The sequence below is a fragment of the Phyllobates terribilis genome, unplaced genomic scaffold, assembly GCF_046119375.1.
Source record: "Phyllobates terribilis strain yellow unplaced genomic scaffold, ASM4611937v1 Scaffold_1__5_contigs__length_1240528914, whole genome shotgun sequence".
Taxonomy (NCBI): domain Eukaryota; kingdom Metazoa; phylum Chordata; class Amphibia; order Anura; family Dendrobatidae; genus Phyllobates; species Phyllobates terribilis.
In genome coordinates, this window is record NW_027362761.1 from 484526417 (window position 1) to 484598505 (window position 72089).

Sequence of the window (72089 nt, forward strand, 5' to 3'; positions counted from 1 at the left end):
CATGGAAAAGGCATACGAAATCCAACCATTGCTGACTTCATGGGGTTGTTTCTTTAGGGCTGTGTTCACTTCCATTCCTTGAAATTACTATATGTAACTTATTCAGTTAATGCTGTTGAAAGCATTTTCACAAATCTATTATGTGAATTCAGCGATACAATCCAGGAGTTGATGTGTTGAATTAAGTATTTGGAGATCACTATGATACCTGAAGTTTTCAGGAACTGGTCCAAACTGTAGTTGGCTGAGGGATGGAAGATGTAAATCTGACTTATGTGTGAGTTAATTTATTTGTTGAGCCTGTTAAACTGGCTTTCAGGAATAAATCAGTTTTATTTGTGTCTATATATATATGAAACAGAAAATGAGATGCACATGATGGTTTAAAGCGTGTGGAACTGGACAAAAGTAGAAAAAGGAAATAACACTATAAATTATCTAACATGGCGAGTGAAGAAGTACTGATATGATGAAGAATGACTTGGATTGAAATTAGTAAACAAATTAATTCTCATGAAGTCATTTTAATGATCATGATAGATCATAAACAGGTCACTAATATAATACTGATATTGAAATTAGTTGAAAACTTCTCTCAAATACCATACAAAGCTGAGGGAGATTACATATTTCCACCATTTCTCTGCATAAATGATTAGTAGAGTACAAACAAGTGTATCTGTACTATAGAGATATCTCTTGCAGGTACAACAGGGCGTATAGATAAAGGCATCCAAGCCTAGCTGGTCCCATGTCCTATTAAAAGGGTCTTCTCAACATCATAAATATGTAAAATTACAAAGTGATTGTAAAACAAGCAACTTTGCAATTTACCTGTTATTTGTATTATTGTTTACTGCTTTTCTTATGTTATTAGTCACCGCTGCAGTCTATAAGTGATTTGCTGTCTCCTAGGCAAGATGCTCAGCACTTACAAGTTTTTTCATATGTAGCTTGTAGAGATGAGCGGTGTTCGACTCGAACTGTTCGCCAATCTCAAATTCGAGCTGTTTTGGGCGGTGTTCGAGCCGTTCGGCGAACACGAACAATTTGAGAAAAATTCGGCTGTTCGAGGTTATGTTCGATAACTGTTCGTGCACCAAAATCATAACTGGATTTTTTCTCAGTAATGATGAAAATTAATGTTAATACGCAGTTTGAGTGTACAGCGGGGTGGGGGGAGGGGCAGGGGATGGATCTCTGCAGGAATAATGAAGATCTCCATTTTTTTTTCTCTTTCCCGCATTTGCAGTGGGGAGGTGCAATCTGTCAGCCTATCAGCAGCGCACACACTGAGCGAAGTGCTTTTTTTCACACAAGCAAGGGCATGTGTCATTGGCAGTGTATGTCACATGTCCTTCCCCTATAAGACCAGCCATTTTCCCCGTCGCCACCATTTTCTCACTGCTGCAGCTGCATGTTAGACGGCACCTCTGTTGCTGTGTGCGCTATACCTTGTTAATTTCAAGCCAATTTTCGCACAAATCTACAGATAGCTTGGGAGTAGGGAATAGTTGTGATTGCAGTCCTTTTAAGGACTAGGTTACAGCATTTCCTACGACTTTTATCAGGCAGGTCTGTGCTCTTAAATAGATAGGTTGGGAGTAAAGACTAATTGTAATTGCAGTCCTTTACAGGACTAGGTTACATCAGTTCCTATCAGTTTTTGCCAGGCAGGTCTGTGCCAGTGCTGTGCAAGTTTTTTTCACAGCATTTGGCTGAATCTAGCAAAGCTAATCCTTTTTGGCCTATTGCAGAGTGTGTTAGTCAGTGGAGTAGCCTATCTGTGTTGCAAGATATACCACCTGTGTATAGAATACCATTTTTTTTTACTGCACCTAGTGAAGTAAAATCTTTTGGGCATAGCATCATTCTATTAGTCCATCCATACTGACCTCCATCAGGTTGCAAATTGAATATAATTTTTTTCTGCATCTAGCTCTGAAAAAATATTTGGGCTTCTAGCAGTGTGTGGGACTTTCTCTATTAGTTCATCTATACTGACCTCCATCAGGTTGCAAACTGAATATAATTTTTTTCTGCATCTAGCTCTGAAAAAAATATTTGGCTTTCTAGCAGTGTGTGGGACTTGTTCTATTAGTCCATCTATACTGACCTCCATCAGGTTGCAAACTGAATATAATTTTTTTCTGCATCTAGCTCTGAAAAAATATTTGGCCTTCTAGCAGTGTGTGGGACTTGTTCTATTAGTCCAGCTATACTGACCTCCATCAGGTTGCAAATTAAAAATAATTTTTTGTCTGCATCTAGCTCTGAAAAAATATTTGGCCTTCTAGCAGTGTGTGGGACTTTCTCTATTAGTCCATCTATACTGACCTCCATCAGGTTGCAAATTAAAAATAATTTTTTGTCTGCATCTAGCTCTGAAAAAATATTTGGCCTTCTAGCAGTGTGTGGGACTTTCTCTATCAGTCCATCTATACTGACCTCCATCAGGTTGCAAACTGAATATATTTTTTTTCTGCATCTACCTCTGAAAAAATATTTGGGCTTCTAGCTGTGTGTGGAACTTGTTCTATTAGTCCATCTATACTGACCTCCATCAGGTTGCAAACTGAATATATGTTTTTTCTGCATCTACCTCTGAAAAAATATTTGGGCTTCTAGCTGTGTGTGGGACTTGTTCTATTAGTCCATCTATACTGACCTCCATCAGGTTGCAAACTGAATATAATTTTTTTCTGCATCTACCTCTGAAAAAATATTTGGGCTTCTAGCTGTGTGTGGGACTTGTTCTATTAGTCCATCTATACTGACCTCCATCAGGTTGCAAACTGAATATAATTTTTTTCTGCATCTAGCTCTGAAAAAATATTTGGCCTTCTAGCAGTGTGTGGAACTTGTTCTATTAGTCCACCTATACTGACCTCCATCAGGTTGCAAATTCAAAATAATTTTTTGTCTGCATCTAGCTCTGAAAAAATATTTGGCCTTCTAGCAGTGTGTGGGACTTGTCCTATTAGTCCATCTATACTGACCTCCATCAGGTTGCAAACTGAATATAATTTTTTTCTGCATCTACCTCTGAAAAAATATTTGGCCTTCTAGCAGTGTGTGGGACTTGTTCTATTAGTCCATCTATACTGACCTCCATCACGTTGCAAATTCAAAATAATTTTTTGTCTGCATCTAGCTCTGAAAAAATATTTGGCCTTCTAGCAGTGTGTGGGACTTTCTCTATTAGTCCATCTATACTGACCTCCATCAGGTTGCAAATTAAAAATAATTTTTATCTGCATCTACCTCTGAAAAAATATTTGGGCTTCTAGCTGTGTGTGGGACTTGTTCTATTAGTCCATCTATACTGACCTCCATCAGGTTGCAAACTGAATATATTTTTTTTCTGCATCTACCTCTGAAAAAATATTTGGGCTTCTAGCTGTGTGTGGGACTTGTTCTATTAGTCCATCTATACTGACCTCCATCAGGTTGCAAACTGAATATAATTTTTTTCTGCATCTACCTCTGAAAAAATATTTGGGCTTCTAGCTGTGTGTGGGACTTGTTCTATTAGTCCATCTATACTGACCTCCATCAGGTTGCAAACTGAATATAATTATTTTCTGCATCTAGCTCTGAAAAAATATTTGGCCTTCTAGCAGTGTGTATCAGACTTTCTCTATTAGTCCATCTATACTGACCTCCATCAGGTTGCAAATTAAAAATAATTTTTATCTGCATCTAGCTCTGAAAAAATATTTGGCCTTCTAGCAGTGTGTGGGACTTTCTCTATTAGTCCATCTATACTGACCTCCATCAGGTTGAAAATTAAAAATAATTTTTTGTCTGCATCTAGCTCTGAAAAAATATTTGGCCTTCTAGCAGTGTGTGGGACTTTCTCTATTAGTCCATCTATACTGACCTCCATCAGGTTGCAAACTGAATATATTTTTTTTCTGCATCTACCTCTGAAAAAATATTTGGGCTTCTAGCTGTGTGTGGGACTTGTTCTATTAGTCCATCTATACTGACCTCCATCAGGTTGCAAATTGAATATAATTTTTTTCTGCATCTAACCCAGCCAATAGTTTTGGCCTAATACCACAGTTTGGCCACTCAGCTCTGCTCGGTTCCCATCCATTGTTTTTTTGTGCAAACAACTCCAGAGTTGTGAATTAGTTAACCACCAAAATGAGTGGAAAAAGGCCTGCTGCTGGTGGAAAGGGGAATAGGCGTGTTGGGAAGGGGAAAAAAGGTTGTGTCCGTGGGGTAGGTGTTAAAGCAACAGTAACATCTGCAGAAGAAAGACCATCTTCCAGCCAAACTAAAATGTCTACTTCTTTTAGCGGACAATGTGATAAGATCCCTTTCTTACGGCCACGCCAATCGCTACAAATTCCAGATGAGGCACAAAAACAGCAGGTGCTTCAACGGATATCAAGTGTTCCTTTAAGTGGGCTCTCCTCCACATCAACTTCAACATCACAAATACTCCAGTCTTCAAAGGTGTCACCCCAATCGCACTTGCTTCCTCACAGCTCCCAAATCTCCAGCTGCCCGTCTGAGTATGAGGTAGAACAGATGGTTGAGTCTGCAGAGCTGTTTACTCATACTATAGCCTGGGAATCAGAGGTAGACTCCAGCGCTTCTGTGAATCCAGACGAGGAAATGATCTGCACTGATGCCCAGAATCTTTATGAGTCGGATCCAGGACCAGACGCTGAAGGTTCTGACCATAATGTAGACCCTCATTTCCAAACTGTAACTCCTGTTGGTGGAGACAATGAGGAAGATGATGATGAGACTCAAATACCTGATTGGAGCGACAACTTTAGTTTTTTGTCAGGGCAGGAACAGGTTGGCTCTGAGGACGACGGGTGTGATAACGCACAGGGTGATGATGATGAGGTTGGAGATCCCACTTACTGTCAACCCACAGTCAGCCAAGAGATGAGGTCAGCAGAGGAGGTGGAGGAGGATGCTAGTGACGACGAGGTCAGGTTGCGCCTTCCTGGACAGAGATGTAGTACTGGAAGCACGTCAACAACTGCATCCTCAAACACAACTCTGCCTCTCATCACAAGTCGTGGTGGCTCTTCAGGTCGCATGGGTGCTAAGCCTTGCATAGCCTGGGCATTTTTTAAGATCGATAAAGATGACCCAACTCGTGTTATCTGTAACATTTGTCAGCAAAAGCTAAGTAGAGGCCAAAAAATACATAGTTTGAGTACTTCATGCATGAACCGGCACATGGACATGAAGCATAAGTTGCAGTGGGAAGCTCACTGTGCTACAATGCGGCCTAGCCGGCCGGGCCAACCACCGTCTGCCATATCTTGTGCATCCGCGGCCTCTTCATCCTCTGTAACTGGGGGGACAGCAGTAACACCTGTTTTGGGGCGCAAACCTGCCACCTCTTTACCCGCAACAGCCAGCGTGATTGGCAGGTCATCATTTTCATTGGAGGTGGTAACACCAGCTGGTGTTGAGCGCTGTCCGACATCGATAGCACCACCTTTGGATCAAGGCAACCTAACATGTCCGCCTGCATCTTCCTCACAGACCGGCAGTTTGCCGGGGACACCCTTATCAACCCCGTCTAAGCACAATAGCAAGCCCTCGGTCCCTCAGATGTGGACAAGTAAAAGACCATTTCCTCCTAGCCATGAGAAAGCTAAGAGGTTGAATTTCACCATCTGCAAGCTCTTGGCTACAGAAATGTTGCCTTTCCGCCTGGTGGACACAGAGGATTTTCGAGACCTTATGTCCGTCGCAGTGCCCCAGTACCAGATGCCCAGTCGGCACTACTTCTCAAAGAAAGGTGTGCCTGCGCTCCACCAGCATGTCGCACACAACATCACCGCTTCTTTGAGAAACTCTGTGTGTGACAGGGTGCATTTCACCACAGACACTTGGACGAGTAGGCATGGACAGGGGCGTTACATGTCGCTGACTGGGCACTGGGTAACTATGGTGACAGCAGGACAAGGGGCTGCTGTCCAAGTCTTGCCGTCCCCACGAGTTGTGCGTCAATCCTCTTTATCTCAAAGTTCCTCCACTGCTTCTGCCTCCTCAACCTCCTCTCGGTCCTCCACCTGCACCCAAAGCCTGTCTGGTCATGCCACAAGCTTTCTAACTGCGCAGAAGGGATCCTGCACACCTCCTTACTATGCTGGCAGTAGGGCTCAACGTCATCAGGCGGTTTTTACTTTGAAATGTCTGGGAAATGTGAGTCATACAGCTGAGGAGTTGTGGTCAGCTCTGGAGAACCAATTTCATGAATGGTTCTCTCCACTGGACCTGAAACCAGGGAAGGCCGTGTGCGACAATGCTGCAAACCTGGGTGCGGCCCTTCGCCGGGGCAATGTCACACACGTGCCTTGTATGGCTCACGTGTTGAACCTGGTTGTCCAGCAATTTTTAGCCCACTATCCCGGACTAGATGACCTTCTGCAGAGGGCACGGTCGCTTTGTGCTCACTTCCGCCGTTCGCATCCCGCAGCTCAGCGACTTACATCTCTACAGAAGTCGTTGGGCCTGCCACTTCACCGGCTAAAATGCGATGTGCCTACCCGGTGGAATTCAACTCTGCACATGTTGCAGCGACTGTGGCAGCACCGACAAGCCCTGGTGCAATACGTTCTGACGTATAGCCTGGGCCAACGAGATCCAGAGGTGGGGCAAATCACGCTGGAGGAGTGGTCTCAGATCAGGGACCTATGCACCCTTCTGCACAGTTTTGAAATGGCGACGAAGATGTTTAGTGCTGACGATGCCATTATCAGCATGACTATTCCGGTGATTTACATGCTGGAGCACATGTTAAACAGAATTTGGAGTCAGGTGGTGGCACAAGAGGAGGTGGAGGAAGTAGAGGAGGAGGAGTTGTATGCGGAAGGGCTAACATCTGCAAGGTCCAGACTGTCGGCAGCACCAAGGCGGCAGGCATGTGAGGGTGGGGGAGATGGTTTTACCAGGGCGCATGGTAGCAGCCAAACTAGTGAGGAAGGTGCAGGAGCCCAGGAAGAAGTGGAGGACGAACTGATGGAAGACTCATCAGATGAGGGAGACCTTGATCACATTTCTGTTGTGCGAGGTTGGGGGGAGAGGACAGAGGAAGGAAGCATGATTGTTACCTCGCCACCAACACAACAGGGACTTGGTGCTCCTGGATGCGCAACACACATGAGTGCCTTCTTGCTGCACTACCTGCAACATGACCCTCGAATTGTGAGAATTAGAAATAATCCTGACTACTGGGTTGCCACACTGTTAGATCCCCGGTACAAAAGAAAATTTGCAGAAATTATTCCTGCCATAGAAAAGGATGCACGCATGCAGGAGTATCAGCAGAGACTGTTGCAGAATCTTACATGTGCTTTTCCACAAAACACCAGTGGTGCACGTAGTGAATTTCACAGTTCCAACTTGCCAACCGTGGGACCGTCGAGTGTTCAGCAAACCGTAACAGAACCACAGTATCTGCTGGTAACATCAATTTTGCGGAATCATTTCACCACTTTTTTAGCCCATCCTTTGCAAGGCCACAGGAGACAAGAAGTCTGACACATAGTCAACGCCTAGGGACGATGGTACAGAAGTATCTCCAAGTAAACATTGAAGCCATGACTGTGTCACTGGACCCTTGCTCTTTTTGGGCTTCCAATCTGGATAAATGGCCGGAGCTAGCCACTTACGCCTTGGAGATCTTGTCATGTCCCGCAGCCAGCGTTCTGTCTGAATGTGTGTTCAGCGCTGCTGGTGGTGTGCTGACAGATAAGCGCACGCGGCTCTCCACTGATAATGTAGACAGACTCACGTTCATAAAGATGAACAAATCATGGATCCGAAACGACTTTTCTACCCCTGTGTCATCCTGGGGAGAGTAAAAGCTTGATGATTGGTTAAAATCACCTCACCAACCGTTTTAAGCTTTCAAATTACTAATCATGTTTATCTGCATCTTGGCTGGAAAATAATTTGGGCTTTGTAGCAGTGTGCAGCACTGATTCTATTAGGCCATCTATAATAAGCTCCACCAGATTTAAAATTACTAATCATGTTTATCTGTATCTTGGCTGGAAAATAATTTGGGCTTTGTAGCAGTGTGCAGTACTGATTGTATTAGGCCATCTATACTAAGCTCCACCAGATTTAAAATTACTAATCATGTTTATCTGTATCTTGGCTGGAAAATAATTTGGGCTTTGTAGCAGTGTGCAGCACTGATTCTATTAGGCCATCTATACTAAGCTCCACCAGATTTAAAATTAATAATAATTTTTAGCTGCATCTAGCCCGGAAAATAATTTTGGGGCTCCGAGACACATAAGTGCCTTCTTGCTGCACTACCTGCAACATGACCCTCATATTGTCAGAATTCTAAGTAATCCTGACTACTGGGTTGCCACACTCTTAGATCCCCCAAACTTTTTGATCAACCTTTTCATTTTAATAAAGACCAAAAAAATGGTCATTTTTGAAATTATAAGCATTAGCAGGTTATTAGAAACTGAAGTCAAACTGTTTTCAACTCAAAACTTTATTCTAGGTGATGTTACATTTTCACATAGGACCCCTTGTTCGAAAGGAGCTTCTGAACTCTCTCGTCCATTGAATTTGTCAGGTTTTGGATGGTTTCTGCTTCAATTGTTTTGCATGAGGACAGAATACCCTCCCAGAGCTGTTGCTTAGATGTGAACTGCCTCCCGCCATCATAGACACTCCTTTTGATGATGCTCCAGAGGTTCTGAATGGGGTAGAGGTCAGGGGAGCATGGGGGTCACACCATAAGCTTGTCCCCTTTTATGCCCATATCAGCCAGAGATGCAGATGTTTTATGTGCAGCATGAGATGGTGCATTATCATGCAAAAAAATGATCTTGCTGTGAAATACACGGTTCTTCTTCTTGAACCATGGCAGGAAGTGCTGTTTGAGAAACTCCACATACATTATGGAGTTCATCTTTACCCCTTCAGGGATCCTAAAGGGGCCAACAATCTATCTCCCCATGATTCCAGCCCAAAACATTACTCCACCTCCTCCTTGTTGGCGCTGTAGCCGTGTTTGCGTGGGGTGTCCATCAACCAGCCATCCTCCACTCCATCCATGTGGACCATCGAGCATTGCACGGCACTCATCCGTGAACAAAACAGTTTTGAAATCAGTCTTCATGTAATGTTTGGCCCATTGGAGCCGTTTCTGCTTGTGTGAAGTGGATAGAGGAGGTCGACAGGATGGCGTATGCACAGCTGCAAACCTCTGAAGGACCCTGCATCTTGTTGTTTGGGGGACGTTGGAGGCACCAGCAGCTTCAAGAACTTGTCTGCTGCTATGACAAGGCTTTTTTGCCGCTGCTCTTTTAACCTGACGTAATTGCCTGTAGGAAAGAGTCCTCAATTTGCCGTTATCAGCACGCACACGTGTGTACTGTGAATCAGCTACATACTTCTTGATTGCCAAGACACTTCATCCTGATCATCGCACAATGTTGATTGTAGTCATGCCTTGACCTAAACACTCCACAATTTGTTGCTTCTCAGCAGCCGACACATCCTTTTTCTTTCCCATTTTGGCAGAAAATGTAGGCTGCTTAATAATGTGGGACAGCCTTCTTAAGTAGTCTTGCCTTTGATTGGACACACCTGCCAAACTAATTAGCACAGGTGTCTGCAATTGCTTACAGTGATATAAAGAGCCCTGACACACAACACCATCAATGAGTTTAACTGACAAACAAACAAATTCTTCCCTTATCACTCCTAAACACTTTTTGCATAATAATTTGGAACACAGTGTACATGTGCTTTTCCACAAAACACCAGTGGTTCACGTAGTGAATCTTACAGTTCTAACTTGCCAACCGTGGTCTGTATGGAGTTGTTCAATAAAGGGCCCAAAATTAAGATAACATAGATGGGAGAGGTCTCTATGAATAGGAATTCCTAAGTATTTGATACCCTGTGAGGGCCAGGCAAAGGGAAAGTTGGACTGGATGGAATCCTGTATGGATTTGGGGAGGGAGACATCGAGGGCCTCAGACTTCGCTGCATTGATTTTAAAATTTGACCATGTAACAAAGTGATCTATTTCAGCCATAACAGCATAGATGGATATATGTGATTGAGTGATATATACTAGGACATCATCAGCAAATAGAGAGCACTTGTACTCGGTGCCTCCCACCTCAATCCACCTAATATTGGGGTTATGGCGAATTGATGAGAGCAGGTGCTCCGTCACTAGGATGTATAAGAGAGGGGACAGAGGACATCCCTGCCTTGTCCCATTGGTGATTGTGAAAGGTGATGAAAATGTTCTGATGCACCCCCTGGGCCTTGGGACACCCGGAGCCGGACCCTTTTTGGTGGATGCTGGTGGTTGTAGTCTCCGTGGCGGCGACCCGGTTCCGTGGCTCAGGGCGGTCAAAGCAGTGGCGGAACTATTTATGTGGTTTTGATGTTTAAATGTCCGACTACGCCACCCGTGGATTGCGGTCAGAGTGAACCGCTGCTGCAGGGCAGACTGCTGAGGCTGGTGTTGTGGGTGCAGCAGAGCGTAGCATAACTCCCCACGGGAGGAGTATAGCCTCAGGGCAATGTATGCGGAGGATGGGGGTGATGGTGCAGGGCAGCAGCAGTAAAGACACGGAGTCAGTGATGCAGTCCAGGGCCTTTACTCACAGTTCTTATTATCCAGACCACGTCTGCAGGTAACGGCTGCCCACGTCGTACTGTGCTCACCAGGTGAGGGGCTCAGACAACTCCCAGATAACTTTGGAGCGCTTCACAGGACCCCCTTTGTGTGTCCTTTGTCTGGCCTTTCTTACCAACCCTTCTGTCCGGCTGCCTCGGGCCTCCTCTTGGTAAACTTGGCGCCAGCTTCCCAGACCCTATGTGGTGCCTTCCTAGTGGGTGTAGCGAGGGGCTGCGCCACATAAAATGTCACAGCCTCCGGTTTCTAGCTGAGGATCGTTTCCTGCCTCCACAAGTTTCGGGGACCGGTCTCCCCCTTTGGCCTGACCCCTCCACGCAGGTGGATTCGGGCGTGCAGTGGCGACTCGCCCGTCCGCACCCCTGGGATCCCTTAATTCCTCGTTCCTGGAGCCTTCTCCACTCCTCTTCCTTCCTTCTCCCTCTTCCAAGCCTGGGTCTCTGTTACTAGGCCCGCCTCCGGAGCAGAGCTCATGCAGAGCCCCTGCTCCCTGTCACTTCTGCTCAGACTTCTCTGCACTGAACTAAGATGGTGCCCACCTTTTATACTCCCTTCTCAATGCACCCAGGAACTGCTTCCTCCCTGCTTCTGCACTACAGGGTTCCCCTTCCTCAGTGTTCCCTCCCCCCACTCCAGCTAGGGACAGGGAATGTCGTGCCCATCTCAGGGGCATATTGGTCGCCCTGCCCCACGGCAATGTGGTGTAATGCATGCAGGTGTCGGGTCCTGATCCACACTCCATCCTTACCTGAGAGTGAGATATCACACCTCTGTGTGAGGTGCAATACCTCTGTAGCAACCGAGCCCTCAGGGTGCTACAGTTCCATTTATCTTCAGCCTAGGTGACGTATTGCGATACAGGGCTGTGATTTTGGCTATAAAAGGGTCCCCTAGACCCCTACCCCAAGCTTTTTAAGAGAATAATATATGGTGTGCCAGGAGACTCTATGGAATGCTTTCTCAGCATCCAACGAGAGTATCTAATTACAAATTTTTAACTGCATGTAGCCCAGGAAATACTTTGTGCCTAGTAGCAGTGTCTGCTAGTCAGCGGATTATCCCGGCTGTTAAGCAAGCTACACCACCTGTAGTTTGGACACTTAATTTTTTCAAAGGAAATGCTTCGGGACCACGGGATACTCAGTGAAGAGCATCAGGAGGCACCCCAAGGCATAGGGGCTGGGACTGGCAGTAGGATGCCTTGCGGTGGACAGCCGAGCTCGATCCTTATAAAAGATTTTTAACTGCAGCAGCTTTAGTGGACGCTTCTGGAGCTGGAATTACGCGGCTGCTGGCATGAGACTTGCCCTCCAATAGATCCTTGCAAATGGATTTAAAGTGTATTCATTCAAATTAGAGAGACAATTTAAATTAAAAAGCTTAGAGCTGCCTCCACCACAGGGGGGCTCGCTCGACCCACCAGTGGACAGGCACCAGTATTGGGAGAGGGGGGCTGGCCGTCAGGGTTCACCGCGGCTCTGGCACAAACCCGGCGACACGGAGGTGGCACGGGCAGGAGCGGACTGGCCGTGTCGGCTTCTCACTTTTTGGATTTTAGAAGGGCATGACATGCCTATATCTGTGTCTCCCCCTCCTTTTACTCCTCCACCTCTTTTCTTTTCGCATGACTATATGTACTTGTCACTTTTCCATGTGTTAGTTGTGTCTTCTGAGCAGTTTGTCAGCTTTTGGACACCTTTGAAGGTGTTTTCTATGTGTTTCTATGTGTTTTTGTTTGCCTGCCATTGGTTTTAACGGTGTTCGAAGGTGTTCGACGAACAGTTCGACGAACTGTTCGGCGAACACACGGGTGTTCGATGAACCGAACCGAACTCGAACACTACGGGGGTGGCTCAACACTAGTAGCTTGCAAGTACTGTTCTGAAGCTGGCAGGATCAGAGCAGCATGGGAGACCTCTCTTTGGCCCTGCACTAATATCACTGGACCAAATTGTTAATCAATCAGGATCGCACCACTCCTTGGAAAACAGGAAGCTGGAAGGCTGAGGAGCGGTGCGCTTCTGAAGACTCAAGATGATACAACCCTGTAAGTGCAATACTGCCATGTCCAGAGGAATTTAATTGTTAGCAAACAATGGGATTAATCATTGCCACAAGGGTGGCAAGAACTAGACACTTATGTTTTTGATGTCCAGCTTTAATTTTTTTAAACCTCAATTGTGACATGCAGAAGTAGTGCTGTTGCTTCAAAAGCATCCAGCAACTGTTACAAATAACACAAGCACAGGAGACAGGAAGTGTTGGGCTTCAGAAGCATCCAGCAACGAGAGGGGTTAACACAGTCACAGGAGACAGGGAGTGTTTTAGCAGAGCCCCAGGGGAATTGTGGGGAACTTGTTATTGGAGTCTGGCTGAAGCCGAAGAGAAAGGTGGTGTGTTATCTGGATCTGACAGAAGGCAACTGAACAAGATTCAGATCAGGAGAGAAACTAAACATCGGTCAAATAAACTCCCTGATCTAACAGTTTAGAGTATTATCGGGCAGGAAGATAAGGACTGGAAGGAATTGTGTCACAGGGATCATCTCCCTCATCAAACCCTCCCCCATCCATCTCCATGAAGGATAAAGAATGCTGTGTACTAGTGTCCTTGTGAAGGAAAAGCCTGTGGTTGTGTATGCACAGAAGTGTGCTGTTAAGAGAGCTAATCTATACTGAATTATGCTACTGAAGAGACTGTAATACTGCGCCTTGTGAAGAAACTACTGTATTGTTACTGGAGCCGGTTGCTCCAGAAACTCAGTGTTAGGCTGGTACGCAGGAGAAGGGCTTTCTCGTGGTGTCCGGCCAGGCCCTTTCCTGCTGGTCAGTAATTGTCAGCATTTAGGTTCCGTTCTGGGGATTCTAAGTGTGGTTTCTGCGTTTCTGCTCATGTGCCGCTAAGCTACTCCTCCTTGTGGTCATGTGCTTCTAAGCCACACCCCTTGTGGTCATGTGCCTCTAAGCCACGCCCCTGCAGTCATGTGCCACTAAGACACACCCCCTGCTGTCTGGTACAGCGTGGTTGGTTGTCCTGGGGGGCTGGGGCTGTCTCTAGTGTATTTAAGGGCTCCGTGGGCTCTGCCCCAGTGCCTAGTTTATCTCTTTCTAACCTGGGGTGAGGTCTCTGGCAGTAAATGCAGTGTGTGAGAGTCGTTGTTAAGGGTTCCTGCTGAAAGCTCCCAACTCATCCTAGCCATCAATTAGGGCTAGGGGAATGCTGTGAACAGCACGCTCTATCGTGTCGGTTCACCGGTTGGTGTCCACGCCACGATGGAGTCCTTGCTACCGATCCAGTATTCCAGGGTCCGCCATTGTATGTGTGGTCACACTGCCGCTTTTACACCCATGTGTTGGGTGTTGCATAGATTCTCCTCCTCTTTTGGAACTTAGGTTCCAGGCCTTTCCTGGCCTGCAGCTATCTGCAGCTCTATACGCCGCCATCTAGTGCTCAGGCATTTCATGCTGCCAAATCCTTCCTGCTCTGCACAGCGGTGTCTGGCAGTGCAGAAGTTTATTAGTTTCGTTTCTGGAGTGTTGTTAACTCCCAGCATTGTACCTTGTTTAGTTACTACTAGTGTGTGCACTTAACACACTAGTTCATTTCTTTCTCTGTGCTTAGCTAACACTCAGACTGTACTGTAATGAAGATTATTGCTGTAATATCCCTGAATTGCACTGGCCGTGCTTCAGATTAAATTCCACTGTTAAACTGTTGAAAAAGACTCTTGTCAGATGTGTCTGAGAGAAGCTGCAGCCTTTGGTCAACCTGAGTAACGGTTCCCCCAGGATTCCAAAGAATTCATGAAACCCGTCTCGCCCCTATCTGAACCTAGCGGCGTGAGTGTAACACAATGATTGCCTGCAGCAGTCACATGCTCTGTAGCCATGACATCACCATTGTAGCCAGCCAACATAACTTTAAACAGTAGTGGACAACCAGCACTTGAGCAAGATTTGGTGAGCATTGCTGATTTCGCTATATTTATCTACACCAAGCCCATAGAATTAAAAAATGTATAGATTAAAAACTCTATTAACACTAAAATAACTGAATGCTCTGTAGAATGGAAGTAAACAGGCATCCAAACAATGCTCAAACAATACAGTTCCTCAAAAGCAAAAGAAACATACAGGACCCAATTCATTATTGCATTTGGGCCTGTTTTTTTGTCGAATGTTTGCTTTGTTTTGCGCCATATTCATCTTTGCATTAATGCATTCCATTTTCCATTCCCTTTTGGGAAGTGTTTTTTTATTTTATTCTCCACAGTGGGTGAGGTTTAATGTTTTCAGATATGTGCTCCTGATTCAATATTTGCGACTTGGCAAAATTTGATTTTATGTACGCTTGACACTTTGCCGTTTTTTTTTTGTGACATATCAACAGAACATGCAATCAAAAGTTTCAAAATAGGTTAAAGACAGAAATAAAAAGCATATGTGACTTTGCGCAAAATTCATGAGCCACGTGCGCCAGTTAGGTGAAAAAAAAGAGAAGTGGCTTAATAAAAATCGCAAATGATGAATTGGGCTTATAGTGATGTCCTAACTGAAGAACCAAAAAGGACTACCCATTTATCTAAAGTCCTCACTAGAAACTCCTGGGCCCAATCATTGTACACTTTATAAACCAATTAGGGGAAAGAGAAGATTAAACTTTTGGAAGAATATAAAAGTTTTCTTTGCTTATCTATTTTAATATAAAAATAAATGAAATCCATTAGGCATTTTAAAAAATATACTTTACAGCATCTGGCATTATCCAATATGCCAGGATGTATTAGATATTATGTTAAATAGATTACATTATAAATACAGTGATTAATATGTGCCATGTTATAAAAACAGAAACCTAATATTTATACAAAGTATGTAACAGAAAATGAAAGAATGAGCATTTTCCCCTTTGAATTCCTAAAAGGGCTATAAGAACATTGCATGATCCTCTCTCTCGCTATTAGTCACCAGCTCTAAACAGGGTCAGACATAACATTTATCATCAGAAAAATCAGTTTATCAGCACCCTGTTGCACAGAACTGGAGATTTGGTCATGCTGGATTCTCTTTTCAAACACCGTGACGAGAGGTTCCTAATCACAACAGACATTAATATTTGTAACGCATAACTTAAACTATCCTTACAAAAATAATTGTCCAAAAAAAAAAAAAAAAATGGTCTGTTGAATTCAGCAGCTTTTCACTGTCAGGGCATTTGGATGAAATCATTGCTTTAGTCAAATAAACAGAGATACATGCAGATCGCAGCACTGGGAGCATAATTACACAATCAGTTTCGTCTCTAATGCACCAGGACGTGTAAGAAAACCCAACAGAATATATTATTCCTATGCTGTTGATTTATTCCAAAATGTTCATTTCTCCTTGGACTGCGAATATTCATATTGATTTATAAAAAAAAAGAAGAAGCAGTGTAAGAATTAAACCGAGTTACTTGGTGATTAAGAGCAATGTATGTTCCAGGATGTATTATTCATGTTGAGCCAAGTTCACTGACCATTATGCCATCAATCCTCTAGTATGAATTGATTCTGAAGCTAATTTTGATTTACTATGGGCTTCAAGATCAAATATGTACAGGCACATGATTACTTTATAAAGCAAACAATAAAGAAACACTGAGAAAATGTTGGGTGTTCTCCAACTCTGAATGTGACCGCCCAGCTGTTGGCATCTGCAGATGCTATTGTGCCCTGTGGCAGGGATGTCAAAGTGTTACTGAAATTGAAAGGGGTGTTCTCAAGTTTTTAAATTGCTTTAATTAGATAAACAATGTGAAAATAAGCAAGTTTGCAGTTGACTTGTTTCTTCTATCCACTGTCATTCTCCTGCAGTGAAAGCTTTTATCTTTTATAGTGTACAGCTTGTTTCCATGGAGACCAGCTTCTAATGCCTGGCTGAGAGTGTGCAGTAGTTTCATTGCAGGAGAGGAGTTAACTGTTAACAACCAAGTCAGCTCTCACCAGTTCATTGATTTCTATTAGTGTTGAGCGAGTATGTTCTGTTAACCCTTTCGGCGAGTATGCTCGGGCCGAGCACTGAGTAGTTACAGCTGCTTGGTGATATGTTTGAATCACTCCCATGTGCATGATTTGCGACTGTTTGACAACTTTAACCCCTTTACAGCCCATGACGTACTAATATGCGTCTGTGCCCTGGGCTTTAAGAGCCTGACCCGTATTAGTACGTCATGGCGATCGCGCGCGCACACAGGCTGTGCGGGCGCGATCGCCGCCGGGTGTCAGCTGATTGTCACAACTGACACCCGGTACTATGTGCAGGGAGCGGTCCCGCACAGCTCTCGGCACATTGACCCCCGCAATGCTGCGATCTAAGTCGATCGCAGCATTGCGGTGGCAAGGGGAGGTGATCGCAATACTCACCTCCTCTTCTGGCCTCCAGCGCTGTCTGCCGGGGCTTCCCGGGTGTTGCCATGACGACCCGATGTCGTCATGACAACATCCGGGTCACCAGGCAGCAGGAACTTTGTTTGGTCTTGAGCAGTGCACGACCAAACAATTTCACTGTGCAGCGCTGACTGGCTGCATGGCACAGGGATGATGCTCCATCCCTATGCTATGCAGGCGATCAGAATAAAAAAAGTGAAAGTCCCACAGTGGGACAAAGTAAAAAAGTGTACAAACTCCCAGAAAGTGAAAAAAAAAATTCAAAAAAATTGTAAAAATATTTTAAAAAAATAAAAAAAATAATCCACCAAAAATAAAAATATAATGTACCCATCAATAAATATTATTATGAAAAAAAAGCAAACAAACATTAAAAGTACACATATCTGGTATCGCCGTGTCCAGAACGACCTGACCTATAAAACTGCCCCACTAGTTAACCCCTTCAGTGAACACGTTAAAAAAAAAAAAAAAAACGAAGCAAAAAACAATGCTTTATCATCATACTGCCAAACAAAAAATGGAATAACACGCAATCAAAAATACGAATATAAATAAAAATAGTACCGCTGAAAACGTCATCTTGTCCCGCAAAAAACAAGCCACAATACAGCTCCATCATCCGAAAAATCAAAAAGTTATAGCTCTCAGAATAAAGCAATGCAAAAAAATTATTTTTTTCTATAAAATATCTTTTATTGTGTAAAAGAGCCAAAACATAGAAAAACGATGTAAATGTGGTACCGCTGTAAACGTACTGACCCAAAGAATAAAGCTGCCTTATCAATTTTACCACACGCGGAACAGAATAAAATAAAAAAAACAATTCCTGAATTGGTGGTTTTTGTTTATTCTGCCTCTCAAAAATTGGAATAGAAAGCGATTAAAAAATGTCACGTGCCTGAAAATGGCACCAATAAAAACGTCAACTCATCCCGCAAAAAACAAGCTATCACATGACTCTGTCTGCTAAATTATGGAAAAATTATAGCTCTCAAAATATGGCGATGCAAATGCTAGATTTTACAAAAAATGCGTCTTTTAGTGTGTGACAGCTGTCAATCATAAAAACCCCATATGATTCTGGTATCGCTGTAATCGCACCGACCCGAAGAATAAAGTCGTCTAATCACTTATACTGCACGAGGAACGGCGTAAAAAATAAACTCTCGGGTTAGGGTTGTGCTAGGGTTAGGGTTGTGCTAGGGTTAGGGTTGGGCTAGGGTTAGGGCTGGGGTTGGGGTTAGGGTTGTGATGGGGTTGGGATTTTTTTCAAAAGTAAGAAAAAAAGATGACGATATGGCGACTAGTGTTGAGCGCAAGTGCTTGCTACTTGAGTTTGCATCGGGTGCTCTGGTATGCAATGAGTATCGTGGGTATTTGAGTGACATGCTCGAGTCTCCACCCCATATGCTTCGCGGCCAAAAAAACTTTGCGGGGATTGCCTGCCATGCACGAGCGATCCCCGCATGTTTTTTTTGGGGTGTCTAATAACCGTGAAACATGTGGGGCAGGGACTCGAGCATGTGACTCGAGCACACGCAGAACATGGTGCATACCTGAGTACCCGATGCAAACTCAAGTAGCGAGCACTTGCGCTCAAGACTAATGACAACTTATTCAATATGATGACCTAATGTTATCAAATTCTGTGTCGTACCTCTGGGTTCAAAATGTTCACTATACCCCTTGATAAAATTCTTGAGGGGTCTAGTTTCCAAAATGGGGTCACTTGTGGGGGGTTTCCACTGTTTAGGCACACAGGGGCTCTCCAAATGCGACATGGTGTCCGCTAACAAATTAAATGGAAAATCGGCTCAAATTGTTAGTGGACACCATGTTGCGTTTGGAGAGCCCCTGTGTGTCTAAACATTAGAGCTCCCCCACAAGTGACCCCATTTTGGAAACTAGACCCCCCAAGGCACCTATCTAGATGCATAGTGAGCACTTGGAACCCCCAGGTGCTTCACAAATTGATTCATAAAAATGAAAAAGTGGAAAAAAAAATACTTTTTCATTTTTAAGAATCAATTTGTGAAGCACCTGGGGATTCCAAGTGCTCACTATGCATCTAGATAGGTGCCTTTGGGGGTCTAGTTTCCAAAATGGGGTCTCTTGTTGGGGAGCTCCAATGTTTAGACACACAGGGGCTCTCCAAACGCGACATGGTTCCAATTTGTTAGCGGACACCATGTTGCGTTTGGAGAGCCCCTGTGTGCCTAAAAATTGGAGTTCCCCCACAAGTGACCCCATTTTGGAAACTAGACCCCCCCAAGGCACCTATCTAGATGCATAGTGAGCACTTGGAACCCCCAGGTGCTTCACAAATTAATCCGTAAAAATAAAAAAGTGTTTTTTTTCCCACTTTTTCACAAATATCGAAGAAATTTTACCACAATCATGAAGTACAGTATGTCACGAAAAAACAATCTCAGAATCAGGGGGATCCGTTGAAGCGTTCCAGAGAAATTACCTCATAAAGTGACAGTGGTCAGAATTGTAAAAATTGGCCTGGTCATTAACGTGCAAACCACCTTGAGTTGTAAAGGGGTTAATACATGTGAGGAATGTGTAAGAAATAGACATTCCTTACATGTACTAAAGCTGTCAAACAGTCGCAAATCATGCACACGGGAGCGATTCAAACATATCACCGAGCAGCTGTAACTACTCGGTGCTCAGCCCGAGCATACTCACCGAAAGGATTAACAGAACATACTCGCTCAACACTAATTTCTATACATCAGTTAGCTGCTCACCTCCCTCCATCCTGTCCCTTTTATCTTCCAAAGAGCTACTGTTATAAATCACTAGCCAGGTAGTTTTCACAGTAAGTCTACTAATCACAGCTGTCTGCAGCTCTGTGCTTGTTCAAATGACTTATTATCTCTATGTGTGAATACAGTGATAACAGTGTAGACGCAGAACAAATCATTGATCGCTAAATGTGCTATAGCAGAACTTGTGCTGAGCTTAATAGTTTTACTAATACTACAGGTCTACTATTCACCAGAGCGGTCACTCGATGAGGAGAGCCCACCCTGCTAAAATCCAGCAAGTAAGGAAACTGTAAGGAGATTTATTGCTCTGAACTGCTCAAGAGACAACTTGAGAATACCCCTTTAATGTCATGTCTTACGTGTACTTTTTTTCTTTAAAGTGGTCACAATATAAACTGCATACATTAATAAATTTATCTCATAGACCTGACAAGGCTGGTGTACTTACTTTGATTATCCATGTCAAAATAGCTATATTATCCTGAAATAAAAATAGGCATTCGTTAAATACATTCCTGAGTTATCATCCCCCCTCGCTCCCCATACTGCACCCATCCCCTCTTACTTCCCATATTGTGTCCACATACATTCCCCCCACTCTCTCTCCCCATACTGTGTACTCAAATTTCTTCCTCCCTTCCCCTAATTATAATACATTTTCAGTGTCTTCAGCTCCATTGAAGCACTTGCCACACAAAACTTCTGCCGCCTATGCAGAGGAGTGGCATCACCAGTGTGATCACATGACCTGATTATGCTGCTGATGTCATCCGACCCGGAAGTGCCGGTGTTCAGGGCTTCAATTGTACTCAAGTGTGAAAGACTCGAGTACAATTGATCACTGGGAGCAGACTCACTGCACCTTCTCTGATCTGGCAATCGGCTCAGAGAATGGCCGACTCCCACTGGGGGCGGATGGGCGGAAAAATGCAGCCAATGGATAGACACCTTGGATAGCCGCATTCTGACGGCTGTGCCCGGAGCAAGTGCCCCGCACCTCCAAGGTATGCCCCTGAAAGTGAATATATGGACTGGTGCAAATCTGCTGTGACTGCAATGCAAGAGTGAAAACATAAAAACAAAGAAGCCGCTGTGATTATTAGTACAGAGAATCCCTTTAACGTAACAATTCTATATATAATAGTACAATATTATTCACTTTGTGGGAAGCAGATGACTTCTTACTGTACTTGAAGGTAGTGTGGCGCCCCTGAGGGTTCGACCGCCACAGGGATGCTGCACTTCTCTAATGGAGTGTGGTGTTCCACCTCTGAGGTAAGAACAGTGTGATAGTCGTGACCCAACCTTTGCATCCAACACCACACTTCTCCACCAGAGGGAGCTAGTAAACACTAGGTGCTGCTCCCCTGGTTACAGGGAGACTGGGGAAACAAGAGTTAGGGGAACCAGTTAGTGGGTGACGGTGGAGGACCTACAAGTTAGTTACACTTTAAATTTGATATTTAATAGAAAGCCATCTTTGGTTTTGGTTGTTTTGTGCTGTCAAATACTGTGAAAAACTGTGACCTCCCACCCTGAGCGTGGATCCTGTGTGGGCCTGCAGGGGAGGGAGACACGGCCCTCGTGCCCCGGCCTTGGGACGAGGGGCAGGTTGCAGACGGGGAATGTCTCAACCCGGCCAATGACCAGGACCAAGAAGGCCCGGAGCTTAAGAGTGTGGCTCCACAGCAAATGGATCCCAGGCAGGATGCAGACGGAGCGGTGTACGTCACCTGTCCTCGCCATGCTGATATATTCAGAAGGAGTCCGGCTGCAAGAGGGTACCGGCCCCTGACACCCGACCTTGCTACTCCATGTCCTGGTCGGGACAGCCCGGTAGGCCCAGAGGATCCCACCGGGTATCGGACGGAGCGGAGCTGCCACCCGTGCCCTTGTTCTGAGAGGAGCTCAGAGGGAGACCCGACCTATTCGCACACACACGGACAGGAAAGAATTCGGTCTGTAGTTCAGGAACACTCTGGTGTAGGGTCCCGATTGTACGCTGGACTTACTCGGAGGTTGTCGGACCCCCGTCCCTGGTGACCGCAGGACTCCACGGGGAGGAGGGAGTTGCCTTCCTTCTGCCATCTTTAAAGTGAGTAAAGCCTTGGAAGTTCACCCCTATGACCTCCGGACTGTTTATTCTGCGCTACACCGCACGACGCGGCGCCCATCATCCTCTACTACTACCCCCTCCATCCTGTCCCTCTGCCCTGAGGCCTTGCTCCGCCTGTGGGGAGTAGTAAGAACTTTGGCTGCCATAACACCATGCCTCAGCGGACTGCAGCGGCGCTGGTGGCCTTCACCAGGTGCCACAGGTGGCATAGTCGTAAATCAGCCACTCAACCCGGATGAGCCCACACCATCTCTTTTAATGTGACGGCCCTGAGCACGGGTCGGGTCCGGGCCACGGATGCACCCCATCTCTCCATCACAGGACCCGACTCCGAGTCCCCCATCTCCCAGGGTAAACCAAAGGGCTTTTTCGAGTAAGAGGTGTCACAGTAGGAAGGCATGGTGTTGCTGAGTTCAGATTCAGTCCAGTAATATTATTGTTTCACAATGGTTCATCTGCGTGACCCCGCCAACTCAGTGTAGAAATGTATTTGCTCCTCCGGAATGTGGATATTTCTGTTACAGGTAGAATTATTACATTTATACCTACTGGCAATACTACAAGCTGCTCTATTTGAACATCCAAATCTATCACTTCAAAGGAACATTTTACCAACAATGGCATTGGCAAAAGTATGCAAAGGGCACTGCGACTCAACTATTGACAGACTATAACACAAGTAACACTATTGCCAGACATAGTTGAACTATTGCCCAAAAAAGTATTTAAAGGGAACTATACTTCTGCATTAACTTATTAATAGTAGAAAGAATATAATTGTCATTCGTTGAATCCTGGCTCTTATATTATGGGAAAAATTATTTGACTACAGATAACTACCGTAATCTATTAATGACAGAGCTCCATTAGTCTATGTTACATCTATTCCTTTTCTTTGTATGTCCGAATCAGTTTTTCAGCCATTTGTACAGAAAAACAATACTGGTACAATTCAATGGGGTCTCAATTCTCTCATTTCTCCTAATCTCATATGCACACACATGTATTATATATATATATATATATATATATATATATATATATATATATATACAGTATATATATATATATATATATATATATATATATATATATATATATACATGTTACAACATGTGCAGAGATGGGACTTAGCTCAGACAATCCAGATAATCTGGAATCATTTTGTGCAAAAACCAAACAACTCCGGTCCCAGAGGAAGCAGACATGGTGAAACTCGAAATGGACTTTTTATGTTATGCTGTATGTTATGCTGATGGTTATTTTATGTCTTCTAAGTGGATTAAAAAAAATTGCACTTTATAAGTCCTATCTGGCAGGGCTTTATTATTGTGAGCATCTTGGCTAACACTTTTTTTTAGTTTTTTACAGAATGAGAGAGAAGCTTATTGAATCTCAGTTATGCGTGTTAATGATATCACCGCATTGAATAACTTTTAGAAAGATAAGAACAATCACTATGGGATTCCATCTGAACTGGATTGTCTAAGCTAAGACCTATCTCTGCACATGTCGTATTCACTAGAAATGAGAGGATCTTTTGAGATTCAAGTTCGTCAGCTTAGCCAAATTTTTTCCAGAAAATTCAATTTGTGGTGAATAAATTTGCGTGAATTTTAACACTGAAAAGCTTTTAATTTCTCAGAAAATACTTGTAGGGTAGAGGAAATAAAGAGAACCCACTGACCATAAGAGTTACAAAAGAAAAAACGTGAAGACCCTGCTGGTCATAAGAGCTTGTACTCTACAGAAAGGACCTCGATGACGTAAGAGCTTACACTCTACAGGAAATAGAGAGAGAGAACCCACTGACCATAAGAGTTTATAATCTATAGGAGAAAGAGAGAGACTGTAGACCACACAGATCATAAGAGCTTATACTCTACAGAAGAGAGACAGAGAGGACCCTGCTGACCATAAGAACTTAACAACACTGTACAGAAGAGAAAGACTTAGCCAGTGACTCTGGAGATGGAAAACAACTCTGTTGTACAAAGTCTGTATCAATGGGAACCGCTAAGCTGTGATGGCCCAGATACTGACCACCACTGTACAAAGTATTATCGTGCCTTGCATAGTGGAGGTCAGTACCTGGGTCGTCCGCTTGATGTCACAGCTGCTGGGCATTATGGGGAGACCCACTCAGCCACAAAAGAACACATTAGCTTTCTCTCTGAGACTTCTGCAGTGTGGGGAGTTTTTCTGTGAATCAAATCTTGAAGTGTTCAAATTCGAGTGAAGGCGCAAATTCAGGAAATTCCACTAAACTCAATCCTCCGCGTACGTAGCGATCCGCTCACCTTTAGTATAATATATATATATATATATACTGCTCAAAAAAATAAAGGGAACACTCAAATAACACATCCTAGATCTGAATGAATGAAATATTCTCATTGAGTACTTTGTTCTGTACAAAGTTGAATGTGCTGACAACAATATCACATCAATGGAAATCAAATTTATTACCCAATGGAGGCCTGGATTTGGAGTCACCCCCAAAATTAAAGTGGAAAAACACACTACAGGCTGATCCAACTTTGATGTAATGTCCTTAAAACAAGTCAAAATGAGGCTCAGTATTGTGTGTGGCCTCCACGTGCCTGTATGACCTCCCTACAATGCCTGGGCATGCTCCTGATGAGGTTGCGGATAGTCTCCAGTGGGATCTCCTCCCAGACCTGGACTAAAGCATCCGCCAACTCCTGGACAGTCTGTGGTGCAACGTGACGTTGGTGGATGGAGCGAGACATGATGTCCCAGATGTGCTCAATCGGATTCAGGTCTGGGGAACCGGTCCATAGCTTCAATGCCTTCATCTTGCAGGAACTGCTGACACACTCCAGCCACATGAGGTCTGGCATTGTCCTGCCAACCACACTAGCATATGGTCTCACAAGGGGTCTGAGGATCTCATCTCGGTACCTAATGGCAGTCAGGCTACCTCTGGCGAGCACATGGAGAGCTGTGCGGCCCTGCAAAGAAATGCCACCCCACACCATTACTGACCCACTGCCAAACCGGTCATGCTGAAGGATGTTGCAGGCAGCAGATCGCTCTCCACAGCATCTCCAGACTCTGTCACGTCTGTCACATGTGCTCAGTGTGAACTTGCTTTCATCTGTGAAGAGTACAGGGCGCCTGTGGCGACTTTGCCAATCCTGGTGTTCTGTGGCAAATGCCAAGCGTTCTGCACGGTGTTGGGCTGTGAGCACAACCCCCATCTGTGGACGTCGGGCCCTCATACCACCCTCATGGAGTCGGTTTCAAACCGTTTGTGCAGACACATGCACATTTGTGGCCTGCTGGAGGTCATTTTGCAGTGCTCTGGCAGTGCTCCTCCTGTTCCTCCTTGCACAAAGGCGGAGTTAGCGGTCCTGCTGCTGGGTTGTTGCCCTCCTACGGCCCCCTCCACGTCTCCTGGTGTACTGACCTGTCTCCTGGTAGCGCCTCCAGCCTCTGGACACTACGCTGACAGACACAGCAAGCCTTCTTGCCACAGCTCGCATTGATGTGCCATCTTGGATGAGCTGCACTACCTGAACAAATTCTGTGGGTTGTAGAGTCCGTCTCATGCTACCACGAGTGTGAAAGCACAACCAACATTCAAAGTGACCAAAACATCAACCAGAAAGCATTGGTACTGATATGTGGTCTGTGGTCCCCACCTGCAGAACGACTCCTTTATTGAGCGTGTCTTGATAATTGCCAATAATTTCCATCTATTGTCTATTCCATTTGCACAACAGCATGTGAAATTGATTGTCAATCAGTGTTGCTTCCTAAGTGGACAGTTTGATTTCACAGAAGTTTGATTTACTTGGAGTTATATTCTGTTGTTTAAGTGTTCCCTTTATTTTTTTGAGCAGTGTATAAATATATATATATATATATATATATATATATTTATATAAAAAATATATACATATACACACACCTATATACATACACACAGTTGAAACCAGAAGTTTACACTATATAAGATGACACATATGCATGCTTTTCTCAATATCTGACATGAAATCAGAATAAACCTGTCCCGTTTTTGGTCAATTAGGGTTACCATCATTTTTAACATTTGCCAAATGCCAGAATAATGAGAGAGAATGTTTTAAGGCATTTTTATTACTTACTGCAAAGTCAAAAGTTTACATACACTAAGATTATTATGTCTTTTAACAATTCTGGACTGCCCATATGATGATGTCATGTGTTTGGAAGCTTCTGATTATATATATATATATATATATATATATATATATATATATATATATATATATAAACACACACATGCAAAAAGTTTATATGAACCAGACTAAAACAAAACTGTTGCATTTTGTATCACTCTGCATGCCATAAAAATTAATAAAACTATACACTAGGCGAACAGGAAAGGAGTTGCCCACTTTCAGACTTACTCTCCTTGGGTCCAGTGTTGTGTCTTCAGTGCTGCCCCGGTCTTTTTTGTGTGGCTGTAGCGGTGACATCATGTTGACAGCATTGCAACCAATCAATGAGCTCTATGGCTCATATTGTCTACATTTGCGGAGCCACTGAGCTAAGTGATTGGCTGCAGTGCAGTCGTAGTGACATCACTACTGGTGCCTATACACAATCATTGAAGCAGCACTAGAGAGACAGTGCTAGACCCAGAAAAGGTAAGTAAAGTGTGGTTTGGTTTTGCTACAATGAATTGAGTCGACAGGCAAAAGTTTTCTAAAAGTAGAAAACTTCTCTAAGGCAAGAAGTAACTTTAAAGGGTTTGACCTTTCACAAGATATTGATTACCAATCCTTAGGATAGGTCATCAATCTCAAATTGGTGGGGATCTGACACCCAGCAATCTCATTGATTAGCCATTATAAGAGAAAATAAGTTATACTGCAGTACCTGGCAGCGGCTGATACACATTGAATGGAACTCTACAATGCATTTGTGTTCAATGTGTTTAAATCCAGCCACTGCTATTCCTTGTATTCACTGTGTGAGTTCCAGGTGTCGGACACCCACAGATCTGATAGGTTACCAATTTCTTGTGGAGAGAAAAGCCCTTTAATAAAGAAAATTGATTTCTGTGTGTTCCAAAATAAAACCTCCTAGAAGATGCATATAAATCTCTGATGTGTATGTAAAATATGCTATATTTTTCTTATTAAAAATAATTTATTTTTTATAATAAACACTATTTTAACCTAATTATGAGCACATACATTAAAAATTTATTTTGTGGAAAAGCAAATTAACTATTATTTCATAGTTGATGTGTTATTGAACAAGGCTGAATGGCATATTATAGGAATTATTCAGGTCTTCAAAAACTGATGTTCTATTCTTAGAGAAGGGCATTGATATTAGATTAGGTCCTCATGCGCATAAAAAACTACCAGATCTTTTCTCACTGTCCCTGGATGCAGCACTGAGTCTCTGCTGCTGCTCCCGCTGTCCGGTATTAGCTGTGGCGTTGATGTCACGTTGACAGCTCACCAGTCAGAGAGCTCAGCGGCTCTCTCCCATACTCATTGATTGGCTGTTGCACTGTGGACATGACACCGGTGCCGTAGCCAATACCGAACACTGGTAGTAGTTGTGGAGAGACTCAATGCCGGAACCAAGGAAGGTGAGTAAAACATGTTTTTTTTTGTCTTTTTTTTTTTTATAATAAACTGCACCAGGGGACCAAGATTATTTGAAAGGGGACAACTTCTTTAATTAGAGGGGGCAATCTCTTTAATTAGAGAGTAGAGACACATAATAGGAATTATAGATGAGCTTGCTGGTAGTTTCCACATAGGAAAAATTGTTTCTTTTCTCTAATCACAGGTGGGGCTTTACTTCAAATTTTACATACACACATACTGGGAACACACATGAATTTCTCTCATATAATTAGCCTCATACTTTAGAATTGGTTTCACTGCACCCAGGAAAGCAACCCTATGAGAGCTTCTAAGACCAATGATTTTCAATCCTTTCCAACTTCCAAATAAAATGTACCTTACAATCCAGGTAATATCACTACTCCTGTAGGCTTTCTTTTCAGCACTACATCTTCAATATCCAATCTTAAACTTAGAGCAGCTTAGTTCTCAGAAAAGTCCAAGGAGAGTTCAAAATAGTTTTCTAAAGCTGAAGAATGTCTAACATCCGAACAAGAAAAATATGCAGAAATGTTTGGAAAGGCTCAGCATTATGAAGTAGGGAGAGTGAGATTCTCTTTGAAATTCAGTTATATAAACCCTTCTTATGAATGTAAATATTTTTTTCTTGAAGAAATCAAATGGTGTGAATTATGACTTTGGCATTAATGTTTCAAGCACTTGTTTTCTTTGTTCTGCTTTACTTCCACATCTATAAATACATCGAGATTTTCACAGACTTTCCATATGATATTTGCTTTTAAAGCTACCCATTGTAATCTTTATGTTGGAAACTATAACAGATTAAGGGCTTCTGTTCCTTTCGGGACAGTGCATTTCATTTTTTCCTCAAACCATTGACAGATGAATTTCAGTTTAGGCCTTTACAACAGTATTCAGCCATTTCGTAGAAGGCACAGGAGATATGCTAATAATATACAGTACAGACCAAAAGTTTGGACACACCTTCTCATTTAAAGATTTTTCTGTATTTTCTTGACTATGAAAATTGTACATTCACACTGAAGGCATCAAAACTATGAATTAACACATGTGGAATTATATACTTAACAAAAAAGTGTGAAACAACTGAAAATATGTCTTATATTCTAGGATCTTCAAAGTAGCCACCTTTTGCTTTGATGACTGCTTCGCACACTCTTGGCATTCTCTTGATGAGCTTCAAGAGGTAGTCACCGGAAATGGCCTTCCAACAATCTTGAAGGAGTTCCCAGAGATGCTTAGCACTTGTTGGCCCTTTTGCCTTCACTCTGCGGTCCAGCTCACCCCAAACCATCTCGATTGGGTTCAGGTCTGGTGACTGTGGAGGCCAGGTCATCTGGCGTACCACCCCATCACTCTCCTTCTTGGTCAAATAGCGCTTACACAGCCTGGAGGTGTGTTTGGGGTCATTGTCCTGTTGAAAAATAAATGATGGTACAACTAAACGCCAACCGGATGGAATAGCATGCCGCTGTAAGATGCTGTGGTAGCCATGCTGGTTCAGTATGCCTTCAATTTTGAATAAATCCCCAACAGTGTCACCAGCAAAGCACCCCCACACCATCACACCTCCTCCTCCATGCTTCACGGAGGGAACCAGGCATGTAGAGTCCATCCGTTCATCTATTCTGCGTCGCACAAAGACACGGTGGTTGGAACCAAAGATCTCAGATTTGGACTCATCAGACTAAAGCACAGATTTCCACTGGTCTAATGTCCATTCCTTGTGTTCTTTAGCCCAAACAAGTCTCTTCTGCTTGTTGCCTGTCCTTAGCAGTGGTTTCCTAGCAGCTATTTTATCATGAAGGCCTGCTGCACAAAGTCTCCTCTTAACAGTTGTTGTAGAGATGTGTCTGCTGCTAGAACTCTGTGTGGCATTGACCTGGCCTCTAATCTGAGCTGCTGTTAACCTGCGATTTCTGAGGCTGGTGACTCGGATAAACTTATCCTCAGAAGCAGAGGTGACTCTTGGTCTTCCTTTCCTGGGGCGGTCCTCATGTGAGCCAGTTTCTTTGTAGCGCTTGATGGTTTTTGCAACTGCACTTGGGGACACTTTCAAAGTTTTCCCAATTTTTCGGACTGACTGACCTTCATTTCTTAAAGTAATGATGGCCACTCGTTTTTCTTTACTTAGCTGCTTTTTTCTTGCCATAATACAAATTCTAACAGTCTATTCAGTAGGACTATCAGCTGTGTATCCACCTGACTTCTGCACAACACAACTGATGGTCCCAACCCCATTTATAAGGCAAGAAATCCCACTTATTAAACCTGACAGGGCACGCCTGTGAAGTGAAAACCATTTCTGGTGACTACCTCTTGAAGCTCATCAAGAGAATGCCAAGAGTGTGCAAAGCAGTCATCAAAGCAAAAGGTGGCTACTTTGAAGAACCTAGAATATAAGACATATTTTCAGTTGTTTCACACTTTTTTGTTAAGTATATAATTCCACATGTGTTAATTCATAGTTTTGATGCCTTCAGTGTGAATGTACAATTTTCATAGTCATGAAAAAACAGAAAAATCTTTAAATGAGAAGGTGTGTCCAAACTTTTGGTCTGTACTGTATACAGTAGTATATCTTTTGTCAAGATGTAAAACACTTTGACATATAAGATAGGGAGCTTGGGGCTGTATGGATATAGCGTTTTTTTCTCTGCTGGTGATACTGGAGGCTTAGAAGATTCTTAAAGAAGACTTGTCCCTTGCCATAAATATTTAATATTTTATTACCTGGTGTAAGCGGTGCTTTTCTCCTGAATCTGAAGGTTTTTTTCTTTTGCTTCTGCACCACTCCATTCCTTAGATATGGCCACCTCTTACCTATATGTAAACCTAATAATTTTAGTCAAGGGGGCATGGTCCAGAACTCACCTGTATAGTAATCTTCTTGAGGGCCACCCCCCAGTTTGGCTAAAAAGATAAGATTTATGTATAGGCTAAATTGGACTGTATCTCAGGAAGAAAGAGGCACAAAAAAGTAAACAAATATCTAGCGATAAGGAATGTATCACTGGTGGAGAAAGGTTGAACATGATGAAGCTATGTCAACTTACGTAACTATGTAACTCCAGATTCAGAACAACAGTGGCATGGGCATCAAGTAAAAAATGTACATATTTTTGGGAAGATACAGGTCCTCTTTAAATGAGTCATGTAATTTGGTTAGCCATATAGATGTGATGTGTTTTCTAATTATAAGGTATATTTTTTTAGGACTCCAATTTAGAAACTTCCTCACAGTATTTTTCAATTTACAACAAAAAAAAAAACAAATGAGGGAATGAGAAAGTAATATATAAAAATATATCAAATTTTATTTATAGGTATTTAAAAGAAGACATGATTTGAGTTAAAAACATACAGGTGCACAAAAAGACACATGGCTGATAAAGGACCGAACACATCAAGGAGGAAAAACAGTATAACACAGCAGTAATGCAGCATCTTGTGATGATAGTGTCTCGCCCAGGGGGATATAAGGGACTCGATACCCGGGCCTTTTACCTTGCTTAGGATGTCACGGCAGTCGGCTCCCGGGCCCGTACTCTGGGGTCTCTCTTGGAAAAGGGGTTTTTGGTTGGTTACAGTTTTTGTCTCGTGATGCCACCTGTGGTTCCCGGTAATAAGTACCGGCGCTGCTGCAGACCTCTGGGGCTGATGGGATGGCAGCTGGGATGTTTCTGCACCCCACAGGCGGAGCTGGCCCCCGGGGCAGTGTAGGTGCAGATGGTGATGCTGGGCGTTGTAGTGCAGAAGAGATGGCGCAGCAGGAGTAACTGACAGAGACAGGAGATTCACTTCAGTACCTTTACTAGTGCGGATGTCAGGTATGGTCCAGGGTACTTGGTAGGAAGGGTGCACTTCTGGACACTTCCCAGTGAGCGGGTATATGGCCTCCTGGTCCGTTTCCCCCTCTCTCTAAGCTCCTGGCCAGCCTGCAACTGGGCCTAGCTTCTGTGTTGTGTCGTTCTCTCACCTGTCGCTTGGTAGTAGGACCTTTCTCTGGCAACCACTATCCCTGGACGCAGGGGCCTTCGTGGTTCCTAGTCCTGTAAAGGGTTTAGCTTCAGGTCGACCAGGGATCTGTAATCCTCCTGGTATGCCAGTAATCCCTACTGGGTGTAGAGGATCCTGTAGGCGCGGACTCGGTGTCCGGTTTGTATTCTGGGGTGAGCCTGTGATGCTCCTCTGCCCCCTTAACTCCTTTCTCCTCTCCTCTTTGCCTCTGGCCACACTCGGGGCCCTCAATACAGCAGCAGACGTGCTGCCCTCAGACTGCTCTCTGTCTGACTAACTACTCAACTCACTGCCTGGCTCCACCCTCCATATATATATATATATCCCTAACAGGGCTCCCTCTGGTGGTATGAAGTGGAAGGGTGGAGGTGTCTGTTTGTAGTGAGGGCCTCTTGTGGAGAAGTCCGTCCATGCACCCTTTTGGGTCCTGTGGTACCTGTAGTATAGCAGGGTGCCACAATAGTGGTGTACCACCAATGGCAGCAGGCCACATGACTGCAATGGGGCCCATGAGCCGGGAGGCCCGGCATCAGCTCCCACACCGGAACCCCCTCCTCTGGCCGTCAGTGTGAGCAATGATGATGGAGGAGGGAGTGTCAGCTGACGCTTCCTCCCCCTTCATTCTTCCTCAGCGTCTGACATGTCAGATGACGTCATTACAGGGCACCCGCTGTTCTGAGATGTGCGGCGCTTCACTCCACACTCTCAGGAGACCGGAGCATCGGGTGGAACCTGGAGAGGGGAGTATTGTATTTATTTATTTTTTTAAGTGACTGGTGGCCATAATAGAGTATGGAGGACCTTGGGGGTTGCATTATATTGTATGGAGGACCATGAAGAGTGCATTATATTGTATAGGATGATGGCGGCGTATTATATGGCATGGAGGACCAAGTGGGGTGCATTATATTGTATGGAGGACCATGGGTAGTGCATTATATTATATGGAGGACCATGGGTGGCGCATTATATTGTATGAAGGACCAGGGGTAGTGCATTATATTGTATGGAGGACCATGTGGGTGCATTATATTGTATGGAGAACCATGGCGGTTGTATTGTATTGTATGGAGGACCATGGGGGTTGCATTGTATTGTATGCAGGACCATGGGTAGCGCATTAATTTGTATGGAGGACCATGGGTGGCACATTATATTGTATGGAGGACCATGGGGGGCGCATTATATTGTATGGATGACCATGGGGAATGCATTATATTGCATGGATGACCATGGGGGGTGCATAATATTGTATGGAGGACCATGAGGGGTACATTATATTGTATGGATGACCATGGGTGGCGCATTATATTGTATGGATGACCCTGGGGGATGCATTATATTGTATGGAGGACCATGGGGGTGCATTATATTGATTGGAGGACCATGGGGGGTACATTATATTGTATGGAGGACCATTGGGGGTACATTATATTGTATGGATGACCATGGGGGGGCGCATTATATTGTATAGAGGACCATGGGGTGCATAATATTGTATGGAGGACCATGGGAGGTACATTATATTGTATGGATGACCATGGGGAATGCATTATATTGTATTGATGACCATGGGGAATGCATTATATTGTATGGATGACCATGGGGATGCATTATATTGTATGGAGGACCATGGGGGGTACATTATATTGTATGGAGGACCATTGGGGGCACATTATATTGTATGGATGACCATGGGGGACGCATTATATTGTATGGAGGACCATGGGGGGGTGCATTATATTGTATGGAGGACCATGGGGGGTACATTATATTGTATGGATGACCATGGGGAATGCATTATATTGTATGGATGACCATGGGGATGCAATATATTGAATGGAGGACCATGGGGGGTACATTATATTGTATGGAGGACCATTGGGGGCACATTATATTGTATGGATGACCATGGGGGGTGCATTATATTGTATGGAGGACCATGGGTGGTACATTATATTGTATGGAGGACCATGGGGGGTATATTATATTGTATGGAGGACCATGGGGGGGTACATTATATTGTATGGAGGACCATGGGGGCGCATTATATTGTATGGAGGACTATGGGGGGCCCATTATACTATATGGAAATCTATGTGGGGCCATTATAATATTTGAAAGGCTACGTGGGGGGGCAGTATTCTGTATGCAAGCAATTATACACTGTGAAGCTTTTTTTGGGGTCCATCATACTGTGTGGGGGCCATTATACTGTTTGGAGAGCAAGTGTGGGATATGCTACAGTGTGAAGAGGTGTGGGGCCATTATACTGTATGAAGGCCCGTTATACTGCATGGAGGGCTGTGTGGGTGGTAACTGTTGGGGGATCATACTGTGTTCGGGTCACCATCCTTGGCCTGGGAGTTGAGGTGGGGTAAAGTAGGGGCATTATGCTGTGCATGTGGAGAATTCACCATAGGGGTATTATACTGTGTTTGAGGGTGCACTTTTGTTGGCATCATACTTTATGGAGGCAACGAAAGAGGAATCTAGGAATTCAGCAGGAGGAAAATTACTTTGTAAACGCGGGAAAGTTCTGTGACTCTGACAGTTATTTAATTTTTTTTTGGTTGGGGGGGGGGGATTAGAACTTCTGCTATGGAGCCTCATGATTTCTATGTACGCCCCTGGGTGCTGAACAACATTGTTAATATGTATGAATACAATTTTATATATTTTATATCAATTTCTCATTCCAGCACTTGTTTTCTTGTTGGTATGTGTTGAATTTTTAGTGCATGGGGACAAAATATATATTTTTTTATGTTGTGTACATTTATCAGTGTATTATTTCAATTTAGTTGCATGGCAAGATGCATTACAATCATGCTTTAAGCAGTAAGTACATGTATTTTATATATAATGCAGTCTGAATTGTTTAGCTTAACTGTGGTATTTATTTTATCCTTTTTTTTGCATGATACCAGTAACCACCAGTAATTAGTAACTGCAAATATTTTCTCTGAGCCAGTTAAATGTCTGAACCTTCTGTTTTCCCTCCTCTCTTACCAGTTTCATAAAGATGATGAGGAAAGCAACTACAGTGGGGAAAATAAGTATTTGATACACTGCTGATTTTGCAAGTTTTCCCACCTACAAAGAATGGAGAGGTCTGTAATTTTTATCGTAGGTACACCACCTGTGAGAGACAGAATCTAAAAAAAAAATCCACAAAATCACATTCTTTGATTTTTACATAATTAATTAGCATTTTTATTGCATGAAATTAGTATTTGATACAATAGAAAAACAGAACTTAATATTTGGTACAGAAACCTTTGTTTGCAATTAAAGAGGTCAGACGTTTTCTGTAGTTCTTGACCAAGTTTGCACACACTGCAGGAGGGATTTTGGCCCACTCCTCCATACAGATCTTATCCAGATCTTTCAGGTTTCGGGGCAACATTGAGTTTCAGCCCCATCCAAAGATTACCTACTGGGTTCATGTCTGGAGACTGACTAGGCCGCTCCAGGACCTTGAAATGTTTTCTTACGGAGCCACTCCTTAGTTGCCCTGGCTGTGTGTTTCGGGTCATTGTCATGCTAGACGACCCAGCCACGACCCATATTCAATGCTCTAACTTAGGGAAGGAGGTTGTTGGCCAAAATCTCGAGATACATGACCCCATCCATCCTCCCTTCAATACGTTTCAGTTGTCATGTCCCCTTTGAAGAAAAGCACCCCCAAAATATGTTGTTTCCCCCACCATGCTTCACAGTTGGGACAGTGTTCTTGTGGTTGTACTTATCCTTCTTCTTCCTCCAAACACGGCGAGAGGAGTTGATACCAAAAAGTTCTATTGTGGTCTCATCTGACCACATGACCTTCTCCCATGGCTTGTGTTTCTTCCATTTTCTAATAATTGTGTCAACAGTTGTTGTCTTCTCACCAAGTTGCTTGCCTATTGTCCTGTAGCACATCCCAGCTTTGTGCAGGTCTACAATCTTGTCCCTGGTGTCATCAGACAGCTCTTTGGTCTTGACCATGGTGGAGAGGTTGGAGTGTGATTGATTGAGTGTGTCGACAGGTGTCTTTAATACAGGTTACAAGTTCAAACAGGTGCAATTAATACAGGTAATGAGTGTAGAGTAGGAGGGCTTCTTAAAGAAAAACAATATATCTGTGAGAACCAGAATTCTTGCTGGTTGGTAGGTGATAAAATACTTATTTCATGCAATAAAATGCGATTTAATTATTTACAAATCATACAATGTGATTTTCTGGTTTTTATTTTTAGATTCTGTCTCTCACAGTTGAAATGTACAGATAAAAATTACAGACCTCTTCATTCTTTTTAGGTGGGAAAACTTGCAAAATCGGCAGTGTATCAAATACTTATTTTCCCCACAGTATATATGGCCCCTCTCTTAATTAATCCCACATAGACAGACATAGAGGGCAATATATTTCTAGAGCTTTTGATCTGCTTTGTCTTAGTATTGTCTTGTATTTACTGCTTGACTCAATATGGCTTGTTGACTGAGAAAGTGTCTGAAAGTCTGACATGCTGATAAGAAATCATGTTTACATCAATTTGAATAAGTAAATAAAGCATGTTTCACTGTAGGCACCATGCATGAAGAAAAAATGCACATCCGTGACTTTATGATACCATCAATGAAACGTAGCTCCCCAACAGCAGCAGCGCTCATGCAGCCCCATATAAAGACACTGCCACCACCATGTTTCACTGTAGGAGTCATTCATTTAGGAAAACATGCACATCTACCAAGGGCACAGAGAGATGCTAGAATCTTCTCTTTCAATATAGATAAGACACAATGCTTGAAAGGGCATGTAAGCAAATCAAACTTATTGTATATAAGAGTAATACTCATTAGTGGGTGTATATATCGGACTTAGATCAATCCAGAAAATTGAAACTAACCAACAAGACGAACCTGAACAAAGAAGATCAAGGTAATGAGACCAATATAAGTAAAAAACCTTTAATGAATCATGGTTAGGCCAGTGGGTGGCACTGAAAAGACAGGCGTTCACACAAAAAAATATATATACAAATAATTATAGATTATAAAAACCATTGAACAATTCTCATGACCATAGGATGTATATAAGGCAATGTAACCGATGTGGTACATGATTATACATAATATCTAATTTCATACATAGTAGAACACATACAAAGCCAAGAAAACACACTTTAATAGGTCAAGCCTGGCATCACTGCATTACAAAAGTGTCTTATGCAAATCAATAAATATCTAAAGTGCAGTGCATCAGTGTAAACAATGGGACTAATACCACCAGCCAAACATAACCAGTTTATGACATGTCAGGGATGAAGGCTTCAGGCCAAACCACGTGTCGGGGTAGGCGCCATACGGCTCTCATTGCATCCATAGGTATGATACGATGGAGTCTCTTGTGGACTTCATAGCATGTATTACCATCTGACACGCAACGCATGTCTCAGCTTGGAGGTTTACTTAGCTATCGTGGATGCTGTTTTGCTGCATGTTTACCTGATTTCTCTCATTTTTGTTTTCCCCTCCTTACCACCCTTGTGTTTCCTTTGTGGCTGAGTGAGAATTTCGTGTGGCTGCTATTTCTGTTTACCCTATCTGTATTTCCTTGTCTTGTCACAGTATCATTATTTTGTATTGTCTTCCTCCCTAGGGGGAGAGGGGGTCACCGTCAGTGCCTGCGCAGGAGTTAAGGAGACGATGGAAGCTCAGGCCTCCTCACCATCAGAGGTATCCCTGAGATAAGGGAAAGTCAGGCCCCCCCAAGTGTGGCAGGGACAGGTGTGGGTCCCAACACTCAGCCATTTCCCGGTTTTGCCGTTTACGGCGTGACAGTATCATGGACCTTTAAAAAAAAAAAAAAATTCGGCACAAGGTGGACCCCATTGCTGCTTTGGCTGGACAATTGCAGCAACTCAGTTTAGAGGTGGCAGACCTCCGCTTGGCGGTAAGACAGCGCACCCCACGGCCACTGCAGGGGTTGTTACACCTCCACAAGGTGGAGCCTAAGATTGCCTTATCTGACAGGTTCTCTGGGGAGCGCGACAAATTTGTAACCTTCAGGGAGGCCTGTAAGTTGCATTTTCCGTTGCGTCCCCACACTTCAGGTTCGGAGAAGCAGAGGGTTGGAATAGTAATCTTGCTCCTGCAGGGTGATCCTCAGGCCTGGGCATTCTCTCTTTCCCGCAGGCGCTTTACCGCTACAGACTGTGGAGGAGTTTTTAAGTGCCTTGGGTCATGTGTATGATAATCCTGACCGCGTCTCTCTGGCCGAATTCACAATACGTCACCTCCGGCAGGGAGACCGGCAAGTAGAGCAGTACTGCTCTGAGTTTCGGACGTGGGCCACTGATACGTGGTGGAATGACCCCGCACTTCGCAGTCAATTTTATCAGGGACTGTCTGCGAAGATTAAAGATGCTTTTGCTCTACAGGAGACACCGGCCACACTGGAGGCATCTATGTCTCTGGTGATCCGTGTGGACCGTCGCCTATGCAAGAGACATAATGAGACGCTGTTGTTTAAGGGAAATTCGGATTCAGGAATGCCGGAACCCGGGTCCCCAGGGGAACCCATGCAACTAGGTGGCGTTATTCATCCATTTGGGCCCATAGCAGTACAGCGTAAGGGGGTTACATGTTTTTTCTGTGGCCGGAGGGGTCATTATGCGAATGTGTGTCCTTCTAGAAAACAGTCTTCGGAAAACTAATAAGCCCGGGTTGTGGTGAGGTTGGCAACTTGGGTGTACTAGTTTCCTCCGTGGGTAGTCCGTAATTTTTTTGGGCAAAGGGGCATATCAGGCCCTCGTCATCACCCATTGCTGCTGGGTTCTTCTTTGTAAAGAAAGAAGATGGGGGTTTACTCCCTTGCCTTGATTTCTGTGAGTTGAATCAGATCACGGTCCGGGATCCATTTCCTCTTCTACTCATCCCGGACCTCTTCAATCAGATTGTAGGAGCTAAATGGTTCTCCAAATTGGACCTCAAGGGGGCATATAATCTTATTTGCATGAAAGAGGGGAATGAATGGAAGACCGCTTTTAATTCTCCGTAGGGTCACTACAAGAACCTTGTTATGCCTTTTGGATTATCTAATGCTCCTGCTGTATTTCAACATTTTGTCGATAACATTCTTAGTCACCTGATAGGTAGGTTTGTGGTGGTATACCTCGATGACATCTTAATTTATTCTCTGGACTTCGAGTCCCATCAGGTTCATGTTAGGCAGGTCCTCCAGATACTCAGTTGCCAAACTTGAGAAGTGCATGTTCGTGGTTCAGGAAATTCCTTTCTTCGGTTATTTCTTATCCTCCACAGGTTTTCGGATGGATCCGGCTAAAGTCAAGGAGGTTCTAGAAGACCTTAAGGCCTTGCAGAGGTTTTTAGGTTTTGCTAAGTACTATCGTAAATTTATTAAAGACTTTCCTGTAGTAGCCAAACCTTTGACAGACATGACCAAGAGGGGTACGGACTTCTCTGTACGGTCCAGTGTGGCCTGCAAGGCTTTTGAAACTCTGAAAAAATGTTTTGCCACAGCTCCCATACTAATTCAGCCTGACATCACTCAGCTATTTGTGGTAGAGGTGGATGTCTCTAAGGTGGGGATCAGGGCTATATTGTCACAGGGGACTTTTCCAAGTAACTGGAGTTCGTGTGCATTTTTCTCAAAGAAATTGTCTCCTACCGAAAGGAATTATGATATTGGTAACAGTGAGCTGTTAGCAATTAAATGGGTGTTTGAAGAGTGGCGCCATTTTTTGGAGGGGACACTTCACCCTGTCATGGTGATCACGGATCACAAGAACTTATTGTACTTAGAATATGCGAAGCGTCTTACACCTAGGCAGGCAAGGTGGTCTGTTCTTCGCCAGGTTCAGTTTCTTCATAACGTATAGGCCAGGAAGCAAGAATGTCAAGGCTGACGCGTTATCCCGTTGTTTTCCAGGGGGTGGGGATAATTGTGAACCAGGTCCTATACTTCAGAAAGGAGTACTTGCTGCAATGGTAACTTCTAACCTCGAGAAAGAGGTGGTGGAGGCTCAGGAGGACGCCCCAACAGCCTGTCCTTTGGGTAAAGTTTTTGTTCCTATGAATCTTCGGCTCAGGGTCATCAATGAACATCATGACTCGGTTTTGACCGGACACCCTGGAAGTAAGGTTACCACGGACCTTCTCACTCAGTGTTTTTGGTGGTCTGGGGTACATCAGGATGTATAGGAATATGTCGCTGTCTGTAGTGTGTGTGCGCATTCCAAGACCCCTCATACTCGCCCATCGGGCTCTCTCCAACCTCTGGAGATTCCCAATAGACCTTGGACCCATTTTTCAATAGATTTTATCACTGATTTACCTGTTTCTGAGGGAAATACAGTTGTTCTAGTTGTAAAGGGTGGGCCATTTATATGGATACACCTAAATTAAACTTGTAAATAACTCATGAAAGAATAAAGTTATGTTAAAACCAAGCACACCATTGTTTTTCTTATGAAATTCTCAATAAGTTGGATGTGTCACATGACCCTCTTTCCATTGAAAAAAATAAAGTTGGATCCAAAATGGCCAACTTCAAAATGGCCACCATGGTCACCACCCATCTGGAAAAGTTTTCCCCCTCCCATATACTAATGTGCCACAAACAGGAAGTTGATATCACCAACCATTCCCATTTTATTTAGGTGTATCCATATAAATGGCCCACCCTGTAGTAGACAGGTTTAGCAAAATGTTGCGTTACCTAATGCCAAGACTCTAGCACAGATCTTTTTCATGGAGATTGTAAGACTGCATGGAATTCCTTCTGATGTAGTTTCGGACAGGGAGGTGCAGTTTATTTTCAAGTTTTGGAGGGCTTTCTGCACCCGGCAGGGGATTCATTTGTCATTTTCTTCAGCTTTTCATCCTCAATCCAATGGTCAGACAGAACGTGTAAATCAAAATCTTGAGACTTATCTCAGGTGTTTCATCTCTGAGAATAAGACGGACTTTGTTAAGTACTTACCGTTAGCTGAATTTGCAGTAAACAACCGTACTCATGAGTCTACTAGTAAGTCCCCGTTTTTCATATGGTTTTCATCCGCAATTTATTGCTTTTAATATGAGGGGTTTCTCTGGCGTTGGAATGGTTTCCTTCTCCCATCTCTTCCATATGGCAAGGGGTTCTAAATAATTTGAAGAGGATGGGTTCCAGATATAAAAATGCGGCTGATCTGAGACGTGTGAGAGGTCCGGACATATATGTGGGCGATTGGGTGTGGTTGTCATCTAAGAATATTAAATTGAGGGTTCCCTCGTGGAAAATGGGCCCCAGGTTTATTGGTCCATATAGGATTGAGACCGTCGTCAATCCTGTTGCATTCCGGCTGGCTTTGCCACACTCCTTTAGGATCCATAATGCTTTCCACCATTCCTTACTCAAGAGATTTGTGACCCCTCTCAATCCATAATCTCCACCTCCCTCTCCGATTCTTGTGGATGGGAATCTTGAGTTCTAGATTTCTAGGGTCATAGATTCTCAATTTGTTTGTCGGTCCCTTCAGTATTTGGTACACTGGAGAGGTTACAGTCCTGAGAAGAGGATGTGTGTACCAGCGACCGACATCCATGCTGTTAGGTTGGTGCGATTCTTTCATGTGGCCCATCCTGAGAAACCTGGCCCTGAGGTTCCAGAGGTCCCTCGTAGAAGGGAGGGGGGGGTACTGTCACGAGGTTACCGCGACAGAGAGGTTCCAGAGAACTGCAGCGTTCTGGGCATAGTTCACACACACTGGGCTGAAGCTCCTCTCCAGTTTATAAACTTACTGCTTTTTGCCAGCAGTGCGGGAGTTAATCTGGGTTGCTGGGTTTTCCTGAGATTCTGATCTCTTAGCTGATTTAGGTTAACTACTTTTCCCTTCTATCTAGACTCAGCTCTGACTTCCTGGAGTGTCAGTGATCAGTTCTTCTGCCTGACTTGAGAGAGTGAAGGAGGAGCGTTGTGTATAGGAGCTTGGAGGTTTACTTAGCTATCATGGTTGCTGTTTTGCTGCGTGTTTACCTGCTTTCTCTTCTTTTTGCTTTCCCCTCCTTAACTCCCTTGTGGTTCCTCTGAGTGAGCATTTTGTGTGACTGCTATTTCTGTTTACCTTGTCTGTATTTCCTTGTCTTGTCACAGTATCATTATTTTGTACTGTCTTCCTCCCTGGGGAGGAGAGGGGGTCACTGTCAGGGCCTGCGCAGGAGTTAAGGAGACGCTAGTAGCTCAGGCCTTTTCACCATCAGAGGTACCCCTCAGATAAGGGAAAGTCACTGCCCCCCAAGTGTGGCAGGGACAGGAGAGAGTCCCAACACTCAGCCATTTCCCGATTTCGCCACCACTGATATAATGACAGCTACTTGCTAGCGGTCGTAACCATGGATACCCAAGGTCCTGCAATGCCTGCACATGAGGAAAGACATAGCAAATCAGAAAAACTATACTACTACATTTCTAATTGGAGGCATTTGTTATTATTTATTATTATTCCTACTACATATTGGGATAGGATCTTGGAGATGGGAGTACCCCTCTAATTTTCCACCAAGGAAGAACTGAAGGATCACAGCAGCATCTGTGCCTGCTCAAGAACACGATAAATCCCTGTGTGTACAGACTGTACTGGCTATAGCTAAGGTCGCAGCTGAAGTCGGGACAAAGTCCTGAGCTCCCAAGAGAGTGGGGCATAGCCCCCGATTCAGGACAGTCCGGCTGAATCCAATATGGTTGGCAGCTATGCATTATCTAAGGAGCTAGTGATATTTTATCTGTACTGTGAGATCACTGCATTTATTATCCTGTAGTGTGGAATCTCTATGTTTATTATCCATGTACTGTGACATTGCTTCATTTATTATGCCTGTATTATGGCATCATGGTTTATTATCTCTGTACTGATATCACTGTGTTTATTATCCATGTATTGTGCATCACTGCATTTATTACACCTGTACTGTGACATCACTGTGTATATTACCCCTGTACTGTGGCATACCTGTTTATTATCCTTGTACTGTGAATCACTGTGTATATTATCTTTGTACTGTGACACAGTTTTGTTTATTAACCCTGTTCTGTGACAAAACTATGTGTAATATCCCAGTACTATATCACAGTTTATTATCCCTATACTGTGACATCACTGCTGTAACTGTTTCTGTACTGTGACATCACTGTGTTTTTTATTCCTGTACTGTGACATCACGGCATTAATTATGCCTGTACTGTGACAGTGTTTAGTATCCCTGTACTGTGAAATCGCTGTAACATCGCTGTGTTTAATATTCCTGTAATGTGGAGGCATTTTAATATGGCATGGTGGACAGAAAAGGGTCACAACCATTACTCTTGTATGGTGGACTCAGAGTGGGACATTTATTCTTTGTGGAGATACAAAAGTGTGACATCACTAATTTAATGTATTTTGTTTTTGATTCAACTGTTACTGTGGAGGATATAAAAGCGAGGTATTGGTACTGTGCAGTGCACCATGTGGACACTCTGGAACTTTGGAGTTTGTGTATGAGTGAAGCAATAAGCATGGAGACATCGATGTCTGTGTGTTACATTTTGCAGAGACAAGTCATGGCTGGAAGTGGTTATAGTGGTCTGGGCCAGATAGAGAAGAAAAGAGAAATGAGTGCCTTTTATTGGAGATATCACTGGTGAGTTATTGGATTTATCTGTACTGTATATATATATATGGTCAGTAAAGCACATGTGTATAACTGGTATCTAACACAATATGGTCGCTGTAAGAGGGTTATATTGGTATTAGTTACAGTGGCACTTGTTAATGATCAGCATAGTGGTGTTCCAGTGTAAAACACTGAAAAGCTGCACAATTTTTGCTAAGCTGTGCAAAAGCAAATTGTGTCTCTTGCCGTTTTCATGCCACTTTCAGTCAGCTCTACCAAAGTGGGCAGAGCTAGAGAGGAGACAAGACAGAGAGTAGCAGCGCCCACCTGACAAACTGATCAACAGTGGCGGTGTACATTATATAAGAGTAACATTTCTGGCGAGGCGCACAAAGGCGCATGTCACTGATAAGATGCGCCTAATCCATTAAGTTGCGCCTCTTAATGCATTCATTGCACTTTATTCATGCATGTCCTCCTTAAGACTGGCATATATTAACCCCTTTAAATGTGTATGAAACAATTAAGTATGCTGTGTATGACACTGTTGTGGTGAGATTTTGTGTGTGGTATATTTTTGGAGGGCATAGTGTACTATATTAAGGACTGTGTTTTGCTTGCATTATCAGCTCTATATTAAAGGTGACAATAGTAGTAAAAGGGGTTGCCCATAAACTTATCCACAGGTCCAGCAGCTGATTCCCATGATAAATCCATCACTGGAGTCAGGCTGCAGAGACCCCCCACTGATCCCAACTACGTGGATCCCAAAGTCCTTTACGAAAACAGAGCGGTAGTAGAGCAGTAGTATACAGATGCATCTACCACTCCTATGGATAGTGTATGGAGTAGTGATTGCTCATGCTCACGACCTTTCCATGCCCAGAGTGGACTTTGGGACTGTCATTCTCGGGATCAGTAAGCAGAGGGGCTTCTCAGTAGCCAGACCTCCAGTTATTGTACATTTATCATTTATTCTGTGTATAGATAATATATATTTATGGGACAACCTTTTTCACAGAGCAGCAGGATAGAACTAGAGTAGATGTACTGTCCACAATGGCGAGGAGTCATAGATGGCCTCTTTAGTAAATCGTCATGCAATTTCCTGTAAAGTATCTTTACATACTCTGCATAACAATCTATTTTTTATGTAGCTGCAAATCTAGTGTAAGTGCATTGATACATAACTAATATTAAAGAGAATCTATCACTCACATGTCTATGTTAGTAAATACTTGTATTTGCCATTAAATAACAATTTTAGCCCATCTTTTCTTAGAACTCTGCTTGATGCAGTTCCTCTGTTACTATTGCTGGAAGTGTATAAATAAATGGACAACTAGTATATCAATTTAAAATTTGGCCCCGTCACCACTGATTGTACAGTGTGAACCCACAGTATGCAGGAACATCCCCAACTAGTAATACCCTGCTATTAGTTTAGCCATACACGTCTAGAAGGAATAACAAAGGAACACAAAGCTCTAAGAAAGATGGATTTACTAAAACAAACTTATTAGGCGAGCCAACGTGTCCTTTTTACCCAATAGGGGCAGATTCAGTGTTGGCTTGAAGTTTTAATACGGTCCTGGCTATCATTAGTCAGGGAAGTATTGGAAGGGCCCATAAGATGCTCTGCTGGCACCACCGAAATCTATAGAAGGACTTGTGGCTTTTTTAAATGATTACTAAAACTTTCGAGAGGAGCTAGAAGCCTCTGGTCTACACAAAGTCAGTTTTTCTAATATAGAGATGAAGTGCAGTGTGCACTGAGCCTAGGTAAGTTATAGAAAATATATTGCAAAAAAATTGCATGCATTGCTGTCTCTCTATAGATCGCAAGAATAGAGGTGCACTTTAAGGGAAAACTAATCTGAACTTCAAAAGATTTTTCCTGATTTTCCTACACAATACCACACGTGAGAAACATCTGTTTACTTCTAGCAGCACAAGGTGCCGGCTTCAAAATACCTTAGTGAATACAAGCAGAGAACAAGGGACGGCATTTTTGTCACTCTAACCTGGTCACAAACAATGAAAGCAATTAACTTGGGTGCTACCTTAAATAATAATAGTAATAAGTTACCTTTGAACATAGAAGTGCTTTGAATTATTATAATATTGCACTGAGGGCTTTTATGTCCATGTCAGCCAAAGAGACCAAAACTGCAGTATGTTACCAGTCATCAAATATTGTACAAAGACGGAGTATTTCCTTATGCTACTATGCAAACTGGCAAAGCTGCGGTGTTGTTTGCGCTCTCAATCTATTGCTGTGCTCGTTACATCTTGCTGGGAAAAGAGGTCTAACCAGTGGCGTACCACTAATAGCAGCATCACTTAGTCGCTATGGGTCCCATGAGTTGAGGGGGCTGAACAGCACCATCCATCCCCCTCCATCGTGATTTAAACTTTTTTTCTGTATCCTCAGGATGCAGATAGTGTCAAATATAATGATGGAACAAGGAAAGGGCAGTAACCTACTCCACTATTCAGCCTGTGCATCTGAAACTGAGGACAGCAGTCATGATGACACTACTAGATCACACCTGCTGCACAAAGCCTCAGTCCGCACACTGCACATACTAGCAAATTGGGGAAAATGGACTAGGAGAATAGTTTTTTTTAGGGGAACTATAGGGGCATCATGCTATTTTTGAGAGGCAGTACGGGGAGCACTGTGGTGGCATCATACTGTATAGGGGGCATTGTGAATGTTTCTTAATTTATGGGGGGGCATTGTAGAGCCATTTTACTGTGTTAGTGGTACTGTGGAAGATATACTATATTGGGAGCACTGTTGCGGCCTCATACTTTGCTGGAGTCACTGTGGCGTGTAATGAGGGGTAGCATGGGGGAAAATTGTGTAGGGGAATTTACTGTAGGGGTATCATACTGTGCGTGAGGGGCAATATACTCTATTGGGGCCATGAAAGAGGTATCATATTTGATGAGGACACTAAGGACTTTCAGTAGGGTCACAATAACTGTGTATGTGCTGCAATACATGCTTTTAAAGGTTGGGAGTTATGCCCTTTTCTGACTGCGCCTATAAACCATGGCCATGCCTACTCCATCAAATAATTTTTTTTTTTGGATTAGAGTTAGTCTCAATCTATAGGACTTTTCTTATAGAGCCTGATGATTTGCTCATGGGTGTAACTGGAAGTTCTTGTGCCCCCATACAAAATATGTAACAGGGCTGCCACCTACCATATAACAGTTTTAATTACTTTATTTCCTTATGTGATAACCCTTAAGGCCAGTAACTCGCCTCCTGGGCCGTGGGGTACTCGGTAGTCAGGCCGGTCTGTGCTGGGGGATGTCAAGGTGGCGGTGACCCGGTCCGTGACCCAGGGCGGTCAATAAAAGGGGAATAAAATAAAGGGAATAACATTTTTATATATAACGTTTGTGACGCCACCTGTGGTATGCGGCTATATGGGGCCTCCGCTGCGGTGCAGATCCGCTGGAGCTGATGGTGACACAGCAGAGTTGGTTCAGCTCTGCACAGGCAGAGCTTAGCTCCAGGGCAGGATATAGTGATTCTATAGGGTAGATGTTGCTGTGCAGTGTAGTGCAGATGATGGCGCAGATAATGACCAGTCCACAACTTAATGGCGGTTTCCTGTCATCTTTACTTGCGGTTGTTAAGCAGACCGGGGCATGGGTACTAGCTGGTAGTAGAGGTCTGGGCAGCCTGGGAGCAAGTTGGGGATCCACCTCGCCAGGTGAAGTTGTAGGCCTTCCCTCTGCGCTAATCTCTTTTGGCCCTGCTGCTTGAAGCTATACTGCGGCCCTCGTCCCTGAGTAAAACGTCTGTTCCTCACCCATATGGCAGGCAGCTCGGGCCTTCCTTATGTGTCACTCCCACGTGGCGGTGCTGGGCCCTATGGTGCTGCTGTGTCGCCGGGCGTCTGATGGGGCCAGGAGACCTGCAGTCTTCTGCCCTCCGGTTTCTGCTGCTGGGCCTTCAGTGCCCCACAACCTCGGACTCCGGTGTCCGGTTCTTCTGCGCTTCTCTCCTCTGGGGTGAGCTGGCTTACAGCTCCACTCCCCAGGTCCTTCCTCGTCGCTGTCCTGTCTTCAACTCCTCTCTACTCACTCTAACTAACCCCGCCTCCAGATCCCAGTTGCTAAGGGGAGGAGCTCCCCTTGCTGGTCTGGAGCCTGGAAAGTGGTGTATGCTGGTAAACCTAACTAGGGGACCCCTCCTTGCTTCCAGGCATGGCATCACCCCTTGTGAGGGAGGCAATGCCACTGTGGCAACCGGACTCCTGGGGTGCCACACCAGCATATATTTGAAAACTTCTTTAGTGCTTAACCCCTTTCTGGCCGAGGGCGTATTAGTACGTATCTGTGCCCTGGGCCTTATGGGCCTGATACGTATTAATACGCCCTGGCGATTTTGCCCGCACACAAGCGGTGCGGGCGAGATCGCCGCCAGGTGTCAGCTGATTATTACAGCTGACACCCGGTGCTATGTGCAGGGAGCGGTCCCGCACCGCTCCCAGCACATTAACCCTCGAAATGCTGCGATCAAAATCGATCGCAGCATTCCGGTGGCAAGAGGAGGTAAGCGCTATACTTACCTTCTCTGCCGGCGTCCAGCGGCGTCTGAGTCCGGTCCCGGATGTTGCCATGGTGACCCGACGTCATCATGACAACATCCGGGACACCAGGAGGCAGGAAGTTGCTTTGGTCATGCGCAGTGCACGACCAAAGCAACTTCTCCCTGTGCATCGCTGACAGGCTGCATGGCATAGGGAGCTGCTGCTCTCTATGCCATGCAGGCGATCAGGCTGCAAAAAGTGAAAGTCCCATAGTGGGACAATGTGAACAAGTAATAAAAATGTCAGAAAGTGAAAAAAAAAAATTTGAAAAAAATTGTAAAAATATGAAAAAAAAATAATAAAAAAAAATAAAAAATATATTGTACCCATAAATATATAATCTTATGAAAAAAAAATAAACCAATAAAAGTACACATATTTGGTATCGCCGCGTCCGGAATGACCTGACCTATAAAACAGTCCTGCTAGTTAACCCCTTTAGTGAACACAATAAAAAAAAAACAACGAAACATAAAACTATGTTTTATCATCATATCACCAAACAAAAAATGGAATAAAATGCGATTAAAAAGACGAATGTAAATAAAAATGGTACCACTACAAACGTCATCTTGTCCCGCAAAAAACAAGCCATCATGCAGCTCCAACGGCTGAAAAATAATAAAGTTATAGCTCTCAGAACAAAGCAATGCAAAAACAATTCTTTTTTCTATAAAATAGTTTTTATTGTGTAAAAGCGCCAAAATATAAAAAAAATATATAAATGTACCGCTATAAACGTACTGACCCAAAGAATAAAGCTACCTTATCAATTTTACCACACGCAGAACGGCATAAAAAAACCTCAAAAAAACAATTCCTGAATTGTTGAATTTTGTTTATTCTGCCTTCTAAAAATCAGAATAGAAAGCAAACAAAAAATGTCACGTGCCCGAAAATGTTACCAATGAAAACGTCAACTTGTCCCACAAAAAACAAGCCGCCACATGACTCTGTCGGCCAAAATATGGAAAAATTATAGCTCTCAAAATATGGCGATGTAAAAACTAGTCTGCAAAAAAATGCGTCTTTTAGTGTGTGACAGCTGTCAATCATAAAAAACCTCTATAAATCTGGTATCGCTGTAATCGCACCAATCTGAAGAATAAAGTCTTCTAATCACTTATACTGCACAAGGAACGGCGTAAAAAATAAACTTTAGGGTTAGGGTTGTGCTAAGGTTAGGGTTGTGCTATGGTTAGGGTTAGGGTTGTGTTAGGGTTGGGCTAGGGTTGGGGTTGGGCTAGGGTTAGGGTTGGGCTAGGGTTGGGGTTGGGCTAGGGTTAGGGTTGTGCTAGGGTTAGGGTTGTGCTAGGGTTTGGGTTAGGCTAGGGTTAGGGTTGGGCTAGGGTTAGGGTTGGCCTAGGGTTAGGGTAAGGTTAGGGTTAGGCTAGGGTTAGGCTAAGGTTAGGGTTAGGCTAGGGTTAGAGTTGGACAAGGGTTGGGCTAGGGTTAGGGTTGGGCTAAGGTTAGGGTTGGGGTTGGGATTTTTTCAGAAGTAAAGAAAAAAAAATGACGACGATATGGCGACTAATGTTGAGCGCAAGTGCTCGCTACTTGAGTTTGCATCGGGTGCTCGGGTATGCACCGAGTATAGTGGGTGCTCGAGTGACATGCTCGAGTCTCCGCCCCAAATGTTTTGCAGCTATTATACAGCCAAAAAAACCTTGCAGGGATAGCCTGCCATGCACGAGCGATCCCCGCATGTTTTTTTTTGGGTGTCTAATAACCGTGAAACAGGCTGGGCGGGGACTCGAGCATGTAACTCGAGCACCCGCGATACTTGGTGTATACTTGAGCACCCGATGCAAACTCAAATAGCGAGCACTTGCACTCAAGACTAATGATAACTTATTCAATATGATGACCTAAAGTTATCAAATTCTGTGTCGTACCTCTGGGTTCAAAATGTTCACTATACCCCTTGATAAAATCCTTGGGCGTGTATTTTCCAAAATGGGGTCACTTGTGGGGGGTTTCCACTATTTAGGCACATCAGGGGCTCTCCAAAGGCGACATGGCATCCGCTCTCGATTCCAGCCAATTTTGCGTTCAAAAAGTCACACAGTGCTCCTTCCCTTCTGAACTCTGCCGTGCGCCCAAACACTGTATTTTCCCCACATAATTGGCGTACTCAGGAAAAATTGCACAACAGTTTTTGGGGTCCATTTTCTCCTCTTACCCTTGTGAAAATAAAAAAATTGGGGCTAAAAGATCATTTTTGTGGAAAATTTTTTTTATTTTCACGGCTCCATGTTATAAACTTCTGTAAAACACTTGGGGGTTCAGGGTGCTCACCACAAATCTAGATAAGTTCCCTGAGGGGTCTAGCTTCCAAAATGGTGTCACTTGTGGGGGGGTTCTACTGTTTAGGCACATCATGGGCACATCCGGTAATTATTCAAGCAAATTTTACATTTAAAAAGTCAAATGGTGCTCCTTCCCTTCCGAACCCTGCTGTATGCCCAAGCAGTAGTTTTCCCCCACATATGGGGTATTTGCCTACTCAGGAGAAATTGCACAACAAACTGCATGGTGCAATTTCTCCTGTTACCCTTATGAAAATGCAAAATTGGGGGCTGAAAAACATTTTTGTGGGAAAAAATGTTAAAATTTTATTTTTATGGCTCAATGTTATAAACTTCTGTGAAGCACCTGGGGGTTCAGGGTGCTCACCACACATCTAGATAAGTTCCCTAAGGGGTCTAGTTTCCAAAATAGTGTCACTTTTGGGGGGGGTTCCACTGTTTAGGCACATCAAGGGCTCTCCAAATGCAACATGGCATCCGCTAATTATTCAAGCAAATTTTACATTCAAAAAGTCAAATGGCGCTCCTTCCCTTCCGAACCCTGCTGTGTGCCCAAACAGTGGTTTCCCCCCACATATGGGATATCAGCTTACTCAGGAGAGATTGCACAACAAGCTGAATGGTGCAATTTCTCCTGTTACCCTTATGAAAATGCAAAACTGGGGGCTGAAAAACATTTTTGAGGGAAAAATGTGAAAATTTTATTTTCACGGCTCCATGTTATAAACTTCTGTGAACGACCTGGGGGTTCAAGATGCTCACCACACATCCAGATAAGTTCCCTGAGGGGTCTAGTTTCCAAAATGGTGTCACTTGTGAGGGGTTTCCACTGTTTAGGCACATCAGGGGCTCTCCAAATGCAACATGGCGTCCGCTAATTGTTCAAGCAAATTTTACATTCAAAAAGTCAAATGGCGCTCCTTCCCTTCCGAACCCTGCCGTGCGCCCAAACAGTGGTTTTCCCCCACATATGGGGTATCGGCTTAATCAGGAGAGATTGCACAACAAGATCCAAGGTGCAATTTCTCCTGTTACCCTTATGGAAATGCAAAACTGGGGGCTGAAAAACATTTTTGTGGGAAAAATGTGAAAATTTTATTTTCACGGCTCCATGTTCTGTGAAGCACCTGGGGTTCAAGATGCTCACCACACATCTAAATAAGTTCCCTGAGGGGTCTAGTTTCCAAAATTGTGTCACTTGTGGGGGGTTTCCACTGTTTAGGCACATCAGGGGCTCTCCAAACGCAACATGGCGTCCACTGATTATTCAAGCAAATTTTACATTCAAAAAGTCAAATGGCGCTCTTTCCCTTCCGAACCCTGCCGTGCGCCCAAACAGTGGTTTTCCCCGACATATGGGGTATCGGCTTACTCAGGAGAGATTGCACAACAAGTTGCATGGTGCAATTTCTCCTGTTACCCTTATGAAAATGCAAAACTGGGGGCTGAAAATCATTTTTGTTGGAAAAATGTGAACATTTTATTTTCACGGCTCCATGTTATAAACTTCTGTGAAGCACCTGGGAGTTCAGGGTGCTCACCACACATCTAGATAATTTCCCTAAGGGGTTTAGTTTCCAAAATGGGGTCCCTTGTGGGGGATTTCCACTGTTTAGGCAAATCAGGGCACCCCCCCACAGCAACATGTCGTCCACTAATTATTCAAGCAAATTTTACATTCAAAAAGTCAAATGGCGCTCCTTCCCTTCCGAGCCCTGCTATGCACCCAAACAGTGTTTTTTCCTCACATATGGGGTATCTGCGTGCTCAGGGGAAATTGCACAACAAATTTTGGGGTCCATTTTTTCCTGTTACCCCTGCGAAAATAAAAAAAATTGGGTCTAAAGTAACATTTTTGTGAAAAAAGTTAAATGTTAATTTTTTTCTTCCACATTCCAAAAATTCCTGTGAAGAACCTGAAGGGTTAATAAACTTCTTGAATGTGGTTTTGAGCACCTTGAGGGGTGCAGTTTTTAGAATGGGGTCACTTTGGGGTATTTTCTGTCATAAAGGCCCTTCAAAGTCACTTCAACTGTGATGTGGTCCCTATAAAAATGGTTTTGTAAATTTTGTTGTAAAAATGAGAAATCGCTGGTCAACTTTTAACCCTTATAACTCCCTACTAAAAGAAAATGTTGGTTCCAAAATTGTGCTGATGGAAAGTAGACATGTGGGAAATGTTATTTATTAACTATTTTGTATAACATATCTCTCTGATTTAAGGGCATAAAAATTAAAATTTTGAAAATTGCGAAATTTTCAAAATTTTCGCCAAATTTCAGATTTTTTTCACAAATAAATGCAAGTGATATTGAAGAAATTTTACCACTATCATGAAGTACAATATGTCACGAAAAAACATTCTCAGAATTAGGGGGATCCGTTGAAGCGTTCCAGAGTAATTACCTCATAAATTGACGGTGGTCAGAATTGTAAAAATTTGCCTGGTCATTAACGTGCAAACCACCCTCGGGGGTAAAGGGGTTAATGTTTGCTTTTATTGCATTTTATTCTCTAAAGAATTCCTTATTGGCAAGGTTCATTTTAGAGTGGGGCCCTGTGCAAAAGTAAGTAGGGCTCCAAATGTTAACATATTATACAATCACACAGAAATATTTAGGTTGCATTTACTTGAGCTGGTTTGTTGAGATGATTTGTTTATCGGTCTCTATACACAGGCTGACAAAGAATGATGGGGACAGAACGATTTCTCATAATAGATAATTCAATTCTCAAACAGTATCATGTTATCAGCATCACACCTCCTGTTTACACCAGGCAATGTGCTGCTGAGAACAATGATTATTGTTCTGACATTAACAATCCAATCACCCTATAAATCTGCTAAATTGGACTAGTATTTATAAATGTGGATGGTACACAAACACACACGGTATATGTGATACAGTGTGGTACAGATCTTGGCTCCCGAGATCTCAATTGCGCATGCGCTGGCCATTTTCCCGGTGACTGTCGCATAGGAAAATATGGAAGGTGCTGGGCTCCTGCTTTTACAAAATGTCGGCGGAGCCCCCGCACCACCGAACACCTACTACAAGCATGGTGCCCTCAGCCATCTTCCGACTCCTGCCTCTGCCAGAAGGCAGAAGCTCCCGGCAGCCGCGACCCTAGGATCCCGCTCCACCAACACCAGTAAGCACGTTCGGATTATACAGTTCAGATTAAAAGACGCGCCATCATTTTTCCCCCAAATTTGGGGAGGAAAAAGTGTGTCTTATAATCCAAAAAATACGGTATATATTTTTGCCTAAAATACAAAGGAAAGGTGTCATCTATCATCATTTCATCTTCAACTTGCTTTACTGTTCACAATAACAGTAATTTTGACCAGAGGTGCACAAACTTTTACATGCTGCTGTATGTAATCACAGAACACATATATACACAGAGCACACACACATGTATATACAGAGCACACACACATATAAATTCAGAGAGCACATACATATATAATCACAGAGCACATACACATGCCATAGGACTTACCAGTCTATCTCCTCCTATTCAGTTACTCTAGAATCCTAAAGGGTACAGGACCTTTAATCACACAATGGTCACAGGATTGTGAAGTCACCAAAGGTCCTGCACTTCTAACATTGGAAACTGCACTGATAATGCTAGACTGCTGTTATCATTGTAGTTTCTGCTTGTAATCACTAGGGGAGCCCTTTTAGGGGTAGAAGGCCTGGGCAATTGCCCAATTTGCCTTGCCTAACAGCAGCCTTGCTTATTGGCAAGTTACATAGAATCATAGAATCTTAGAATGTTAGAGTTGGAAGGGACCTCCAGGGTCATCGTGTCCAATCCCCTGCTCATTGCAGAATTCACTAAACCATCTCAGACAGATGTCTGTCCAGACTTGAAAACTTCAACTGAAGAAGCATTCACCACCTCTTGTGGCAACCTGTTCCACTCATTGATCAACCTCATTGTCAATTTTTTTTTTTCTAATATGTAATCTGTATCTTCTCCCTTTCAGTTTCATTCCATTGTTTCTCATGTTTCCATGTGCAAATGAGAATAAGGAAGATCCCTCTACACTGTGACAGCCCTTCAAATATTTGTAGACAGCTATTACCTCTCCTCTTAGCCTTCTTTTTTGCAAGCTAAATATTCCCAGATCCTTTAACTGTTCCTCGTAGGACATAGTTTGCAGTCTGCTGACTATCCTTGTAGCTCTTCTCTGAACTTGCTCCAGTTTTTCAATATCTTTTTTAAAATGTGGTGCCCAAAACTGGACACAGTATTCCAGATGAGATCTGACCAATGAGGAGTAGAGGGGGATAATTACTTAATGTGATCTAGACTATTCTTCTCTTAATACATCACAGACCTGTGTTTGCTGCTGCATCACACTGTTGACTAATGTGCAGTCTGTGATCTATTAGTATACCCTAGTCTTTTTCACACATGCTATTGCTTAGTTCTATTCCTCCCATTCTGTAGATGTCATTTTCATTTTTCTTTCCCAGATGTAGTATCTTGCATTTCTCCCTGTTAAATGCCATTCTATTAGTCGCTGCCCATTGTTCAAGCTTATCTAGATCCTTCTGAATCCTTTCTCTGTCCTCTCTAGTGTTAGCTATCCGTCCTAGCTCTCCATCATCTGGAAATTTGTTTAGTTTACCTTCAGTTCCCTTATCTAGATCATTTTTAAACATGTTGAACAACACTGGGGCCAGGACAGAGCCTTGTGGTGCCCCACTTAACCCCTTTAAAGCCTGAGGCATATTAGTACCCCCCCTCCCCCCCTCAGGCCTCACCCCAGGTTCAGTGAGGGCTCCGGCGGTGAGCCCGCACTGAACCGAGCACATGTCAGCTGATTATTACAGCTGACATGTTCCCGCAACAGCCGCGGGTGGAATCGCGATCCACCCGCGGCTGTTAACAAGTTAAATGCCGCTGTCAATCTCTGACAGCGGCATTCAACAGCGCCGCGCCGGAAGCGCGTTGCTTACCCCACCCATCGGTGACCCCGTCACGTGATCGCAGGTCACTGATGGGTGGGCATGACAACCCTGGGTCTGCAGCAGACCCTAGTGCTTGTCATGTAATGATCGCTATAAGCACCACCTAGTGGTCGGTGCTCATAACACAGGAGCATTTCTGCTACATAGAGGTGATCTGTTCATCACCTCTATGTAGCAGAGGCGATCGGACAGTTGCTGCTTAGAAGCAAGCAAAAAGTGTAAAAAAATGTTTTTAAAAATACTAAAAAAATATAAAAGTTTAAATCACCGCCCTTTCGCCACATTCAAAATAAAATAATAAAAAAACAAAAAAAAAACACATACACATGTTTGGTATCGCCGCGTTCAGAATCGCCCGATCTATCAATATAAAAAAAGAATTAATCCAAACGGTAAACGGCGTAACGAGAAAAAAATTCTAAACACCAGAATTACGTTTTTTGGTCGCCGCAACATTGCAATAAAATGCAATAATGGGCGATAAAAACATCATATCTACCCCAAAATGGTATCAATAAAAATGTCAGCTCGGCGCACAAAAAATAAGCCACCACCCGGCCCTAGATTCCAGAAAATGGAGACGCTACGGGTCTTGGAAAATGGCACCATTTTTTTTTTTTTTTAGCAAACTTCAGATTTTTTTTTCATCACTTAAATAAAAAAGAACCTATACATGTTTGGTATCTACAAACTCGTAATGACCTGGAGAATAAGAATGGCAGGTCAGTTTTAGCATTCAGTGAATGTGGTAAGAAAAAAAAAACATCTGTGGTATTGCACTTTTTTTGCATTTTCACCGCACTTGGAATTTTTTCCCTGTTTTCCCGTATACGATATGGTAAAATCAGTCACGCGACCATATTGACCAAAAAATAAAAACGCTATGGCTCTGGGAACAAAGGGAGCAAAAAACGAAAATGCAAAAACCGAAAATCCCAGGGTCCTTAAGGGGTTAAACACTCTTCAATTGGATGTGCAACCATTTATTACCACTTTTTGAGTACGATCACTGATCCAGTAATGAATCCACCTAACCGTAGCCTTGTCAACCTATACTTGATCATTTTTTTCAATAAGGATAGTATGAGATATTTTATCAAATGCTTTGTCATGACTGAAATCGACATCTTATTCCATGTTCCTGCTGTGCATGAAATGGAACTTAAGCTCAATGTTTTGCTCAGTTAACCACTTGTACTTACCGATTAGCAATTCAATAACATTGTTTTCGATTTCTTTCTTTTAGACCTACATGAGTTTAAGTAAGACCTCCACTTAGAGATAGCATGATATTGGATGAGGGCTAGCAAATGAGAGTTGCACCTAGGATGCCAGGCAGAAGATTGCCAACAACGAAGTGAATACTGCTGATCCGACGGCCAGAAAGGACCAAACTGCAATTTCGAATGAAAGCCCCACTTTCATTTCATTAAGGATAACTAACAAAAAAGGCCCATTTTGAAGCAAATGAGTGCTTTTCACTATCTCACACACACAGAGAGGGCTTGCATGTCTATCATCTTGATAGTTATGTTCTTAAAAGTAAAAATATATCCAAAAATTATAAATACTAAATTTAAAATACTTATTCTTATATATAACCACCTATTGTGTTTAATGAGGTCTGCTAAAACCAGTGAACCATGAATGCAGCTCTATGGTAGAAAATAAAAGTTGTAATAAAATAAACACATAAAAGTTTAAAAAAAACATATAAATAAAGAAAATACAGTAAGTAAACAAATATAGTAGTCTAAAACATTTCTTTTTTGTCCTGGTGTCAGGAAAATTGGAGTTTCCTCTCTTTACCTTCCACTCTATGAATTTTGCCATTTCCCAGATGTTATCCAAAGGAGTGTGTGTTGGGTCATGTAGCGCACACGTTCTATTCACACATGTTGAACTGATCACCTCGGCATTTAGTTCATTATTTTTTTTTGTCAATGGGAATGACATGAAAGGGGTGCTGGTCTCAATAAAAGGAATCTGTCAAACTGTTTTTGCTACCCCATCTCAAAGTCCAGATAATGTAGAGACAGAGACCCTTATTCCAGTGCTGGGTCACTTACTGGGCTGCTTACTGCAGTTTTGATACAATCACAGTTTTATTTGCTACAAATCTACCAGTTCTCTGAATACTGAGCTGTGTCTAACCCCACCCACTGATTTTCAGCCTTCTATGTACAGAGTGCATTGGCAAAAAGCTGTCAGTGGTGAGTGTGGGGTTATATAGAACTCATGAATATGGAGGACTATATGGCAGCAGGTTTACTAGCCCTCTAGTGATAATCTCCTGCTGACAAAACGCTGATTTTATCAAAACTACAGCAAGCAGCATAGTAAGTGACATATCAGTGGCATCAGGGTCTCTGCAAAAACCTGGTAGGATAGGTCATCAATATCAGATCGGTGGGGGTTTGGCACCCCAGGAGATCAGCAAATCTCAGCTCCGATGGTGAAAGCAGTTACGGAGCTGAACATCTCAGCTCCATTAAATGTTTGGTTATCGCTGCTGAGTACTGCAGATAAGCTCCACAATCATTTCAACAGGAGCTGATCTGCCGTACTCATCAGCGGCAGCTACACAGTAGATGGAGCTATAATATTCAGATCTGTAACTAGTTACTTACTACAAGACCTTCTATGAGGAAAGCAGTGCAGTATCCTGATCATTCTTGGCTGCAAAGTTATTTTCACAGAAGATGACTGAACTTGTCAACATACTCTTGCTTGTTTTATGCTCGCCAACATAATCCTGGATGTGGTTTTCTGGCATGTTTATATATTTTATAGGTACAGATATAATAAAAATACTAAAAATATGAGCTGTGGAAAATCAAATATAAATATATGTTTCTTAAATATGTTTTTTTCCAACTGAGCCATAATTCCCTTCTACTAAAATATGTTTCTTGTTAGCGTCCACTATAAATTAGGTCTGGCCGATGAGTATATGTTAGAATATTTGCTGCTTTTTGCAGTGAAATTAGGATGTTACCTTATTGTACTTTATTTCTTTTGGTGTTTGCTTTAGTTTCCTTTGAGCTTTTGATCTTTTGTTATGTCTGTTCAAGACATAAGAACACATCCTTCACCTGAACTCCAGATATCCTAACTGCTACAGTATGTGTGCTCCCCACTGCTCGGATACCGCATTGCATTTAACCTGCTCACAGCTGTGTAGAACAGCAGTCTCCTATAGCATTCCAGAAAAAATAACCATATGTGTATCTGGGATCCCTGATGGATTTGTGCTGATTTCATACTGTGTGATAATATAAATATCTCTACTTTTCAACTTTAAAGGGAACCTGTCATCTACCTTACCCTTTTTAACTGCCACTAAATCTGTATTGCAAAAAGGGGCTTATTAACATGCAAAAAAATGTTGCAATACAATCATTGTGGTGGTTTGGGGGGCTATGGACGCTGACAGGTACCCTTTAATATGTTCAGTGCATATGTGATTAACTAAAATGTTCAAAAGTCATCAAAATCAGATTGGTGGGAGTCTGACACCTGGCACCGCCATTGTTCATCCAGTGCCAGCTGCGTCAGCGACTAAATGTAAACAGTGTTCGGAGCTATTTTAGCTCTGCTCTAGTGTTGAGCGAGCACTAAAATGCTCGGGTGCTCGAAGCTCGGGCCGAGCTCACTGTGATACTCGGGTGCTCGACCCGAGCAACGAGCCCAATGTTAGTCTATAGGAGACCCGAGCATTTTTGCGGCGGCACCCACGGCAGTCTGTAGAAAGCCTAAAAAGTGCCCAAAACGATAGTGACCATGCTCAAATGACATCAGGACAGCATGGGGATCGCCCCAGGAAGCATTTCTGACCCCCAGGTCACTGCTGTCAACAACGTGGTCAGAGGTATTAAGCCACTTTTACGGGCTCACAATAAAACGTTCAAAAACGAAACTGAAATGGTTTTCCTGTGAAATATGTTAAGGAAGTTCATTTCCAGGGTAAAGACTTGTGTATAAGGTAAAATAAATAACCAAAAACAAAAATACTTCTCCACACCTTGGGCTATGTTCACAATTAGCATTTTTTATGCATTTTTGCACTTTTGTATTGCTTTCAACCGTGACAAATGCATTCACCAGGAAATATCATTTTAACATTTTACAACCTTATCAGGCCAGGTGCTGTGTGACACATGCATACAGTGCTGAAAAGACATGGGAATAGCATGGGGAAGACCCCTGGAAGCATCTCTGACACCCAGCTCACTGCCTAAAAGTGTGCCCATCATAAGTGATCCTAGCCGCATCAGAAGATGCGGACTTGCAACTATCCCCGTGCAAGTCCTTGTCCCAGGGCAGTGTTCAATTGTACCTCCCCCATTCCTTGCAATGCAAGTGCAAATATGCAGCCAACCACCCACCCACCTGCAGGCTACAATACTATACTGCTAGCTTGCACTTGAAATGGGGCCTTTTAGTTTGGAGGAGGCCGAAGCTGGCCACTACCTCATGGCTGCGTCGGCGGTGAGGTCTCCATACTCAGTCCCCAGCCACCACTATTTATCCCGGGAACCTTCCCCACACTTTTCTTAGCCTGGCTTGCTTTAGGGCAGCATTGAGCATAGGACGAGCCACCAGACAACCAGAGATTCCTCCGGTGGGCCCTGGCTTGATGATAGAAGTTAGCATCTGCTTTGTTTTCTTGGAATGCAAGCGTAAGTGTGCAGCCTGCCACCCACACACCCCCAGGCTGCAATACCATACTGCTAGCTTGCACTTGAAATGGGGCCTTTTAGTTTGGAGGAGGCCAAAGCTGGCCACTCCCTCATGGCTGCTTCGGCAGTGAGGTCTCAATACTCAGTCCCCAGCCACCACTATTTGTCCCGGTAACCTTCCCCACACTTTTCTTAGCCTGGCCTACTTTAGGGCAGCATTGGACGAGCCCACCAGACAACCAGACTCCTCCGGTGGGCCCTGGCTTCTCCATCAGGGGAGTTGAGAGTTCCAAGGTGAGGAGCATGATGATGATGATAGAAGTTAACATCTGCTTTGTTTTCTTGGAATGCAAGCGTGAGTGTGCAGCCTAAAAAGTGCCCAAAACGATAGTGACAGTGCTCAAATGACATCAGGACAGCATGGGGATCGCCCCAGGAAGCATTTCTGACCCCCAGGTCACTGCTGTCAACAACGTGGTCAGAGGTATTAAGCCACTTTTACGGGCTCACAATAAAACGTTCAAAAACGAAACTGAAATGGTTTTCCTGTGAAATATGTTAAGGAAGTTCATTTCCAGGGTAAAGACTTGTGTATAAGGTAAAATAAATAACCAAAAACAAAAATACTCCTCCACACCTTGGGCTATGTTCACAATTAGCATTTTTTATGCATTTTTGCACTTTTGTATTGCTTTCAACCGTGACAAATGCATTCACCAGGAAATGTCATTTTAACATTTTACAACCTTATCTGGCCAGGTGCTGTGTGACACATGCATACAGTGCTGAAAAGACATGGGAATAGCATGGGGAAGACCCCTGGAAGCATCTCTGACACCCAGGTCACTGCCTAAAAGTGTGCCCATCATAAGTGATCCTAGCCGCATCAGAAGATGCAGACTTGCAACTATCCCCGTGCAAGTCCTTGTCCCAGGGCAGTGTTCAATTGTACCTCCCCCATTCCTTGCAATGCAAGTGCAAATATGCAGCCAACCACCCACCCACCTGCAGGCTACAATACTATACTGCTAGCTTGCACTTGAAATGGGGCCTTTTAGTTTGGAGGAGGCCGAAGCTGGCCACTACCTCATGGCTGCGTCGGCGGTGAGGTCTCCATACTCAGTCCCCAGCCACCACTATTTATCCCGGGAACCTTCCCCACACTTTTCTTAGCCTGGCTTGCTTTAGGGCAGCATTGAGCATTGGACGAGCCCACCAGACAACCAGAGACTCCTCCGGTGGGCCCTGGCTTGATGATAGAAGTTAGCATCTGCTTTGTTTTCTTGGAATGCAAGCGTAAGTGTGCAGCCTGCCACCCACACACCCCCAGGCTGCAATACCATACTGCTAGCTTGCACTTGAAATGGGGCCTTTTAGTTTGGAGGAGGCCAAAGCTGGCCACTCCCTCATGGCTGCTTCGGCAGTGAGGTCTCAATACTCAGTCCCCAGCCGCCACTATTTGTCCCGGTAACCTTCCCCACACTTTTCTTAGCCTGGCCTGCTTTAGGGCAGCATTGGACGAGCCCACCAGACAACCAGACTCCTCCGGTGGGCCCTGGCTTCTCCATCAGGAGAGTTGAGAGTGCCAAGGTGAGGAGCATGATGATGATGATAGAAGTTAACATCTGCTTTGTTTTCTTGGAATGCAAGCGTAAGTGTGCAGCCTGCCACCCACCCACCCCCAGGCTGCAATACCATACTGCTAGCTTGCTTGCACTTGAAATGAGGCCTTTTAGGCTTGTGGAGGCAGACGCCGGCCACCATGTCATTGCTGCGTCGGCGGCCTGGTATCCATACTCAGCCCCCAGCCGCCCGGCGGCCAGGTGTCCACACTCTGTCCCCAGCCGCCAGGGGGCGGCCGGGTGTCCATACTCGGTCCCCAGCCGCCACTATTTGTCCCGGTGCACCTTACACACAAGCGCGCATACCAAAACATTACTTGTGCCCTCCCCAGTGCATTTAGTGGGAAGGACAGCCTATTCCACTGTAGTGTGTGCACGCCAACCCCCTGTCCATGGCACATGTGAAGATGCCTCCCGCCCTGCACCTGTCGTTGCAGACTTGCAACTATCCCCGTTCAAGTCCTTGTCCCAGGGCAGTGTTCAATTGTACCTCCCCCATTCCTTGCAATGCAAGCTCAAGTATGCAGCCTGCCACCCACCCACCCCCAGGCTGCAATACCATACTGGTTGCTTGCTTGCACTTGAAATTGAGCCTTTTAGGCATGTGGAGGCGGAATCTGGCCACCACGTCATGGCTGCGTCGGCGGCCTGGTATCCATACTCAGTCCCCAGCCGCCCGGCGGCGCGGTGTCCACGCTTGGTCCCCAGCTGCCCCGCGACCGGGTGCCCGCACACGGTCCCCAGCCGCCTGGGGGCGGCCGGGTGTACATAAACGGTCCCCAGCCGCCCCTATTTGCCCCAGTGAGCCAAGCGCGCATAGCAAAACATTACCTGTGCCCTCCCCAGTGCATTTAGTGGGAAGGACAGCCTAACCACAAACACGTGGACAAGTGAATGTGGCCAGGGATGGTCCATCTCACTGACGCCTTCACACTGGGTTAATATTGTGGAAGCCGGGACACAGTTGGACACTGGGATGCAACACGTCCTCCAGACATAGAGGATTGCGGGTCCTGGGTCAATCAGGCTTCAACACAAAGTTCAGAAGGTAGACAGCAGCAGTGGTCGGCCTCCTACACAATGAGTAAATTATTCATGATCATGAGGCCATCCATCTCCTTAGCTTTCTGTTCCTTGGAATGCAAGCGCATGTATGTAGTAGCGGCTAGGCCTGAGGTGGTCAGCGTTTTGGCGCATATCCTACCTCCTCCGAGGATTGCTGGATGTTTTCCTGCAGCTATCCCAGTTCTATGACTCCCGTTAAAACAAAGCTTCAGGTGATGAATGATGGATGAGGTGGTGGCAAAGGAGAAAGAGCAGGAGGAACAGGGACCATTCACATCAATATCAGGCCAGTCAACCACACATGTCTTGTAGGATATGTGTAGCACCCCAAGGGCTCGGTTGCTACAGAGGTATTGCATCTCAACCAGATGTGCGATATCTCACTTCCAGGTAAGGATGGAGTGTGGATCAGGACCCTGATACCTGCATGCATTACACCACATTTCCGGGGGCAGGGCGACCGATATGCTCCAAGCAGAGCGCGACAGTCCCTGGAGTGTGGGGAGGGAACACCGAGGAAGGGGGAACCCTGTAGTGCAAGAGCAGGGAGAGAGCAGTTCCTGGGTGCACCTAGAGGGAGGTATAAAAGGTGGGCACCATCTTAGTGCAGTTCAGTTCAGCTCTGAGTAAGAGGAGAAGACAGGGAGCAGAGCCTCTGCATGGGCTCTGCTCCGCAGGCAGGCCTAAGAGAGAGGCTGGAGCCTGGAGGAAGCAGAAGGAAGGAGAAGGAAGGAAGAGGAGCGGAGGAGGCTCCAGGAACGAGGAACAAAGGGACCCCAGGGGTGTGGACCGGCGAGTAGCCACCCCACGCCCGAATCTACCTGCATAGAAGGGTCAGGCCAAAGGGGGAGACCGGTCTCCGAAACTAGTGGAGGCGGGGAACTACCCTCAGCTCGAAACCGGAGGCTGTGACATTTCACGTGGCTCAGCCCCTCACTATACCTGCTAGGAAGGCACCATATAGGGTCAGGGAAACTGGCGCCAAGTTTACCAAGAGAAGGCCCGAGGCAGCCGGACAGAAGCGAGGTCACTTGCGGGGTATGACAGGCCAGAGAAAGGACACACAAAGGGGGTCCTGTGAAACACTCCGGAGATACCTGGGAGTCGGCCGAGCCCCTCACCTGGTGAGCACAGTACGACGTGGGCAGCCGTTACCTGCAGAAGTGGTCTGGATAATAAGAACTGTGAGTAAAGGCCCTGGACTGCATCACTGACTCTGTGTCGTCACTGCTACCCCTGCACCATCACCCCCATCCTCCGCATACACTGCCCTGAGGCTACACTCCTCCCGTGGGAGTTGTATTACACTCTGCTGCACCCACAACACCAGCCTCAGCGGTCTGCCCTGCAGCGGCGGTTCATCCTGACCGCAATCCACGGGTGGCGTAGTCGGACATTTAATATCATAAAAACCACATGACCGCCATTGGAGTTGACCACCCTGAGCCACGGGACCAGGTCCCCGCCACACAAGGACTACAACCCCCAGCTTCCGCAACGGGTCCGGTTCCTGGTATCTCCTCACATGCGCGGCCCAGGGGGCGCGTCATATGTTTCTGTACCAAAAGGAGCAGTTCGGCTACACAGTTATAGGGCATACAGTGAGTGCAATGCCTACCAAAAATTTCGAGGCACTCCAATGTCCCTTGAAAGTGACATGGAAGTCAAAGGGCCTTAACTAAACCATTTTTTCCATTTATAGCAACTGGGTCTCCTGTACACTGTTGGCCTAAGCAGTGAATGGAAGGCTTTCCAAAAATTATGAGGAACTGCAATGCCTCTTGAAATAGATGTGGATTACAGCGTACTAAAAACCTTCTACCCATTATTGGGGAGTGGGTCTCCTTTAGTGTTCGCCTATGCATTGAAAAGCAAAAGCTGACTAAAATTAGGCAGAAATGCAATGCTCGTTGGAAGAGTCGTGGAGGTTAGAGGTAATTAAAAACAACATTTCAATGCCCCTTGGAAGAGCTGTGGAGTTCAGAGTGGTTTAACAAGATGGTTTTAATGCCCCTTGGAAGAGACGTGGAGGTCACAGTAGCTTAACAAGATGGTTTTAATGCCCCTTGGAAGAGACGTGGAGTTCAGAGTGGTTTAACAAAACGGTTTTAATGCCCCTTGGAAGAGATGTGGAGGTCCCAGTGAAATAAAAAGACAATATCAATGACCCTTGGAAGAGTGGTGGAGGTACCAGTGGAATAAAAAGACAATATCAATGCCCCTTGGAAGAGTGGTGGAGGTTACAGTGGAATAAAAAGACAATATCAATGCCCCTTGGAAGAGTGGTGGAGGGTCCAAGTGGAGTAAAAAAACAATATCAATGACCCTTGGAAGAGACGTGGAGGTCACAGTAGCTTAACAAGACGATTTTAATGCCCCTTGGAAGAGACGTGGAGTTCACAGTGGTTTAACAAGACGGTTTTAATGCCCCTTGGAAGAGACGTAGAGGTCACAGTAGCTTAACAAGACGGTTTTAATGCTCCTTGGAAGAGACGTGGAGTTCAGAGTGGTTTAACAAGACGGTTTTAATGCCCCTTGGAAGAGACGTGGAGGTCCCAGTGGAATAAAAAGACAATATCAATGCCCCATGGAAGAGTGGTGGAGGTCCCAGTGGAATAAAAAGACAATATCAATGCCCCTTGGAAGAGTGGTGGAGGTCCCAGTGGAATAAAAAGACAATATCAATGCCCCTTGGAAGAGTGGTGTAGGTCACAGTGGAATAAAAAGACAATATCAATGCCCCTTGGAAAAGTGTTGGAGGTCCCAGTGGAATAAAAAGACAATATCAATAACCCTTGGAAGAGACGTGAAGGTCGCAGTAGCTTAACAAGATGGTTTAAATGCCCCTTGGAAGAGACGTGGAGGTTGTAGTAGCTTAACAAGACGGTTTAAATGCCCCTTGGAAGAATGGTGGAGGTCGCAGTAGCTTAACAAGACGATTTTAATGCCCCTTACAAGAGCCATGCAGTACAGCATATTAAAAACATTATTCCCATTATTGGGGAGTGGGTCTCCATAGTCTTTGCCTATGCCTTCCAAGCAAAAGCTGGCAAAAATTAGGACGGAGGAACTTGCAATGCTGGCAACACGGACCACGGTCACTCTGGTGGTATAGTGGTGGTGGAGGCTGAGGATAAGGAGAAGAGCAAAAAACAGCCGAAATGAGGAAGCGTATACCCGTGTGTGCGTGTGAAGCGGTGCATGGGATTACACCTCCCGAAATAACACAGTGGATTTGACTTTATGTTACTCTGCTGTCATTTGGTGGTGATGAGAAGTCTGGCCCAATCCAGCCCTTGTTCATTTTGATAAGAGTCACCTTGTCAGCATTGTCAGTTCACAGGCGAGTGCCCTTATCAGTTATAATTCCCCCAGCGGCACTAAAAACACGCTCCGATAACACGCTAGCGGCAGGGCAGGCCAGGACCTCCAAGGCGTACAGAGCGAGCTCATTCCAAGTGTCCAGCTTGGATACCCAATAATTAAAAGGCACAGAGGAATCACGGAGGATGCTGGTACGGTCAGCAAGGTACTCCCTCACCATCTTTTGAAACTTTCCACTCCTTGTGAGAGTACCCCGCGCCTCAGGGCCTGTAAGCTGGGCGGGTCTCAGAAAACTGTCCCAGAATGTTGACAGTGTTCCCCTGCCTCTGCTGGATTGGAGTTTTCTCTCTCGCCTGTACACCTTGGTTGGGCAACGAACTGTGACCTCTGCCGCTAGCGTGTTCAGATGGGAATTTTTTTAACAGTTCTGCAGCAAGGGCCTTCTGGTACTGCCCCATTTTTGTAGACCTCTCCACTTCAGGAATAAGAGAGTGAAAGTTCTCCTTGTAGCGGGGGTCTGAAAGTGTCACCAACCAGTAATGACTATCACCCAACATTTTGACAATGCGAAGGTCACGGTTAAGGCAGCGTAACATAAAGACAGCCATGCGTGCCAGTAACGGGCAAGACTTCCGTGTCCTCACCAAGATGACGACTGACCATGCTCTCCTCCTCCTCCTCCTCCCCCTGTCCTCAGGTCACCCACGCTGAACCGACGGTATGACAGTTGTACAGGTACTACCGTCTACAGCGCATGATACCAGCTCCTGTTCTTCCTCCCCCTCCTCCTCCTCTCCCTCATTATCCCCCAATGCACGTTGGGATGAGATGAGGCTGGATTGTGTGTAATCGCCCGCTACGGCTTCTGGATCCATCTCATCATACTCTGGCTGCAATACCTCCTCTTTAATTCTCTGCAGAGAGTGTTGCAAAAGACAGACAAGTGGGATGCTGACGCTAATGATGGCGTCATCGCCACTCACCATCTTGGTGGACACCTCAAAGTTTGTCAGGATGGTACATATGTCAGACATCCAAGTCCACTCCTGAGGTCTTATGTGTGGAGTCTGAACAGAATACCGTTGGCCTTGTTGATACTGGTACTCCACAACTGCTCTCTTCTGCTCACAAATCCTTTGCAACATGTGGAGGGTAGAGTTCCAACGTGTGGGGACATCACACACCAGTCGGTGTGCCGGAAGCTGCAAACGCTGCTGCAACACAGCAAGGGCGGCAGAAACTGTAACCGACTTCCGAAAATGAGCTGACAGGCGGCGTACTTTGACGAGCAGATCTGGCAACTCGGGGTACGATTTAAGAAACCGCTGAACCACGAGGTTAAGCACATGAGCCAGGCATGGTACGTGTGTGATCTCGCCTCGCCTCATAGCCGCCACCAGGTTACGGCCATTGTCACACACGACCATGCCTGGATGTAGGTTCAGCGGTCTCAGCCACAGATCTGCCTGCTCTTTCACAGCTGTCCACAACTCACAAGCAGTGTGAGGTTTATCACCTATACTTATGAGTTTCAGCACAGCCTGTTGTCGCTTGGCTGAGGCAGTACTGCAGTGCTTCCAGCTTGTAACTGATATCTGAGATGGAGGCTGAACGTGAGGAGGAGGATGATGCACAGGAGCTGTACACTGTGGAGGCAACTCTGACTGACATAGGGCCCGCAATCCTCGGTGTGGGGAGGATGTGTTCCGTCCCAAGGTCCGACTGGGTCCCGGCTTCCACTATGTTTACCCAGTGTGCCGTCAGGGAGATGTACCGTCCCTGGCCACAAGCACTTGTCAACGTGTCCGTTGTCAGGTGGACTCTCCCAGTAACTGCGTTGTTGAGGGCACGGCAGATGTTTTGGGAGACGTGCTTGTGTAGTGTGGGGATGGCACACCGGGCAAAATAGTGTCGGCTTGGGACAGAGTACCGAGGGACGGCCACTGCCATAAGGTTGCGGAAGGATTCCGTCTCCACCAGCCTAAAAGGCAGCATTTCCAACGCAAGCAGTCGTGAAATGTGCGAATTTAGGACTGTGGCCTGTGGGGCGTTGGCTGCGAATTTGCGCTTTCGTTCAAAGGTCTGGGATATGGACAATTGAACGCTGCGGTGGGACGTGGACGTGGATGTTGATGCTGTTTCTTGAGAAACTGCCATAACAAGTGAAGACTGAGAGGAGGGGGCATCTTTGCATGCAGTATGGACAGGGGATTGCCTGACACGCACAACAGGGGGTTCTCTTACATGCACAACGGCAGAAGAAGCAGTGATGACACCCGCTGACACTGGTCGTGGACCCTGGGGTTCACCCCACAAAGTCGGGTGCTTTGCTGACATGTGCCTTATCATGCTGGTGGTGGTCAGACTGGTAGTTTTGTCACCCCTGCTGATGCTGGCCTGGCAGGTGGTACAAATGGCCTTTTTGGGGTTATCAACAGAGTCTTTAAAAAAATTCCAGACTCTGGAAGATCTGCAGGTTGTACTGGCAACGTCCCTCGTGTTGGTGTTACGGGGAACGGTTGCCCGCCTTCTGTCTGCGGCCACCACACTGCTTCATCCTGCCTGTTGGGGTACTATGCCTCCCTCCCCCTGTGTACTGCTGGCCTCGCTCTGCGTGTCCTCCTGCCACGTTGGGTCAGTTACTAGATCATCCACCACCTCCTCCTCTTCCACTTCCGCACCACGGTCCTCCTCCTCACTTTGTGGCAATTGTGTCTCGTCATCTTCCACCTCTTGTGACAAATTGCCAGCGTCGCCTTCCTGTGGCCATGGCTGTTCAAATATTTGGCCATCGCTACATGGGATCTCTTCTTCTACCACTTCAAGCGGAGCAGGCGAGGGGCCCAAATATGGAAATGGACCAGTGAACAGATCTTCAGAGTGTCCAACTGTGGGATCAGTTGCTGTCTGACGACACTCGGCATGGTGGGAGGAAGGAGCATCAGGGTGAGTAGGAGTATGCGGTCGAGACGGCTACTAAGACTTGACCGTGTGGAAGACAGACCAGAAGTGGTGGTGCCCAGGTGACTGGAAGTATTATCTGCTATCCAATTAATAACCTGTTCACACTGATCAGTTCGCAATAGTGGTGTTGTTGTGTGCTTCCCTAGCAATTCGGTTAAGAACTGGGAGTGAGAAGATGTGGCTGTTGGTTGTGGCACATTTTCACCTTGGCCACGGCCCTGTACTCTGCACGCACCATCACGAGAACGTCCAGTTCCACGTCCCTTGCCACGCGTCTTGCCCATTGTAAATGAAGTAAAATAGCTTACACTCGCACTATCAATGTCAAAAGGGTAATAAAAAGGAGACTAGAACCGTGGAAGAGGAAAACCACAGTTCTAGTTCTCTGGCCTACACTACAATCTTTTAAGCAGATATATTTGTGTCTGAACAGTCAGCGAGACACTCAAACTGTTTTTTTTAATGGAAAAAAGGTAAAAAGGTAGATTAAACCCAGATTTGAACTGTGGAAGAGGAAAACCACAGTTCTAATTTCCTGGCGTATACCAGACTTTTTTAAATAGATATATTTGTGCCTGAACAGTCAGCCAGACACTCAAACTGTTTTTTTTATGGAAAAAAGGCAAAAAAGTCGATAAAACAGAGATTTGAACCGTGGAACTGGAAAACCACAGTTCTAGTTATCTGGCTGAAACCAGACTCTCTTAAACAGATATATTTGTGTCTGAACACTCACAGACACACTCAGTTTTTGTTTTTTTTCGGGGGGGGGTACCAAAAGGTTAATAAGATGGATATTTGTATAGTCTGACTGAGGAAAAAAAAAAAGTGGATTTAGATGAAGAAAAAAGGATTTTTCCTGGCCCCTGAGCAGGGCTGGCGTCAGCACCCGGCGCACCCGGGCAAGTGCCGGGGCTCTGAGCAGGCGGGGCGGGCCCACTGGCGGTCAGGCACCCCACCGGGCTATGGGCGGAAGAGAGTGGTGCCAGCGCCTGCCCTTCTCCCCTGCTTGCTCAGGGTCCCAGCAGCCGGATACTTACCTCTCCCCGTGCCTCCGCAGATCTGCTGTCTTCCTACTGTGCGCTCCCTGTGACGTCTTCCACTGCACCCTCCCCTGAGCCGTCACAGGCAGCGCAGAGCGGGAAGACACCTGCGACGCTGGAGTCCGGACCTGAGCAGCAGCAGCAGGTAAGGAGGAGTGAGCTGAGTATTTGATTTTTTTTTTTTTTAATGTATGGAGGCATGGGGCATAATATGGGGGGTCATATCATGCATGGGGCATTATAAAGAGAGGGGATGACATCCGGCATGGGGCATTATATGGGGGGGGGGACATCCTGCATGGGGCATTATATGGGGGGTGACATCCTGCATGGGGCATTATAAAGAGAGGTGGTTACATCCTGCATGGGGCATTATATGGGGGGGTGACATCCTGCATGGTGCATTATAAAGAGAGGGGGTGACATCCTGCATGGGGCATTATATGGGGGGGTGACATCCTGCATGGGGTATTATAAAGAGAAAGGGTGACATCCTGCATGGGGCATTATAAAGAGGAGGGGTGACATCCTGCATGGGGCATTATAAAGATGAGGGTGACATCCTGCATGGGGCATTGTAAAGAGGGGGGGTGACATCCTGCATGGGGCATTATAAAGAGGAGCGGTGACATCCTGCATGGGGCATTATAAAGGTGGGGTGACATCCTGCATGGGGCATTATAAAGAGAGGGGGTGACATCCTGCATAGGGCATTATATGGGGGGGGTGACATCCTGCATGGGGCATTATATGGGGGGGTGACATCCTGCATGGTGCATTATAAAGAGGAGGGGTGACATTCTGCATGGGGCATTATAAAGAGGGGGGTTGACATCCTGCATGGGGCATTATAAAGAGGAGGGGTGACATCCTGCATGGGGCGTTATAAAGAGGGGGGGTGACATCCTGCATGGGGCATTATAAAGAGGGGGTGACATCCTGCATGGGGCATTATAAAGAGGGGGGTGACATCCTGCATGGGGCATTATAAAGAGGGGGGGTGACATCCTGCATGGGGCATTATAAAGAGAGGTGGTTACATCCTGCATGGGGCATTATATGGGGGGTGACATCCTGCATGGTGCATTATAAAGAGAGGGGGTGACATCCTGCATGGGGCATTATATGGGGGGGTGACATCCTGCATGGGGTATTATAAAGAGAAAGGGTGACATCCTGCATGGGGCATTATATGGGGGAGTGACATCCTGCATGGGGCATTATAAAGAGGAGGGGTGACATCCTGCATGGGGCATTATAAAGAGGAGGGTGACATCCTGCATGGGGCATTGTAAAGAGGGGGGGTGACATCCTGCATGGGGCATTATAAAGAGGAGGGGTGACATCCTGCATGGGGCATTATAAAGGTGGGGTGACATCCTGCATGGGGCATTATAAAGAGAGGGGGTGACATCCTGCATAGGGCATTATATGGGGGGGTGACATCCTGCATGGGGCATTATATGGGGGGGTGACATCCTGCATGGTGCATTATAAAGAGGAGGGGTGACATTCTGCATGGGGCATTATAAAGAGGGGGGTTGACATCCTGCATGGAGCATTATAAAGAGGAGGGGTGACATCCTGCATGGGGAATTATAAAGAGGAGGGGTGACATCCTGCATGGGGCGTTATAAAGAGGGGGGGTGACATCCTGCATGGGGCATTATAAAGAGGGGGTGACATCCTGCATGGGGCATTATAAAGAGGGGGGTGACATCCTGCATGGGGCATTATAAAGAGGGGGGGTGACATCCTGCATGGGGTATTATATAGAGGGGGGGTGACATCCTGCATGGGGCATTATAAAGAGGGGAGGGTGACATCCTGCATGGGGCATTATAAAGAGGAGGGGTGGCATCCTGCATAGGGCATTATAAAGAGGAGGGGTGACATCCTGCATGGGGCATTATAAAGAGGAGGGGTGACATCCTGCATGGGGCATTATAAAGAGGAGGGGTGACATCCTGCATGGGGCATTATAAAGAGGAGGGGTGACATCTTGCATGGGGCATTATAAAGAGGAGGGGTGACATCCTGCATGGGGCATTATAAGGGGGGAACAGCCTGCATGGGGCATTATAAGGGGGGGAGCTGCCTGCATGGGGCATTATGTGGGAGGAGCAGCCTGCATGGAGCATTATATGGGGGCCAGTATTCTGTATGGAGTGTTATA